Source organism: Arachis stenosperma, chromosome 9, assembly GCF_014773155.1.
Source record: "Arachis stenosperma cultivar V10309 chromosome 9, arast.V10309.gnm1.PFL2, whole genome shotgun sequence".
NCBI lineage: Eukaryota > Viridiplantae > Streptophyta > Magnoliopsida > Fabales > Fabaceae > Arachis > Arachis stenosperma.
The window spans coordinates 139396180-139468268 of record NC_080385.1 but is presented as its reverse complement, the minus strand read 5'-3'; the positions used below and the strand labels follow the sequence as shown (position 1 = coordinate 139468268).

At 35.9% G+C, this 72089-nt stretch overlaps 2 protein-coding genes and 1 non-coding gene across 10 annotated transcripts; 1 reads left to right on the top strand and 2 right to left on the bottom strand.

The window, feature by feature from the left end:
* Positions 1-22613: 22613 nt before the first annotated feature.
* On the bottom strand, positions 22614-27696 carry LOC130950504 (myb family transcription factor PHL5-like). Of its 8 annotated transcripts, none has more exons than XR_009073613.1 (9): positions 27200-27696; positions 26332-26436; positions 26060-26153; positions 25775-25894; positions 25424-25490; positions 25260-25329; positions 23466-24977; positions 23016-23277; positions 22614-22945 (listed from the first exon to the last, which is right to left on the bottom strand). XR_009073613.1 is itself a non-coding variant. In XM_057879021.1 (9 exons), exons 2-7 carry the CDS (start codon positions 26389-26391, stop codon positions 24972-24974), a joined length of 495 nt encoding a protein of 164 aa, XP_057735004.1. In that variant the 5' UTR covers positions 26392-26436; positions 27200-27696; the 3' UTR covers positions 22614-23277; positions 23466-23799; positions 24859-24971. The 8 variants fall into 8 exon arrangements, 7 of the variants coding, with proteins under 7 accessions (XP_057735004.1, XP_057735006.1, XP_057735002.1 ...); XM_057879021.1 differs by having other exon boundaries at positions 22614-23277; positions 23466-23799; positions 24859-24977; positions 25982-26153; XM_057879023.1 differs by having other exon boundaries at positions 22614-23277; positions 23466-23799; positions 24859-24977; positions 25260-25326; positions 25982-26153.
* A 7484-nt stretch (positions 27697-35180) lies between these two features.
* Positions 35181-36150, top strand: LOC130949989 (uncharacterized). Its single transcript, XM_057878566.1, has 2 exons — positions 35181-35240; positions 35437-36150. The coding sequence occupies exons 1-2, from the start codon at positions 35181-35183 to the stop codon at positions 36148-36150; spliced, it is 774 nt and encodes a 257-aa protein (XP_057734549.1).
* A 7646-nt stretch (positions 36151-43796) lies between these two features.
* Positions 43797-43904, bottom strand: LOC130952291 (small nucleolar RNA R71). The gene has a single exon (XR_009074471.1). It is a non-coding gene; the product is annotated as a small nucleolar RNA R71 (small nucleolar RNA).
* Between the last annotated feature and the right edge of the window lie 28185 nt (positions 43905-72089).

Here is a 72089-nt window from a genome sequence, read left to right as displayed (position 1 = left end):
TTGATAATTTTAGTCACTTTACATGGGTTATTTTGTTAAAATCAAAAGGATAAGTACAAAATCATGTAAAGAATTTTATTGCTTTAGCTGAAACATAATTCAACTCTAAAGTTAAAACTGTCCGTTTCAATAATGGACCAGAATTTATTTTATATGATTTTTATTCTTCAAATGGAATTATTCATTAACATAGTTGTATTAAAATCCATCAACAAAATGAAATCGTAGAACGCAAACATCAACATATTTTAAATATAGCTTGTGCTCTTATGTTTCAATTTAATTTACCGTTATCATTTTAGTCTTATGCTATTAAATATATTTATTTGCTTAATAGAGTTTCATCATTTGCAATTAATTTTAGAACATCATTTCAAGTTTTATTTAATCATCCATCAAATTATCATGACCTCAAAAATTTTTAGATGCTTATGTTTTGTTTCTACCCTAATGACAAATAGATCAAAATTTGATCTAAGAGCCAAAAAGAATGTTTTCATTGGTTTTCAAAATAATTTTAAAGGATATATCATTATCTTTTGGATGACAAAAAAGATTGAAATTTCAAAAAATATTATTTTTTATGAATGTCTTTCCTTTGGTCCACACAAATGGCCTAATTTCTCCTTCCAATCCAACAGCAAATTCTGAACCAAATAATTTTTCAGTCAACACACATAACCCAAAAATACCAACCCTTCTAGTTGGACCCTCACTCATACCCATTGACCCACCTCCATCTAATTCTTTATTTTCTCCAACAACCTTTCTTTCTTCCTCATTGTCGTGTCCTAACCAACTTGAACTTATGACCACCGAATCTATTTCGAGCCATACACCCTCCTCTTCTTCTGAACTAGACAGTAGTCTACCATCACCTCCTCATCCCACATCACCTTCCTCACCACCTAAGCAATTCCATCATCGTCATTCTGACCGACCTCACCGACTTCCAAAATTTTTCTCTGATTACTTGTGCAATTCCTCTCTCACCTCCACATATCACTCTCTCTTAAAATGCAAATATCCTTTATCTTCATTCAAGTCTTCTTCTTCTCTTTCACCTTCACATAATAAGTATCTTTTATCTCTACATTATGATATTGAGACAAAGTCATTTAAGGCCAATCAATACTCTAATTGGCATAGTGTTATGAAAGATGAGCTAGATGCTCTTGAGTTGAACAAAACTTGGCGTCTTGTTAATTGTACAGCAGATATTAAGCCAATTGGCTGTAAATGGGTCTATTGCATCAAACGCAAGCTTGATAGATCAGTTGATCGATATAAGGCACGCCTTGTGAGCAAAGAATTCACCCAAACTGGAGGTGTTGATTTCGTGAAAATCTTTTCTATTGTTTGTCAATCCTACCACCATCAGAATAGTTTTGGCATTGGCCTCTGTGAAGCATTAGCCCATAATGCTTTATTATATGAGGATCTCTCCGAAGATGTTTACATGACTCTACCACCCGGGTTTACATCTCCTCGACCAAATCAATGCCGCAAGCTGTTGATGTAAACCCCGCGTAATTAGTGAATAATTAGTCAATAAATTAATTATTAATCAAAAGAATTAGAAAACTAAAATTTATTAATCCAAAGAGATAAACATATTAAAAATATGAATTTTGACGCCAAAATAAAATCAGACCGTCGGGCCAAACCAGTTGGACCAAGTCCATGGCCTAATATATAAAATATGCAATTTAGCTCTTCATCCCCAATCATATGAGAATCACGCTGAAAGGGGGTAGAGAGTGAAGAAGGAACACCAAACCCTTGTTTCAATTTCAATTCACCACAACTCTCAATCCGGAGATCCGATTGCCGCATCATTTGCGGCCACGTGACCACCATGTTAAGCTATGAAAAATCCACTAAACAATTTGGTAAGTACCTTGCTAATTCTTGCTCAGCCTTTCTCCTTGTAATTTTAAAAAATTAGAGTTTGATTTCGAGAGATTATGTGATTTAGGTGCTTTAGGGCTGAATTAATCTTAGAGACTTGTTGGGTCTTGTCTCAAATGATCGTGGGTAAGGTGAGAAAACTATAAACTCTTGTGAACATGTTGATGTAGCAGACCTTATATTGAATTTGTGATAATTGTGTGGAATTTGAGTGAACTATGTGGGTTGGAGACAAATTGGCAATATTGGATGCTTGAGACTGAACCTTGGAAACTGAGTTGGTGACTGGTGAGCAATTGGGGCTTGAAGCTTGTGAGTTCAGGACCTTTGGGTGTTTCGAGCATTAGGAAGGAATCGGCTAAGGTATGGTTTTGATTTCTCATAGATAATATATAATGTAACGTGAAAACTTAGGCTAGATGACTGTAGGATAAGTTGAACTATATGAACATGTTGATGTTTAGTGATTTGGTGGATATGTGAGTTTAATTTTGTAAATTTGTAATAATTGATGATTGCGGTGATTGATGAGGGTTGATGAATGATTATAAATTGTGCTATGATTTATTGATGAATTGAGTTGTTGGCTATTAATTATTGGGTTGAAACTGATAAAAGTGATTATTGGAATGTTGTAGGAGGGGTGGAATGGATGTGGAATGGCTTTAAGTATATTTGATGTTGTTTGAAGTGTAAACCTCGGTTTAAGATTTTAGTTTTTGAAAAATAGAGGTTTGGATCTTTTTGGTAAAAACTTGATTTTTGACCAAACTTCGGCTAACCATAACTCAACTTTCGGACCCTCAACTTTTGTCAAACTTATTTTAAATGAAAATTGGGTTCGTAAAGTTTATGCCGTTCGAAGAACGGACAAAAAATAAATTTTCAAAAAAGTTATGCGCGTCGGAATTTTGGTGTGCAAAATTGATTTCTGCAGAACTTAACAGCTTTTTATCATTTTGAATGGCATGCGTACACGAACACATACGCGACGCGAACCCTGGGCTCTGCCAAGACGTCTCCCGTATGCAGATGTGTTCATGCATACGTGAAATGGGGAAATTACAGTCTCGCGTACGTGGGTAATACCACACGACGCGGGACAGCTTCCCTGTCCTGGAGGCTCACGTATGGGACAGAAGCTGCGTATGCGAATTGGAAAAATAACACCCCCGCGTATGCAAAACATGGCATGCATACGCGAAACCCCTATTTTTGGGAAAAGTGTATTTTTCGTGTTTTCAAGTTATTTTATAACTTCCAAACCTCTATAGTTACCTTCTAAAGTCCCGAATTTAGTTCCTAAACATAGGGAGAGGGGTAAACTTTGAGAATGAGTTAACTTGACAGTGAAGAAATATTTTGAAGTATTGATTTTGTGGCTAAGGAAGTGCAAAAATGATGATAATGTTATGAATGATGACAAGATTAATAATGAATGATTGATATTGAATTATTATTTGGCTTATATGCACTTTCATTTATCTGAGATATGAGTTTTCTTAGGTAGATGCAATGGCTAGCCACCACTCGCTTCAGGTTGAGACTCGATACTCTGTTGACCCTAAGTTGCAAGATGTGGCTGGACACTTTAATGCCCTAAAAATTCCCATATATATATCAATCATGAAATTTCATCTCATTGGGGGAACTTTCGGGGATAGACTCTTGGGGATGCGTGCACGAAGGGACTGTCCAGGGTTAACTACCAGACATGTCGGGTTTGGCTATATAACCGAAAAATGATATCATCAGCCATAGGGCATGCATACATCATTTGAATTTGTCTATTTTGTTTGAGTTTGCATTACTTAGGATTGCCTATTTGATCAACTATGCCTAATTGCTATATGTTCTATTTGCTGTAACTGCAATCTATCTATGTTTTCTTTGTCTGTATTATATGTCTATGCAACTGAGAGATCCCTTGTCTGGCGGAGGAGTGATGAGGATTGTTCCACCAGAGTTTTGAAAAGTTGCAGGGGAGTGAAATTGAGGTGTTAAGTCATATTTGGATTAGAACCTAAGTACCTTAGATAGTTTACCTGGTTTCTGGTTTAATTTATAACTAAGTTTTCAATTTGAGTGTTGGAGTTCTAGGATCACCTCTCGCTTTTCGGGGACCTTATATATTATGTACGTTGGCACCTTTACCATGCTGAGAACTTTCGGTTCTCATTCCATACACATGTTGTCATTTTTCAGATGCAGGTCGAGAGGCACCTCGCTAGGCGTTTGAATTTTCCTATCGCAATCGAAGTTGGGATGTTATCTTTTGTATTTTGCTATGTATATGTATATGTATATGTATAGACTTCTCCTCTACATATGCTTTACTTTTGTTCCTCCTAGAGGTTTCATGGAGAAATAGAAGTTTGAGTCATGTATTTTGAGTTTTTTTGGAAATATATATATATATATTCTCCGGCCTGCCTTGGCTTCGCGGGTCGAGTACAGAGCTTGATATTTTGTACCTTTAATATTCTGCTCCTTATGTGCATATACCTTCACTTTCTTCCTATTTAAGTTTCCGTTGCGTGAGCGTTGCACTTTTCTTTTTGTGATTTTGCTTAAACCTTCCTTTAAGACTCCTCATTATAAATTCTTTTCAACTATTACTATATATGTATATTTTATTTTAGAGGTCGTAATACCACACCACCTCTATTTTACGGCTTAAGCGTAAAATTCTGTGTGGTAGAGTGTTACAGCTGAAGTTATTGTATGGTTGACGACAATCTAGTTGTATGTGGTATGACAAAATTTCTCATGTTTTGCTATCTCATAGATATCATTAGATCTTATCTGATTATAGTCTATTTGTTAAATTCACTAGTACTCAAATTTCTATACTTCTAGTCTATGTTGACAACATCGTTTTCAGTGGTGATTCTATTTCTGAACTTGGTGCCATTAAGTGTATTTTGCATCAACACTTCCTAATTAAAGACTTTGGTCCATTAAAATATTTTTTGGATATTGAGATTGCTCAATCAGCAAAGAAAATTTGCTTATCTTAGAGAAAATATTGTCTTGATCTTTTGGAGAATTCTAGTTTACTAAGTGCCAAACCTACCTCTATTCCAATGGACAGTGCTACAAGACTATATCAAGACAATAGTCCCCTGCTATTTGACCCTTTTGTTTATCGTTGTTTGGTTGAGAGACTTATCTATCTCACCACTACTCAACCAGACTTCATGTATGCCACTCAACAATTAAGTCAATTTGTGGCATCTCCTACTGCCTCTCATCTTCGAGCTGCCAAGCATGTGTTATTATATTTGAAAACTATCCCCAATAAAGGAAAACTTTTCCAAGAGAATCATAAATTCAGCTTCTTGACTTTAATGACTCTGATTGGGCTGGATATCCTGACACTCGGCGATCTTTAATAGGATATTGTTTCTTCTTGGGCAGCTTTTTAGTACGTTGGAAGACCAAAAGACCAAACCACTGTTGTCCGCTCATCTACTAAAGCAGAATATTGAGCACTTGCCATCACAACATTGTATTATAATTTTTACGCATCTCTCCTATTAGCCAACCAGTTTTATATTGTGATAATCAGAGTACCCTTCATATTGCTGCTATTCCATGTTTTCATGAATGGATCAAATATTTAGAAGTTGATTGTCACTTGGTTCAACAGAAAGTTTAACTTGGAGTGATGAAACTTTTTCTCATTCCCTCTTCTGGGCAATTAGCTGACATTTTCACCAAGCATTTGTCTCCTCAACCCTTCCATATTAATTTCAATAAAGTTGGTGTTATTGACATCTTTCATCCTCTAGTTTGCGAGTGCGCATTAAACCACTCTTCCACCTTAGCCCATGACAATAAAAAAGAAGTCTCACACCAATCCACAAATTCAGCCCAACATATTACATAAATTCAGTTACAATTTCAGCCTATATATTTTAGTTTGCCTTTATAAATTTTCAATCAGAAAATATATAATACAACATTCTTTATCTTTGCGTATTCTTTATGTGCTCTTTTAATTTTATTATCATGCATACATTGATAGGTTGATTTTCTAATCTATTATTACTAGTTACTATAGTAGGAGAAGAAATATAACTACTTTGAGAAATATAAAATAAAATTAAAATACATTTATTATCATGCAGTCAGATGTAGACAAATTGAATTGATACGTGTTTTAAATGTTTATAAAATAAAAATTTTAAATATTATTTAATAGTTATTAATTTATATATTTAAGTATTAGAATGCTCAACTTCATATATTTTGATTTTATTTCCCCTTCCCTTTTTGGTTTTTTGATAAAATTACAATGTAAAAAGTGAGTTTGATGAGTGAATCTTTCTCTTATTACATCGAAAAATTAGATAAAAAGTTGAATGATTTCCTTCGATTCAATTTTCAAACTATGAAGTGAACAACTTAAATTAAGTAGATTCTTTTCTTGTTACATCAAGAAATTTAATAAAAAGAATAGAGCGATTTTCTTTGTATTCAATTTCATATCTTTTTATTTTTTTCTATTTTTAATTTTAATTTATCTTTTTCTATTTAATTTTGGTTCTTATCTTTTTATTTATCCCTTATTTTTGTGTTATCAGATATTCATCTCTCTATATATACTAATACCTTAAAATTAAATTAAACATAATTCATCACGTTATTATTATTATTATTATTATTATTATTATTATTATTATTATTATTATTAATGACACATTTTTTCTGGAAGAAATTTAAATAATATTTTTTTATTATAAAATATATACTTTTTTTCCTTTTCCGAGATTAAATAACATATGCATTATTCTATTTGACCAAAAGGGTAAAACACATAAATAAATTATTGTCTCTAATTTTATGTTTATCTTGAATTGATTTTGGTTACATATGTTTTATACAAGTCATTGTAATCCACAACTATTTAGCATGGTATAATAGCAAATCGTTTCGAATTAGTGTACAGGACACTAAAGAGATTGTGGATACTACATAGATCGTGTAGAATGATTTATTAGGAGAATATACATTTTTTTTTTTTTGTTGGTGTTGAATACACTAATTTGTTCTAACTCGACAATTTAACATAAGAAAAAGTTTTACATAAATCATTCGAAGTCACAACGATTTAGCATGGATGATAATTTTAAGAACCGATAGAATAATGATATAATATGAACATACTAAAACTATGTTCCTAAATATATTAAAATTTTAAATTTTTATTATTATTATATTCCTAAATCTTAATATGTATCTTTAAAATAATACATCTTTATTCTATCTATAGTAATAGAAGTACTTTAATTTGAGAATAATAACGTACCCAAGTTTCAAACGTAATTACTTAGGAAGAACCCCTATATAGTCTAAACTTTTACCTATTCAATTGACAGAAATTTCCTTAACAACAATCACAGAAATTTGGTGATCATGAAATGAACACAAGTCCGCCAAACGTCACTGTATGAAACCTTAATTTAAGGAAATAAATCATATTATATATACACTCTGATGACCGTCGAAATTCATTATTTTCCTTAAGAAAAAACATGAAACGGTTCTTTAAAAGCATGAATTAGAATAAGTTTCATCTGATTAATTATGATTGGTACGCAACAACGACAACTTAACTATATAGACTACCTAGCAAAATACTATTTTGTTTTCATATGACTCTAATTTAATGATGGGGTTTAGGGTCAAATAATTTAAACAATAATTAACCCAATGCTAGTATAATATCTATAGACCTATATACTTTTGGTATTGGAGATTAATTTAATTATCTTACGTGCAGCGGCTAATAAGCCAAAGTAGTAGTCCTCAAATGTTGCCCCCTAGCTAGAGGGAGGACAATGCACAATTTGCATTAAATTATTATTTGATTAATTATATCAAATTAAACCATGATAATGACATCCCCTTCAACATGATATAGTGGTTGTGGCTGTATCATAATACTACTACTACACAATTAATTAACAAAGATTATTATGTTAATCACGGCACCAAAAGTCATCATATTAAGCGAATCAAATCAATTTACATGGAATATGATGTGTTCAAAACTTCCAACAAACAAAATGTTCCAACATGTTACACATGACGGCTTTTTTTTAATATAATTATGTTAAGTATACACAAAAAATTAATTTTTTTATAAAATATATTTAAAATATAAAATATAAATTAAAAATATATAAAACAACACATATAAATATATAGACAAATATATAGTAATAATTGATTTTTTAATGTACATGCATGTAGATTTTTTTTTCTAAAATGTTTATTAAGTTGGTATATATTTATTATCGGTCTGCCTCAATCAATAATTTCTCTCCTATTTTCCCCCAAGACCAATTCAAGGATGGTTAGGGCGATGCTGTCACGAACTTTATTTTTCATAATTTGTGGTGATGTATGTATGTGTGATTCTCCTACGGCAAAAGAATTGATCAACGATCAACCTTAATTTTAACTTATTACAGTTTAACTAAAAAGACAATTCTTTTTTATTAATTTTATTAGTCTATTTTTTAATCTTAATATCAAATTTTAAATTTTAAATATTAAATTTTTTAAAAAAGACGAGGTTAAAAAAATTAATTTTATAATAAAATAATTAATTAATATTAACCAATTAAAAGTTGATTTCTTATAATTAATTTACTCAACGTGAAATTAGAAAAAAGGGATCCAAAGTAGGATAAGAAGTTTGACAAATACTCATAGCTGCGAGATGTCTTCAAGTACTAAATTATAAAAATTGATGCAAAGACGTTGATTCGCTGCCACTTTCTTTGCATGAGATTAATTTAGAACGTCTTAATGTTTACTTCATTGCAATTTCGCGTACCATTCGGTATATTATTTATTATATATCTTTCTAATAACTTCAACTTTAGAAAATAAAGAATTGAGACTGACACATGTTTCTGTAAGCAACAGATCTGCTAATGCTAGCTAAGTGACTGAAGCCTAATAATATAGGAAAAGGAGTAGTGCTGCTGTTTGGATACAAAAAAAAAAAAAAAAAAAAGTAGAAGATAAATTACAATAAGAAGTATGAATAACGGTATAAAAAAATTGTAAACAATTATTTAATTAAATTATGTATTTAGATGATTTAGTTTTAAAATAAGTAAACTACTCAAAATATATTCGAATAATTGTGTGACAAAAATGCATTTAAATTTTATTATCGATAAAAAAAGTCTTTAAATAATTTAAAAATTCGACAAAAATGTAAATAACATGTAAACAATTATGTAAATAAAAAAATTGTAAATAATTATTTAATTAAATTATGTATTTAGATGATTTAGTTTTAAAATGAGTAAATCATTAAAAATATATTTGAATAATTTTTTTGTTGACAAAAATTATCCAAATTTTATTATTAATAAAAAAGTCCTTAAATAATTTAAAAATTCGACAAAAATGTCCAAAAATAATATTATTTTTTATAAGTGACAACTAACAAATGATTTTTGTATTTGATAAACTGCTTATGCATTTAATCCAAAATTTTATAGGAATATTTAGATAATTAGTTAAAAAATACACAAAAAATTAGATAAAAAATTGATCTCAATATTTTTTTATTTTTAAAAGTATTATTAGTTGTTGATAAAAATAAAAAAATATATTACTTAAGAAAAATTACCAAATTTTAAGGATAAAAATATTTTATTTTTTTAATCATGCTTGCAAAAAACTGTATCAAAATTCAATCTTTAAAGTATTTTTTGAGAATACATATTTAATGTTAGGTATTTTTATCGTATTTTTAAATTATTTGAGGACTTTTTTGTCGATAATAAAATTCAAATGTATTTTTGTCAACGATAAAATTAGTTATTTTTAATAAAAATAAAATATATTTTTTATTTTTGAAATTAAAAAACAAATAAAAAATTATTAATATTTAATTTATTTTAATTTTATTTCTAAAGTTTCCGTTATCACTGTTAACAAAAAAGATGACATAACAATTGGATGCTGATATATCACTAATATATGACAACCCTCAGATGCCATGTTGTGTTTTTTAAAAGATGTATAATTGAAACATATTGAAATACCAAGGATAAAACTAAAATCAAATGTTAAGGATAAATTAAAATTGAAACTAAATATTAAGAATAAAATTGAAATAAAATATAAATTTTGAGGATAAAAATAGTGTTTGCTGTGTAATAATTTCTTTTAATAAAAATTTAATTATTCTGTTAGTTCTTATAGTTTTAATAAATTTTTAATTAGGTTTATATATTTTTTTTCAATTGTATCGCTACACTACTTTTAATTTTGTAATTAAATCCTTTCTAGTATAAAAAATGTTAGAGTTAACTGAATATTTTAAATATTCTATTAATTTTAATATTTTTGACATGAAAATGACCTAATTACAAAATTAAAAGTAGTGTACAAACCTAATTAAAAAAATAGAAGAATCTAATTACAAATTTGGTGAAACTATAAGGACCAATAAAATAAGTGGGACAATGCTGCAACCTTTGTATCTTACCCGCATACCTGGAGTAAGAGACAACCTCACCATTACCTCTTACCCAGGCGGTGTTACAGTTCTTGACCTGGAGCAAGCGGCGACAAAACTTAGCCCTTGCATCTTACCCGAAGCCTCGAACTCTCCCGGAGCAAGTGGATAACACCACTGCATCTTACCCGACTTATTGACTCTTACCCGAAACAAGTGGATAACACTATTACATCTTACCCGGAGTCACATTCAGAAATTCATTCTCATTATCATTACAATTTGTTCATATTCATTCAAATTCATAATCAAACTCAATCCTCAACCTTCCTCTTCCTCATAGCCAACCTCATCCTCAATCATATCTCATATAACTTCATCACTAAGCTGGAGTGAGTGGACAATGCGGTTGCAATTCATTCCTGGATATATATCACAATCAGTCATCATCATCTCAATCAAACTCATTCATCATCATCTCATTATCATTATAATTCATTCCTATTCATTCAACAATTAGACTTAAAAATCAATTTTCATCATCCTTCATTCCTTATTATCACAACTCCCATTTTATTCATCAATAATTCATACTCAAAGCACAATTCATTCTTTTCTAAATAAAGCAAACTCAAAACGTAATCCCTTTCTTAATAACTCAAAATCAAATTATAAAATCCTTAAAAATCCAAATCTTTCTAAATAACCACTTCAAACGAAGCGTCTTATTTTCATAAAAATTTCAACAATATCTCCTCTAAAATTTAGACTTTTGCCATCCCTTAAGGATCCCAACCACCAAACTAAACATCTCCTGATCATTCAAATCATTTTCAGTATCAAATTATTTTAAAATCAAACTAATTCCAATATTAAATCTTTTTCAAAGACCAAACAACCCCAATAGCAAACCGTTTTACGAAATTGAATCACACATCACATATCATATACACAATCCATCAATAATTTATTCAGTTCATTCCTATCTTAAGGCCTTCTAACCTAAGTTTTCACGTGACATTAAACATTAACTACGAGAAGCCGAAACCATATCTTGGAAGATTTCCTTTCTAAGCACAGAACACCTCAATTATCCACTGTTCCTCAAGCTCCAAAGCTCCAACTCCTCATCAATTGAACTTTTAGCTCTCAGTATTCAATTCTAAGCTCCCAATATTTACCAATTTAACTCCAATTCAACAAGATACAAGATCTAATTCATACAATATCACAATAATCAACATTGAGCTTACTAAATCACCAATTCACAAGTGTTAGGATTTTCTTACCATTATCCACGAGTCAAATGGGCAAAATCTAATGATTACGCACCGCTAGAGTACCCATAAACCATCAAAATCACAAAATCTCTCAATTACCAAAACCTAAATCACGAACTGAAAAGGGGAATCTCGGTGAGAAAACGTGATTCCCTTACCAAATTGTTCAGTGGGTTTTGTAGAGAATTCCGAGACGAACGCGTGATCACTGACGGCTTGTCAATTGGAGCTTCGGATTGAAAGTTACGTGAGATTAAAGGTTTGGGTGAGAGTTTGGCGTTTCTTGGCCATCCTCCTTCGTTCAGCGTGATTCCTTTTTCACTTTAAGTTTAAAAAGGGTGAAGTGAATTGGTTGGGTCTTGGGTCCGGTTTGGACTCAGTTCAATCGGTTCAGCCCAATTTTGGGTCAAAATATTTAAAATTAGTGTTAAAATTTATATTTTAATGATTTCTATTTCATAAAACTATAAAATTTAATTTTCGAATTTATTTAAAATAATAATTAATTTATTAGTTAATTATTTATTAATTACTCGAGGTTTACATTCTACCCCCTTAACAAAAATTTTCGCCATAAAAAGTTTGCTCTTGAATCTTCGTATATACTTCCACAAATTCAACCGACCTTATATCATTCTTTCTGCCATTCTCCAACATCAATTTAAACACTAGTTCACATTCTCCTTTCTCATGTACAAGATCATAAAATTAACCAAATTCAAGCCTAAGTCATACTCATTTGTTTCACTCTTAGCTTTGTCTAGCTCTTTCTCAGTAACTACACTCTCTCTTACCCTTTAAGATTTTTATCTAAATTAAAACAATCTCAAATGCTTCTCACTATCTCAAACACTAAACAATTCCTCAATCTCTTAGTCTGATTCAACCCGCTATAACCTAAATCACACACTCACACTTTCCATTCCTTGATCCTACGTCAATCCTCGAAACAATTTCCTCCCCCAAGACTCTTTTCTGATGTCACAACAACTCTAGAGGCACCAAATCACCACGCTTTTTGGTGGACGAAATTGTGATCCATATTCTTTGTATTTGTATGAAATCATTATTATGGCACCGGTTGAATTCACAACTCCGTTTAACTAACCAGCAAGTGTACTGGGTCGTCCAAGTAATAAACCTTACGTGAGTAAGGGTCGATCCCACAGAGATTGTTGGTATGAAGCAAGCTATGGTCACCTTGTAAATCTCAGTTAGGCAGATTAAATTGGTTTATGGTTTCGAAAATTAATAATAAAATAATAATAAAAGGGATAGAATACTTATGCAGATTCATTGGTGGGAATTTCAGATAGGCGAATGGAGATATTGTATGGCTCAAGAACCCCTACTTTCCTATTGCTTCAACTCAATCCTTCTTACTCCTTTCCATAGCAAGCTGTGTATAGGGGTTCACCGTTCGACGATGGCTACTTTGTATCCTCTTTGGAAAATGGTCCTCTGCGCTGTCACTCGCATGGCTAATCGTCTGGAGGCATCACACTGGCCGAAGGCTACATCCCATCCTCGCAGTGAAAACTACGCTCACGCGCTCTGTCACAGCACGGCTAATCACTGGTTGGTTCCCGCTCCTGCTGGAATAGAATCCCTTGATTCTTTTGTGTCTGTCACTAACGCCCAGCACTTGCGAGTCTGAAGCACGTCACAGTCATTCAATACCGGAATCCTACTCGGAATACCACAGACAAGGTTAGACTTTCCGGATTCCCAGGATCCTACTCAGAATACCACAGACAAGGTTAGACTTTCCGGATCCTCATGAATGCCGCCATCTATCTAGCTTATACCACGAAGATTCTGTTGGAGAATCTAAGAGATACACATTCAAGCTCGGTTGTATGTAGAACGGAGGTGGTTGTCAATCACGCGCGTTCATAGGTGAGAATGATGATGAGCGTCACATAATCATCACATTCATCATGTTCTTGGGTGCGAATGAATATCTTGGAATAAGAACAAGTTGAATTGAATGGAAGAAAATAGAATTGCATTAATACTTGAGGTACAGTAGAGCTCCACACCCTTAATCTATGGTGTGCAGAAACTCCACCGTTGAAAATACATAAGTAAAAGGTTCAGGCATGGCCGAATGGCCAGCCCCCTGAGTGATCAAGAGACCGAATAATCAAAGGCTAAACAGTCAATAGATTAAACTGTCAAAAGATGTCTAATACAATAGTTAAATGTTCTATTTATAATAAACTAGCTCCTAAGGTTTACATGAGTAAGTAATTGATGCATAAATCCACTTCTGGGGCCCACTTGGTGTATGCTTAGGCTGAGCTTGATCAATCCACGAGCTGAGGCTTCTCTTGAAGTTGAACTCCGAGTTATGACGTGTTTTGGGCGTTCAACTCCGGATCATGACGTTTTTCTGGCGTTTAACTCCAGACAGCAGCATATACTTGGCGTTCAACGCCAAGTTACGTCGTCAATTTCCGAATGAAGTATGGACTATTATATATTTCTGGAAAGCTCTGGATGTCTACTTTCCAACGCCGTTGAGATCGCGCCATTTGGAGTTTTGTAGCTTCAGAAAATCCATTTTGAGTGCAGGGAGGTCAGATTCGAACAGCATCAGCAGTCCTTTTGTCAGCCTTTTTCAGAGTTTTGCTCAAGTCCCTCAATTTCAGCCAGAAATTACCTGAAATTACAGAAAAACACACAAACTCATAGTAAAGTCCAGAAATGTGAATTTAGCATAAAAACTAATGAAAACATCCCTAAAAGTAGCTTGAACTTACTAAAAACTACCTAAAAAACAATGCCAAAAAGCGTATAAATTATCCGCTCATCACTTTCGCAGCACCACCCAGATTATAACTCCATAAGAGCTTAATCCATCACTCGTTTCCACCAAACATCTCCTTGAATCCTTTTACCTCTCTATCTAAATGTCATTGCCCTTTACTCCAGTTGCACGAGTTCTAATCTCTTGGTTTTCTTCACCACTAGGTCCATTACCACCTCTATCACCGTTTTCTAGCTTGTTGTCTCAACCTGTCAGTAATAGCATGTATAGAAGTAGCCCTATCGTCAACCGTATCACCTCACTCGCGTCCACAAGACCCTCTTTGGGTGTTGTCCATACCAAACAATTGATATTAAAGTGATCAGTCTTAATATCTCAAGTCTAGTGCTTCGAATCCCCAAAAGTTTGCTCATGAATATTTATGCGATATATATCTAGCAGACATCCTAAATAATATGTACACACACCAAGAGTATGCCTAGAAGCATAGTCAGTCCGTCTCTCAAGCTCTACAGGAATGAACTGCTCGGATGCTATAATGTAACACCCTACCACATAGATATTTACGCCTAGGACGTAAATCAGAGTTGGTGAGGCTCTACGACCTCTAAAAATAAAATACGTACATAGATATAGTTGAAAGAAGTTATAACTAGGATCCTTAAAAAAGAAGTTATGCAAAATTAAAACAGAAATTATGTCGCTCACGAAAGATAAGCGTAGACGGATAAGCAAGATCTAAAGGAAGGCTAAAAGACCATAAACATAGATTAGAATTCCGAACTCGATCTGCAAAGTAAAAGCTGGCCAGTGTATATATATACATACACTATAACCCAAAATATCCCAGACTTGTAAAAATGACAACCTGTTTCTCCAAGTCAACCTCTAAGAGGGACACGCATAAAATACAAGATGGAGAATCTATATACATATATAAACAAAAATAAAATACAACCCTAAGTCCCCAGAGTTTTTCGCTTCCACAGAGTCTCCAGAATACTCAGTGAGGTACCTCCTGACCTGCATTTGAAAAGCAATAATATGTATGGAATGAGACCCGGAGATTCACAACACGGTAAAGGTGCCCACATAGTTAATATAAAAAGTCCCAAAAAAGCCAAAGATAATCCTAAAACTACATCACTCAGATATAAACTTAAAGGAATAAACTAAACTATAAATTTGGTAAAACTCTCTAAAGTATCCAAGTCTTAATCTAAGTCTAATTCTACAATTCACTTTTGGTGCACGAAATTGCAATCACACTTTTGCAATCCCGCACAACTAACCAGCAAGTGCACTGGGTCGTCCAAGTAATACCTTACGTGAGTAAGGGTCGATCCCACGGAGATTGTCGGCTTGAAGCAAGCTATGGTTATCTTGTAACTCTTAGTCAGGATATCAAAAATTATCAGGATTGATTGTGAAAAGCAAAAGAACATGAAATAAGTACTTGTTTTTGCAGTAATGGGGAACAGGTTGAGGTTTGGAGATGCTCTATCTTCTGAACCTCTGCTTTCCTACTGTCTTCTTCTTCAAGCACGCTAGGCTCCTTCCATGGCAAGCTGTATATAGGGTTTCACCGTTGTCAATGGCTACCTCCCATCCTCTCAGTGGAAATGTTCAACGCACCCTGTCACGGCACGGCTATCCAGCTGTCGGTTCTCGATCATGTCGGAATAGAATCCAGTGATTCTTTTGCGTCTGTCACTAACGCCCCACAATCGCGAGTTTGAAGCTCGTCACAGTCATTCAATCATTGAATCCTACTCAGAATACCACAGACAAGGTTTAGACCTTCCGGATTCTCTTGAATGCCGCCATCAATTCTAGCTTATACCACGAAGATTCTGATTAAGGAATCCAAGAGATATCTACTCAATCTAAGGTAGAACGGAGGTGGTTGTCAGGCACGCGTTCATAGTTGAGAATATGATGAGTGTCACGGATCATCACATTCATCCGGGTTAAGAACAAGTGATATCTTAGAACGGAAGCAAGCATGATTGAATAAGAAACAGTAGTAATTGCATTAATCCATCAAGACACAGCAGAGCTCCTCACCCCCAACCATGGGGTTTAGAGACTCATGCTGTAGAAGATACAATGAGAAACGTGTAAAGTGTCATGAGGTACAGATACAATGTCAAAAGATCCTATTAATAGTGAACTAGTAACCTAGGGTTTACAGAATTGAGTAAATGACAGAAAAATCCACTTCCGGGTCCACTTGGTGTGTGCTTGGGCTGAGCATTGAAGTATTTTCGTGTAGAGACTCTTTCTGGAGTTAAACGCCAGCTTTTGTGCCAGTTTGGGCGTTTAACTCCAATTTTTATGCCAGTTCCAGCGTTAAACGCTCGGAATTTTGAAGCTGATTTGCAACGCCGGTTTGGGCCATCAAATCTCGGGCAAAGTATGGACTATTATATATTGATGGAAAGTCCAGGATGTCTACTTTCCAACGCCGTTGAGAGCGCGCCAATTGGGCTTCTGTAGCTCCAGAAAATCCACTTCGAGTGCACGGAGGTCAGAATCCAACAGCATCTGCAGTCCTTTTCAGCCTCTGAATCAGATTTTTGCTCAGGTCCCTCAATTTCAGTCAGAAAATACCTGAAATCACAGAAAAACACACAAACTCATAGTAAAGTCCAGAAAAGTAAATTTTAACTAAAAACTAATAAAAATATACTAGAAACTAACTAATCATACTAAAAACATACTAAAAACAATGCCAAAAAGCGCATAAATTATCCGCTCATCACAACACCAAACTTAAATTGTTGCTTGTCCCCAAGCAACTGAAAATCAAAATAGAATAAAAAGAAGAGAATATACTATAGACTCCAAAATATCAAAGAAACATAGTTCCAATTAGATGAGCGGGACTAGTAGCTTTTTGCTTCCGAACAGTTTTGGCACCTCGCTTTATCCTTTGAGGTTCAGAATGATTGGCATCCATAGGAACTCAGAATTCAGATAGTGTTATTGATTCTCCTAGTTAGGTATGATGATTCTTGAACACAGCTACTTTATGAGTCTTGGCCGTGGCCCAAAGCACTCTGTCTTCCAGTATTACCACCGGATACATACATGCCACAGACACATAATTGGGTGAACCTTTTCAGATTGTGACTCAGCTTTGCTAGAGTCCCCAATTAGAGGTGTCCAGGGTTCTTAAGCACACTCTTTTGCCTTGGATCACAACTTTGTTTCTACCCTTGCCTTTTGGTTTAAAGGGCTATTGGCTTTTTCTGCTTGCTTTTTCTTTTTCTCTTCTATTTTTTTCGTTTTTTTTATTCACTGCTTTTTCTTGCTTCAAGAATCAATTTGATGATTTTTCAGATCCTCAATAACAGTTCTCCTTTTCCATCATTCTTTCAAGAGCCAACAATTTTAACATTCTTAAAACAACAAATTCAAAAGACATATGCACTGTTCAAGCATTCATTCAGAAAACAAAAAGTATTGTCACCACATCAAACTAATTCAACTAGTTTCAGAGATGAATTCAAAATCCTGTACTTCTTGTTCATTTGTGATTAAAGCATTTTTCATTTAAGAGAGGTGATGGATTCATAGGACATTCATAGCTTTAAGGCATAGACACTAAGATACTAATGATCATGTAATAAGACACAAACATAGATAAACATAAGCATAAAAATTCGAAAAATAGAAAATAAAGAACAAGGAGATTAAAGAACGGGTCCACCTTAGTGATGGCGGCTTGTTCTTCCTCTTGAAGATCTTATGGAGTGCTTGAGCTCCTCAATGTCTCTTCCTTGCCTTTGTTGCTCCTCTCTCATGATTCTATGATCTTCTTTAATTTCATGGAGGAGGATGAAATGTTCTTGGTGCTCCACCCTTAGTTGTCCCATGATGGAACTCAATTCTCCTAGGGAGGTGTTGATTTGCTCCCAATAGTTTTGTGGAGGAAAGTGCATCCCTTAAGATGAATCTCTCCATCTCCCATGGCTCTGAGGTGGAAGCTTTTGCCTTCCCTTTCCTCTTTCTAGAGGTTTCTCCGGCCTTAGGTGCCAAAAATGGTTATGGAGAAACAAAAAGCAATGCTTTTACCACACCAAACTTAGAAGGTTTGCTCGTCCTCGAGCAAAAGAAGAAAGAAGAGAGAGAGTGGTGGGGGAGGTGGGGATCCTGTGGGGTCCACAGATCCTGAGGTGTCAAGGATAATTCATCCCTGCACCAAGTGGCGAGCAAAAATGCTCCTACTACCAATCCTGGCGTTAAACGCCGGGCTGGTGCCCATTTCTGGCGTTTAACGCCAGCTTGGTGCCCATTCCTGGCGTTTAACGCCAGTCTGGTGCCCCTTTCTGGCGTTAAACGCCCAGAATGGTGCCAGACTGGGCGTTAAACGCCCATTTGCTGCCCTTACTGGCGTTTAAACGCCAGCAAGGTTTTCCTCCAGAGTGTGCTGTTTTTCTTTCTATTTTTCATTCTGTTTCTGCTTTTTCAATTGAATTTGTGACTTCCCATGATCATCAACCTATAGAAAACATAAAATAACAAAGGAAAATAATAAATATAACATTGGGTTGCCTCCCAACAAGCGCTTCTTTAATGTCAGTAGCTTGACAGTGGGCTCTCATGGAGCCTCACAGATGTTCAGAGCAATGTTGGAACCTCCCAACACCAAACTTAGAGTTTGAATGTGGGGGTTCAACACCAAACTTAGAAGTTGGTGGTGGCCTCCCAACACCAAACTTAGAGTTTGACTGTGGGGGCTCTGTTTGACTCTGTTTTGAGAGAAGCTCTTCATGCTTCCTCTCTATGGTTACAGAAGGAGAACCTTGAGTCTTATAGTTTGCACTGTCTGCAAGCCACGGAGCTTCCTGAATAGCAAACAATTTCTCATCCGGAAAGGTTTTAGAGATCTCAGTAGGAGGGAGGGATGCTCCTGCTACTGGTTCTATCCGGGACAGGTGATCAGCCACTTGATTCTCTGTTCCTTTTCTGTCTCTTATTTCTATATCAAACTCTTGTAGAAGCAACACCCATCTTATGAGCCTGGGTTTTGAATCCTGCTTTGTGAGTAGATATTTAAGAGCAGCATGGTCAGTGTACACAATCACTTTTGATCCTACTAAATAAGATCTGAACTTATCAATGGCATAAACCACTGCAAGTAACTCCTTTTCTGTGGTTGTGTAGTTCTTCTGTGCATCATTTAGAATACGGCTGCCATAATAAATGACGTGCAGAAGCTTACCATGCCTTTGTCCCAGTACTGCACCAATGGCATGGTCACTGGCATCACACATTAGTTCAAATGGTAATGTCCAGTCTGGTGCAGAGATGACTGGTGCTGTGACCAGCTTAGCTTTCAGAGTTTCAAACGCCTGCAGACACTCATTATCAATAATAAATGGAGTGTCAGCAGCTAGCAGATTACTCAGAAGTTTGGCAATTTTTGAAAAATCCTTTATAAACCTTCTGTAGAATCCTGCATGCCCCAGAAAGCTTCTGATTGCCTTAACATTGGTAGGTGGTGGTAATTTTTCAATTACTTCAACTTTAGCTTGATCCACCTCTATTCCTTTGTTTGAAATTTTATGCCCAGAGACAATTCCTTCAGTCACCATAAAGTGACATTTTTCCCAGTTTAAAACTAGGTTGGTCTCTTGGCATCTTTTCAGAACAAGTGCTAGATGGTTAAGGCAGGAGTTGAATGAGTCTCCAAATACTGAAAAGTCATCCATGAAGACTTCCAGAAATTTCTCTACCATATCTGAGAAGATAGAGAGCATGCACCTCTGAAAGGTTGCAGGTGCATTGCACAGACCAAAAGACATCCTTCTGTAGGCAAATACTCCAGAAGGACATGTAAATGCTGTTTTCTCTTGGTCCTAAGGATCTACTGCAATTTGGTTGTAACCTGAGTAGCCGTCCAAAAAGCAGTAGTATTCATGACCTGCTAGTCTCTCTAGCATCTGGTCTATGAATGGTAAAGGAAAATGATCCTTTCTGGTGACTGTATTGAGCCTTCTGTAGTCAATACACATGCGCCACCCTGTAACTGTTCTTGTAGGAACTAGTTCATTCTTTTCATTATGAACCACTGTTCTTGTAGGAACTAGTCCAAAAATTTGGAGTTTAATTATGCTTAGCATTAAATAGGCACTAAGAATATTAGGTGATCAATGGAAAGCCTACAAATATTCGTTACGAAATATTTATTTTTATCCTAATAAAACAAAAGAAAATATTTTAACAACTAAGATTGATTCAGATATACCTCCCATTGAATTAGAGACTTCTGTGCATCACTACACAAATCTTAAGACAAAGATAATAACTTAGTTTTTCTTTTAGTAGTACTCTTATATTATTTTTTTGTTTTATTACTGTTATCTTTTATTCTTGTTATGTTTATAACAATATTACCTTTATTTTTATATTTATAAATTTTAAAAATAATACTTGCAAAATAAAAAAAATCGAAAGAAGCTTTAAGTATCACATGCTGGTAGTAGTAAAAACAATGCCAAAAGAGCAAGTGAAATAGTATTTTAATTTTTTTTCTATTATATATATGGTTATTCTAAAATAAGTGTTGACAATGCAATTGTATCATGATAGAAAAAAAATTAGGCTAGTATGTTGGATTGAAGTTATTCTGTCAATTCTAGTGAAGAAGAATAGAAATTATGTAAATGGTGGGCACAATTTAGCCATATGTGTATTATGTTATTTCTTTTAGGTTAATGTGTAATTTAATTTTATAAATTAAAATCTTGTATACACTAATCTAATTTTTTTTCTTGTATAGGAGCAAATATTAGAGCATTTTTCTGAAGATCAAGAATGTGCTGTTGCTGAAGGAGTTCCTTCGAAAGTGTTAGCTCATCCGAACGATGTAATTGGAAAGGTCTTTGGTGCTGAAAATGTAAGAGTAGTGTTGTATGTCCAGTAAATTTTGGCAAGTCTAAACGTATTTTTTGGTATACAACTGGTAGAGTCTCCAGCAACGTATCTTAGCAACATGTGATAAATCTAGAGAAGCAAGTTGAAACTTTAAAAAAAAGCTAGATGGATATGAAAAAACTAAAATTCAGTTGGCAGCTCTGCATAAATTTTTGTTATCAAAATATGATGATGAAGTGCTTAGTCTGTCTGGTGATATACCAGACATTTAGTTAGTATATTTAATAAGTAGTAGTTGAAATTTTAAATATATTTACTTTAGAAGATGATAATTTTTCTTATTTATGATAGAATTTTTGTTATTTTTTATTATATACAAGTTTTTGTCTTATTATTATTATTATTATTATTATTGAAAAATATTAAATATTATATATTTAAAAAGTTTAATTTTTGTTATTAATGTTATATATAAAAATAATTTTAATTTAATAAAATTGTTCAATTAGCTACGACCAAACTAAAATAAAGGCTATAAATTCAGAAAAAATATAGCAAATTAATACAAATTAGCCACAAATGGTATATGAAAAAGAGTGTGAGTTAGCCATGAAAATAGTGTGATTAAATAATCTGACATTAGCCACGGATAAACTTGTGATTGAAAACTCCAGCCTACACAAATTAGCTACGGATGAAGTGATGAAGTGTGGTAGAATTCACAACTAGAAAATTGCTTATTACAAATAGATTTACAGACAGATTTGGTCTCTTTTATCGATGGATTTTTGGTTATCGACGTATTTTGTCTCTCTGTAAAAGCCTCATCGGAAATTACTTATCGACGAATTTTTTCATTGGTAATTTACCGACAGATTTTTTCTGTTACCGATAGAATTTTCCTCGATAATGGTCCCTCTTTTTGCTAAAAAATCGTCAGATTTTTCGACAGATTTTCTGTCGATAATTTACCGACGGATTTTTTTTGTTACCCACAGATTTTCTCTTGGTAATCGTCACTTCAATTTTGCTTAAACCGTCTTATTTTTCGACAGATTTTCCGTCGGTAATTAGAGCCTGGAAATGCATTTCCAACTCTAAATACAGACAGAAAATCCGTATGTAAATCCGTTAGTAAGGAAAAACGGAATTTTTTAAAGATTTTTTCATTGCAAAATAAACCTGATTTCATGCAAAATAAATATAAATTTAAACAAGTTCATCATATTGTCAAACTAAAAGAAAAATACTATAAACAAGCAAGTCAGTATAATTCAAAACATAAACAAAGTGTATTGATACATCAACTATAATAATAAGTAACAACCATACATCAACAAAGTATTTGATACATCAACTATAATTCAAAACATGAACCCAGTGTATTGTTCAATCATACTAAATTTATCAGCTATAGTCCTAGTGTCATCTTCATCCCCATCATCATCATAGTCTTCATCAATTCTTATTTAATTAAGTAGGTGGTGCTGCTCTATCTCAAAGCTTGTTTATGTGAAGAAGTGGTTATTGCTGTTGATGAAGTAGAAGCATTACCAGCAAATAAAGCAAGGATCTCATCAAGTTCTAAAATTGGAACTTCATCTGTACAAAAATCATTGATCATTATTGTGTCCATTGATTCAAACAGTGGGGTCATGAATTGATCCTCTACCTCAGGCTTCTCCGCCTCCTCAATTTCAGGTTCAACAAGTATGGAAGACTCATGATGATCTTGTTCTTGCTCTTGCTCTTGCTCTTGAAGTGGTGGTTGTTCTGGTTTGATATGATTTTAGTCAGTGGTGTTATTAGAGAATGGCTTGTATGTGACAGGATCAATTCTTAATTTCTTGAGCTTTTTCTTGATGTGGGTGTTCCAATGATTCTTGATCTCATTATCAGTTCTTCCAGGCAAATGTGACGTAATCTTAGACCACCTACCAAACAACAATACTATTTATTATTGAAAAGGAATAATGACTTTAAAGCCACTTGAAAGTTACATCTTATCATAAATTTTGCTTTCTTTATTATTAATCATTAACGTATGCATTCAACTTTAAAGAACTACAATCATAAACAAAGACTTTGTCTATAATTTGTCTTTGGAGATAGAAAGAAGCACCTATTGCCTAATTGAACATGGAGGTCAATGACCATTTTTTCTTCATATTTTAATAGAAGGCATCTTTTCACGTATGGCCTGAGATTGTCCACCAAAACCTACAACTTTTACCACACTTTAACAAGCTTACATCAAAGTTATTTTCCTGTTTCATCATATCCAAATTCCTACATTAATATTAAATGTGGTGGACATGATAAGAAGGGAACTTGCAAATTTAGGAATAGCTCTTCAACAACATTGGCCATTGTTGAGGATGAAGTTGATCAACTTCTTGTCCTCTTCTGCTGTCCATGGCCCCTTCTTCAACCCAACTTTATCAAATCATGGTTGCCTTCCCATTATGATAACAACACACAAACAAGGTGATAATATAGATAGAGAAAGAGTTGCTAACAAGAATATGCACATAAACAAGCTTTGAGATAGAGCAACACCATCTACTTGCATGAAAAGAAACTGTAGAACTCCATCAAAATAAATATAAATATAGATCATCATATTTAATTAATTAGCTAATATTTGTCAAATTTCTTATTTGTAAAATTATTTTTATAATTTTCAACTTTTGGAGTATTTAAAATTTAAGATTTAAAATTTATAATTTAAACTATATGATAAGAAATAATTTAAACTTATCATTCACATTAGCAGAACAATGTAGTAAATAAGTAACCATCACAGTTTGCTTTCCTTTACCCTTCTCGTCACTCAAAACACTCCTAGTTTTCATGGCTTGCAATCATTCAACAGTCAAGAAAACCCTCCAAAGTTCAAAGATTTCAACTTCTCATAGTAATCTAATGGAATAAACCCACAAAAAAATTTTCATCCCTCTTCACTTGAGAATCTAATAAACCAAACAATAAAAAGACATAAACCAACACATTCAAAATGGAAACATCACACATCAGCATTCAGCACCAGATTGATTAATCATCTTCAGCTCAAGAACCCTTTTAGGCTTCTAGCACCATTTTTAGCTCAAGAACGAAAATGAAACTACAAATAAATCATTATTAAAAAGATTTTATGCATATACATTTGAAGCAACTAAATGATGAATAGAAAAGAAAAGCATTTCAGATCAAAGGTTCTTGCTTTCACTTTTGACATGCAGAGATGAATAAGTAAGTAAAAGTGAACAAGAAAGAGAAGAGAAGATACTTACAAAGAGAAGTATGAAGAAAGAAGAGAATGTGGGAAAGTGATAAAAACGGAATAAGGGAGTTCTTTGTTCTTAATACGTGAAAAATAAAATAGTGGAGAATAAAGTAGTTGCTGGTGAAACAAATCAAGAGTCTATTTCAATTTTCATAAAGAATGTATATATATACTTGAAAGTGTTGTTGGTGAAAATCTGAATCGCAGAGAGATAATTAGGGAAATCAACCTAAACTTGGAGTCCTTGTCCTCTCTGTTCATCTCAACAGATTGCTTCCTTTACTTTTTCTGTTTTGTTCTGTTCCTTTCAAGATGCTTCCTAATCCGAAATCTCGCCGCCAATTACTCCTACAGTGTAGGGTCATAGATATATTTAATTGGTGTTATGAAAAACAATTAAAAGAAATAGAGGAGATTAAAAGGCTTTAATTTGAAGGCATCAGTAGGGTTTTATTGTGTCTGTGTGGTTTGATTAACGCGTATGCTGCACTTCAAAACTCATCAAAGTCAAAACCAACATTCACAGTTATATATATATATAATGATTAATTAAAAGATTCAATATTCTTGAAACATAAAAATAATTAATTAAGAGTGAAATAGAAAGAATAAAAATAGTGATATATATACCTCTAGTTGTTTATGAAGAAGCTTTTGAGCATCTAATTGTTGTTGAAGTGCTTCCCTAATTTGAATTCTACTGCAAATTTAGGAAGCTTTTTAAAAATATAATCATTTATATATCTCAGCTTAACCATTTTATTTGGACTTTAGGTAAAATGATGCAGCATTACCTCTTTATATCAAGAGGAATATATTGATGTTGAAGATTCTTTATGTGGATTCTTTTGTCAGATTTCCCTAAAATAGGAAAATATTTTTTTAACTAAGTATTTGGAGTGAGCATCATATAATTTGAAGATGAGAAGTGTTACATAGTCTCATTTTTCATCCAAAGCCTAAGTCTGGGAATAAAATTCTACTATTCTACTATTTTGCTTTGAAGATATGAATAACGATAAATATACTATAGATTCTCATGATTTTTTTTCTGTATTGTGACTTCTTATACTTGAAACTACAAAATACAGAAACATAAAAGAAAAAAGTGAACAATAATTAATAAAGGTAAAAGATAAATATACCATTATAAATTGGGTCAAGCATGTACTTAGCAATTCTATATTTCTGCAAATGGCTTTTGACATGAAAGATTGTTAATCCATCTGAGTCCATCATCTTCAATACAGCCTTTGGTGTTACCTCTGCATCCAATAGAAAATTCATCAATTCATCATGATCATCATCTGTAGATTACTTAAAATTGATAAAAATCTAGCAAGTTAACATACTATCAGCACCACCATGGCAATTTACACATTCAACAAACTTTTTATGAAGAGCCTGAGTCCACCATATACGTGTCTTACTCGATATGGTTACTCCATTAGAAGTAGAGTTTCCTGATACACTTCCTCCCGAAAAAGGTGTTGGAGACCTATCTTGATAAGAATTGAAGCTCACCTGTTTGAGAATTTTTGGTTGTTATTATTATTAGAGCTAGTTATCACTTAATTACAAAATAATCATAAGCAACATTAATCAGATAAGTAAGTACAATATATACATGACAGGGAAAAAAAAAGAAAAAAAAGATAGTGATTATTGAAAAGGGAAAAAATAGTTCATGTTGTAGAATTACCAAAACCAGTAAACTTCTTCCTTGAAAGATGCATAAACTTTGCATACTCCCTCCCTTCATCAATCTTATGAACTTGCAAAATAAGAGGACGCCGAGTTATGATACCTGCAATTATATATAAAATAGTTTACTATTAACAAATTCATATCATGGAGCAGAAATTAGCATCAATCAATCATAAAGGCATACATAACTGTGTGCCTTGTAATTTATTAACTTGTTCATGAAAACACCTTATAATCTAAAGCTTACTAAAATAACTTTCTTTTCCCATATTATTAAATATAATTCAAACATACTTAGAAAATATGTATGGATTAACTTATGTTACATTCAATTCATATTTTCTTTTTTCAAATTTAATCAAATTCAATGTACACAACAGAATGAAGTTTCCAGATCCACGAGGCAAAAATTCCTTTTCGACAATACTCTCCAACACCGAAGATTTTTCAAAGCTCTGCAATATCATTAACTAAATTAAACAAAAATAATCAATCGCAAAAACCTAAGCTGCATTCATTCGGTGGAATCTCAGTACAAGAACGAAAGAAAACAAAGGAAACATGAAAAACCAAATGCAATCTATCAACATAAACCAAATAATAACAAAAATCATATTAATGAATCAAATTAGAATATTCAGTGGAGATAAAGTATTCCAAAAGATTTAAAATCGTAATGTATATCGCATCGGCATTGTAGTGGAAATTGTTGCAATTTAAAACCGAATGAAGTAATGAAGAGAGAAACAAAACATAGGAACTAATCATTATGTCTTATTAGCGATGGAAGTGAATGAAAGAAAATAGAACGTAGGAACTACAACAAGAAAATAGCAATAAAAGAGAAAGAAGATTAGGGTTACCTGCACGGCTGAGGTGAGATCGAAGAGAGAAACACATCAACTAAGCAACACATGAGCGAGAAATGCACTAGTAATTTCTGTGAGAACAGCTTTGATCGAGAAATTAATAAAATAAGTAGCGCATAAATTCGAATAAGAAAAAGAACAGCGCAAATCTCTGAAAGAGATAGAGAAATGGAAGACGTATGGTTTAAAAATCTCAAGGGGCAACACCGGGAAGGTAGAAAGAGTGAACGCAGGAGAAGGTGAAGAGGATGAGGACGGAGGCGATGAAGACTGTGACGGGAAAAATGCACATTCGGGTTCAAAAGGGGTCGATGCGAGCAACACACAGAGAAGAGCCGGGAAGGGGTGTGATGGAGTTTCGGGGCGATGGAAGTTCAATACAATTGTGGTTCGGTGTGACGGCGACAAAAGGTGCGACGCGGTGTAAGGCTGAGAGGCGCTGCTGATAGAGCATTTGAAGGGAATGGGTGTGGAGGCGCGGGGAAGAGATATGTAAGATGAGGAGGAGCTCGTAACGTCAAATCTTTATTTTAATATTTATGACGGAATATTTTAAATTACAAACAGAATTTTTGTCTGTAATAATTTAACGGTTAAATTACACAGTTGGTCCCTACACTTTCAGTAAAATTACAAATTAGTCCTTACACTTTAAAAGTTTATAATTGGGTCCCTAAAGAGAATTAAAATTTGCAATTTAGTCCCCGCCGTTCAAAAAGTGTTTGATTTACAGAATATTCTCAGAATATTCTGTATTTTGAACACGTGAGCTGCACATGTTTGCAATAGGGACCAATTTGCAACTTTAGTCAAAGTATGGGGACCAACTGTGTAATTTAACCATTTGAAAATGACAAAAAATTTCCCAGACTATCTGAATCCACCCTACCCCTCCCCAGCTCTCTCACTCTCACTTTCTCACTTTTCAAAATGGCACCCCAACCCCAACGCTCTCTGTCTCTCATGCAAGGTTTAATTCATAGCAAACTATATGTGACTAAACCCTGATTCCTTAGACCTTTTTAGTCTCCTCTAAAATTCATTAACCGCCAATTCCTTGGTCACTTAATTCCAATTAGAGAGTGAAGTTCAATTCTAGTTATATGCCACAAAAACCCTAATTATCCAAATATAAGAGGATTATATATCACGTAAAATATATATTTCCTAAAACTAAATAATATATTTTCTTATTTTTAAATAAAATAAAATTTAAATCATAATTAATAGGAGTGCGTGCTTGCTTCTTGGAGAGTTGGGGACCACTTGATTCCTTAATAGCCCATGATGAGCGGATAATTTATACGCTTTTTGGCATTGTTTTTATATAGTTTTTAGTAAGTTTAAGCTACTTTTAGGGATGTTTTCATTAGTTTTTATGTTAAATTCACATTTCTGGACTTTACTATGAGTTTGTGTGTTTTTCTGTGATTTCAGGTAAATTCTGACTGAAATTGAGGGATTTGAGCAAAACTCTGAAAAAGGCTGACAAAAGGACTGCTGATGTTGGATTCTGACCTCCCTGCACTCGAAATGGATTTTCTGGAGCTACAGAACTCCAAATGGCGCGCTCTCAACGGCGTTGAAAAGTAGACATCCAGGGCTTTCCAGCAATATATAATAGTCCATACTTTAATCGAAGAATGACGACGTAACTTGGCGTTAAACGCCAAGTACACGCTGCTGTCTGGAGTTAAATGCCAGAAAAACGTCATGATCCGGAGTTGAACGCCCAAAACACGTCATAACTCAAAGTTCAACGCCAAGAAATGCCTTAGCTCGTGGATTAATCAAGCTCAGCCCAAACACACACCAAGTGGGCCCCGGAAGTGGATTTATGCATCAATAACTTACTCATGTAAACCCTAGTAGCTAGTCTAGTATATATAGGACCTCTTACTATTGTATTAGACATCCTGGATTGTATTTTCTATCCTGTGATCACGTTTAGGGGGCTGGCCATTCGGCCATGCCTGGACCTCTTGCTTATGTATTTTTAACGGTGGAGTTTCTGCACACCATAGATTAAGGGTGTGGAGCTCTGCTGTACCTCAAAGATTAATGAAGTTCTATTTTCTTTTATTCAATTCCTCTTTTATTCTTATTCCAAGATATTCATTCGTATCCAAGAACATGATGAATGTGATGAGTTAATAACCCTCATCATTATTCTCACTTATGAACGCGCGTGATTGACAACCACTTCCGTTCTACATGCAAAGAAGCTTGAATGTGTATCTCTTAGATTCCCCAACAGAATCTTCGTGGTATAAGCTAGATGGATGGCGGCATTTATCTGGATCCGGAAAGTCCAACCTTGTCTGTGGTGTTTCGAGTAGGATCCTGGGAATCCGGAAAGTCTCACCTTGTCTGTGGTATTCCGAGTAGGATTCCGTTCATGAATGACAGTGACGTGCTTCAAACTTTAACCTGCTGGGCGTTAGTGACAAACGCAAAAGAGGGATTCTATTCCAGTAGGAGCGGGAACCAACCGGTGATTGGCCGTACCGTGACAGAGTGCGTGCATTAGCTTTCACTGCGAGGATGGGATGTAGCTATCAACCATGGGTGATGCCTCCAGACTGGTTAGCTGTGCGAGTGACAGCCGCACAGGTTATTTCCCCGAGAGGAATGAAAGTAGCCACAGCTGATAGTGAACCCCTATACAAAGCTTGCCATGGAAAGGAGTAAGAAGGATTGAGTAGAAGGAATAGGAAGGCAGGCGTCCGAGAGCTCTACAGCACCTCCATTCCACTTATCTGAAATTCCTACCAATGAATCTGCATAAGTATTTCTATCCCTTTTATTTTTCCTTTTTATTTAATGATAATCACAATTACTTTTTAATCTGCCTAACTGAGATTTGCAAGGTGACCATAGCTTGCTTCATACCAACAATCTCTGTGGATTCGACCCTTACTCACGTAAGGTATTACTTGGACGACCCAGTACACTTGCTGGTTAGTTGAACGGAGTTGTGAAGAAAATAAACAGTGCCCTAAGGGTACATGCCAAAGCTCAAAAGATAGAATAATATATTAAGAATGATGAATCACAATTTCGTCCACCAGCCCACGCCTAATCTCAAGTTAGGCGCAGCCTTGGCAGAATTGATGGAAAAGAAGTATGGACTATTATACATCATTAAAAAGCTCAAGAAGTTAGCTTTCCAACGTCACTAGAATCGCGTCAATTAGACCTCTGTAACTCGAGTTATTCAGGTTTGAGTGCAGAGAGGTCAGGGTTGACAACATCATTCGCCTTCTTCTCTTTTACTGTGAAAACTCCATCAAATCCATCCGAATACTACCTAAAATAAACATAATTGCACACAACTCAAAGTAGCATCCATAGTGGCTAAAAGATAATTAATTATTGATTAAACTCTACAAATTAAATGCAAATTCACTAGAAAAAGGTAGGAAAGATGCTCACGCATCATTCGCCTCCGTCACCGCGTCGGATTCACTATTAAATTGAGTTGTTATTTTTGTGTTGATTTGTTACTATTTTTTTTAGACATTAAATTGTTCGCTTTGAGCATGCTTGGGATTGGAATTGTTCTCTTTCATTTATCGTCGGTGTTTAGTATTGGGATTGGAAGAGAAGAAAAAGTTGTCGGATGAAAGAGGCGAGATGGAGGAAGGAGGCAAGACTCGACTTGTGAGCACAAATGCGGTGGATCCGGCGTAGCGACGGTGAACCGAGGTGACAGATAGAGAGCGATAGGGTTCGGTGTCGTTTTAGAAAGTGAGAAAGTGAGAAAGTGAGAGTGAGAGAGTTGGGGAGGGACGGGGTAAGTTCAGATAGCCTAGGGAATTTTTGGTCACTTCAAATGATTAAATTATACAGTTGATCCTCATACTTTCACTAAAATTGCAAATTGGTCCCTATTGTCAACATGTGCAGCTCACATGATCAAAATACAGAATATTCTGAGAATATTCTGTTAAATCAAACACTTTTTGAACGGCGAGGACTAAATTGCAAATTTTAATTCTCTTTAGGGACCCAATTATAAACTTTTAAAGTGTAAGGACTAATTTACAATTTCACTGAAAGTATAGGGACCAACTGTGTAATTTAACCTAATTTAACAAAACACGGCATTTTTGTTCATTTAAATACAGACAAATTTTTCGTCGGTAATCATTTTCCACGAAAAAAAGCTAATTTTTTTGACAGATTCTCTTTTCCGTCTGTAATTTATGTTAATTCATTTTTTTTTTGTTTCCGACGAAAATTCTCTTGCAAAAGCTGTCTGTATTTCTGTGGGATAAAACCTGTCAGAGATATCCGTCTGTAATAAATAGTTTTCTAGTAGTGATTATATTTTTTGATTTGATTATTCTTATTTAGCTATGATATTACGCGTGAGTAATGATATACAAATCGTAGCTCTTCGAAGGTCTTCACGATGTTTAAAACTGTGGCTAATAACTCCAAAATTGTGACAAATTGAAAATGCAATTCTCCGATTAACCACCAATATTTTTTTCTAGCCAATATATTGTTGCTATCGTTATTTTAGAATTTAGTTACAATTTTTTCTGTGGCTAAGTTCCTTATTTTTTGTAGTGATAAAAGAAAGCGAAGCTAATAGAATCAAATTTTTACTTGGATTTTAGCTTTTTGTTAATTAGCATAGAAGAGAAGCCAACGGTCCATATTGTCGTCAATCACCATATGAAAAAGTGTTGAGCATAATGAAGCAGCAATATGTTATTAGTGAAGTTTGATTAATGTATGTTGTGCATGCCATATCAATTGAAGGGTTTCCTTTTAATTTTGTTGACACCCATTATTTCTTTTCGCAATTAAAATATTTATGTTTGAATACGACAACTAGTCATTTGCTGATTTATAAGCACCCCAATGGATATGACATTGTTGATGCGATTGAAAATTCTATCTAATAATATAAAGCCGATAGTATAACTTCAACGAATAATACATCTTCTACTATAGCAATTGTAATATATGTAGATCCTATTTAAGTGTAATTGGCTGTTAGAAAAATATAATTAGGTTAAACTGCATTTCATTGTCTCTGAAAATATAGAAGATGACGTGTGTTCCATAAACAGAATCAAAACTAAAGCTAGGGCTACAACTTCAAAGTAAAGCCAATATTTTCCGGGATTTTTCCTTAGGTGATGTTCTAATTTACCCCACCACCATACATCAAGTCTAAATTCAATTCTCTCTTCACTTTTATATAAAAAGGTTTTTTAACATTATGGGTGGTCGACATTTCATTAATGCAACTTAGTGGATTTCTTTAAATGCAATCTTATATTGATTGCCTTCTCCACAGTCTCAAAAGATTGAAAATGGTGTTATGCTTACACATGGAAAGGCAGATAGAAGCAAAAGGACAATGTTCATTTGTTTTAAATTGGGAAAGGATTTTCTAATGGAGGGGGTGAGAGTAATTATTGGATTAAAAGGAGGGCCCCATCAATAAAATTGTGACTTCACCTTTGGAATGTTGTAGCCAACTTGCTAACACCATCGGAATTAAATAATAATAATAGTAATAATCAAGGATTAGGAACTATGGCACGTGAATCCATGTGACGTGGGTCCTCCAATATTATTGTTATTATGCCTCTAGGATACCTTGAGCGAAATAGTTGAACATCTTTTTAAAGGGAGTTCATCAAATTATGACGAGATTTTTTTAGTTTTAGTTAAGCTTTAATCAACTTTATAAAATCTAGTGTGTGAGAGAGGGACAAACAAATTTTGATTAATAAGGGACTAGAATAGAGAATAGTCAAATTTATTTCATATCTAAGAATACCATTTTTCCTAATGTTTCTTTCTCGATCGCAGAAAATTAGGATGAAACATGATTGCCTTGCTAAACTGATTCGAGTGTAATTTTGTAAAAATAGATTAAGTGAAGAAAAATTAAAATGAGCGATTAAAGGTAAATAAATTTATAAAAAATATATTTTTATTAATGATAAATAAACAACACAAAAATTAATGATAAGAAATAGAGGTGAAAAATAAGTGTTGAGATCTTTATTAATATTATAAGAGGATGAATAAATTTTTTAGAGTGGACAAATTTTGATGTCGGATATTTTAGTAGAACATCCAAATACTAATTTATATATGTATGAAGTTGATGAATAAAATAAAGAACAATTGAAAGAAGGAGAGAGAAAAAGATGGATATGAGCTTCCCAATTTAAAAAAAATTCTCAGAAGAAAGGTGAGTTGAAGTCCTTTTATATTGTAAAGCTATTTTGAGGAGGGAGTACATTGTCCAATGATTATAATGTGATGTTTAACCTACTCTTTTTATCTCAAGGCTTATTACTAAATAAGATAGTTGACGAAAAATATTTTTAAGTATTTCTATTATTTGGAGTCTTTTTTTAACTAAAAATAGAAAAAGTTGATTCCCACAAATTAAGTTAAAGTTCTATCCTAGGTATCGGTATAGTAGCAAGAAATTGTCTGAGTAAAAAAGGTTTTCAGAATATATGATATTAGTGAAGGGATATCTAGTTTGATTTCTTTTTAATTAGACGACACTTTCTACGTTCCAAATTCAATCAATCCACTTCCACCAATTTAGTTTCTACTGAAAAAAATTTAACTCCTCATGTGTTCTTTTGCGTTTTATCCTTTTACTCAATACCTATAAAAGAAACTTGACTTTTTTTTATCATATTTTTAAATTATTTTAAAATTATTTATATACAAAAAATTTATATTTTTGGTATACAATTATAGTCTTTGAGTACAGTGTTCCTTTATATTGCATTAAATTTTTTGTACTTCATAGAACTATTAAATTTATTATATATATATATATATATTATAAAATAATAACAATAATAATAAGTTTTTAACATATTACTCTAAATAATCAAATCTCTCCTCTTTTATTTATTTTTTATTATAATTATATGCATATTTATATATATTATGATATTAAAATATAAATATGTTTATATGATTTGAATATTATTATGTATTCATAAAAAAATGCTATTTTGTAAAAATTTTAAATGTTAATAGAAAAATAAATAAAAAAAATAAACAAATAGATTCACAATATATTTGTATGTATTTATTTATTTATTTTTAAAAGTTGTATATAGATATATACATATTATTATTATTTTTGAATTAAAAAAAGATGATATGATTTGAGTTATTATTATTATTATTATTATTAAAAATATAAAGGAAAAAACTCTTACCTTTTAATTTTGATTCGTTTTAAATTTTAGGTACCTGGCTTGGGTTTGGAGAGAGCTTAAAAGAGAAAGAGAAGCACTAAAAACAAAAGAGGGGAGAGTATTCATCATTTTCTCTATTAGGGCATTATCTTCTCCAGTACCACTACTATTATCACCACCACCATTAGACCTTTTATCTTCCTTAATACGTAGGAGCTTCTTTTTGGACAAGAGACATTCTTACATTTATATTTGTTTTGTCTTCTCTGTTAGTAAGATTCTTTTTCTGTTTCTTTTTTACCTTTTTTAGCTTTGTTCTTCTTTGTCATATGAGGTGTACTCTTATTTTCTTATATGGAATTCTAGTATTTGAATTTCTGCTATTGTATTTTTCATATTTTTATTATTTTGAACCTTGTTATTCTGAAGTCTTGTTACTCTGAATTATTATTACTCTGAATTCTTGTTATTGTATTTTTTGTCTTTGCATTTGAATGTAACTTTTTTTTTGTTCTCATGTAACTTATCTCAACCCTCATGTATATTGGATTGTTAATTCTAGAATCAGCTATAGGAGTTCTATGACAATGTCCTTCAACTTGTAACTTTAAATGTCATGTCCTCAATTATATATGTTCTTAATGGCGTCACACAATAGAAAAAAATTGGAGTAAAAGACAAATAGGTCTTTGACCTTTTTTTGCGGACATTTTCGTCCTCAAAGAATGAAAAATATATTCATGTCTCTAACCTCTGTAAAACGTGGATAAATGAACCCTTCCATTGAATTCACTGTGTGTGACCTGACGAAAAATTCTGACGTGGCAAAGGTGGATCTGACTTGTCCATTACAGGATGACACGTGGCTCTGAACTTTTGGAAATTGGACATATTAGTCCCCAGGGAAGAAAAGGACGCCGTTTCACTATCTTGCTAGAATAATCCACTTTCCTTGCCAGCTCAGCTTCTCTCCTCAAACACTCACCGCCTTTCAATCCTCTTTGCAGCCCTCCACGGCCGCCGTAGGTCTCTGAAGTCCCCACTCGTCTCCGGTGCCTTACTACAACAATCCTCTTATTCCTTCTCTCCGCCGTCGGGATCTCAACTTCACTCGCCGAAAACAGCTACGTAATCACATTCCAGTCACCCAACCTCTTCCCCAAAGGCCTCGCTTGGGATTCCAGCGGACAGCACTTTCTGGTCAGCTCCCTATGCCACCGCACAATCTCCACCGTCTCTGATGCCGGCGTAGTGGAAATTCTAATCTCCGATCCTTCTCTCCCAGAAAATGTCACTGTTTTAGGGCTTGCTGTCGATTCATGCAACAACCGTGTCCTCGGCGTACTCAACGTGCTCAAACCTCTCCATCCCTTCAACGCCCTCACTGCCTACGACCTCCGCTCCGGCCAACGCCTGTTCTTTTCCCTCCTCTCCCCCGCCAGCAACGGCGAATCCGATGGCTCCGACGAAGCAATCGCAAACGACGTCACGGTGGACTTCAAGGGAAACGCTTACATCACTAACTCTGCAGAAAACTTCATCTGGAAAGTCAACGACAAAGAAGAAGCTTTGATCTTATCTAACTCCCGTAGGTTCACAGAACACCGCGTGGACCGTGAAGCATGGTATAGTTTCTGCGGCCTCAATGGCATCGCTTACGTCAACAACGATTACTTATTGGTGGTGCAATCGAATATGGGAAAGATGTTCAAGGTGGATGCTGAAGACGGCACCGCATAACGACGATCTGATTGGCACTGACGCTGTCGCTTTGAGGAGCAATAATGTTGTTTTAGTTGTGTCACCTGTGGCTGGGAAGCTGTGGTTTCTAAAGAGCAACGATGGGTGGGGTGACAAAAGCTCAGCATCGGCAGCTTCACCTTCCCTGGCAAGGAGAGTGGATTATTCGAGCAAGGTGGTGAAACGGCGTCATTTTCTTTCCTGGGGACTAATATATCCAATTTCTAAAAGCTCAGAGCCACATGCCATCTTGTAACGGACAGGTCAGCTCCACTTTTGCCACGTCAGAGTTTTTCGTCAGGTCAAACGTAGTGAATTCAACGAAAGGTTCATTTGTCCACATTTTACAGAAGTCAGGGATATGAATGTATTTTCCATTCTTCGAGGACGAAAATATCCACAGAAAAAAGGTCAAGAACCTATTTGTCTTTTACTCGAATTAAAAATGATGAGTAATACTCATTTGTAACTAAAAAATAAATATTTAAAAATATTAAGAAAGATTTTTTATAGCATGAGTAATTTGATAATAAATTTTTTCAATTAGAATAATTTACTAGTATTCAATATTCGTATTCTCTCAACGCTATAAATTTATAATGTCCTGCAATACTTTCATATACTTCACCAAATGAAATATGATATTGCGAGGATGTAAAGAAGGAAACTGCTATTTGTACACCAAAATTAGCCACTAAAATCAGTCATCGATGTATTTGTATATAAATACATGTGTGGTTTAATTTATTTTCAATGTGTCTTTGTATTCCAGCATGTATTTTATACTAGTGACTGACTTTGGTGGCTGATTTTGGTGTACACGTAGCATAACCCTATAAAGAATTAGAGGTCTTATCAAGTAAATAATATGATGAAATTATAGTTGTTGATACATAGTTGAAAATTTTTGACAATATGTGTCTTTGTGAATTGGGCAAAGATTGCCTTGAGTATTCTACAATTTTCTCTTTTATATTTTGAGTTGGTGTTCTTGAATTTTTTTACTACTGGAATTGTGATGATATTGGTACTCTTTTGATTTTGCTATTGGTGTTGAGTATTTTTATTATTGATATTATTCATGTGATCTTGATATTTACTCTATTTTGTTGTTGCTCTTCTTCTTCTTTTTAGGACTTGTTTCTTTTTGTTGTCAAGTCTCTTGTGAAACTCGTTGAGATAGTGGATAGTGACCCAAAGGACTCTAATAATAGTTTGGGTACTGACTCTACTATGGATGATATGGACGATGTTCTTCAAGCATGTGGCATCGGATTTTCTGAATCTGTCCCTGACCTTAGGTTAAACCATCAAACAACAGGGCTACTTTTGTGGATCCTTCTTTCATTAAAAAACCTTTTCTAGACCCTCTTTCCTCTGGCTTGTTATCAGATACGGATAAAATTATAAAATTTGGCTTTGATTAATCATATTGTAGAGTTTTAGGTGAATTTATTGAGAAGCCTTCATATCAAGCAGACGTTGTTCTACTTCGTTCTTGGTTGAAGCGCCAAGAATTTCTATGGACATCTTTCAAATCTAAAGCAGCTACTCACATGAATAAGATTTGGTAGAAGTGGGTATTCACAATATTGTTTAAGGAGAGTGGTGATTTTCTGAGGAGATTGAAGTTTGCTGGTGTTGCTGAAGCTATCCGTACATCCGCAGGTTGGTTGTTCTCTACCATCTATTATCATAATTGATTCTTATCACTTTTTTATTTTGTTACTATATATTGAATAAGAACTAATTGATTTCTTCTTGGCAGGCTTGGGTGTTCAATGAAGTGGATATAATATGAGTTTATTTGGGCAGCGGTGGTGTTCTTTGACTCACATGTTTTTTTACTTCTTGGGGGTGAGTTTCCACCCACTTTAGAAGATATTGTGGTTCTTCTTCAACTGTTGGTGTTTGGTCATGTAGATCTCACTCTTTTTCGTCCAGACTATGATCTACTTAAGCTTGTGAGACATCTTCAAATGAGTTTAAGTAATGCTGGCCAATATGCAAAAGAGTTGTCCAAGGGTAAGCTGTTAAGAAATCTTCTTCCAAGGATAAGCATACAAAGACTCGTGGGTCCTCCAAGGGAAAAGAGGTGGCTGGCGAGATGCAAGATTCCAAGAGGAAGATTACTGTTAAGTATTCATACTCTAACTAGTCTCGTTTTTTTTTTGTGATTTTCTCAATGGTGAGTTTGTCCCTACTATTCCTTCAGATCTTAGGAAACCAGCGTTTGTAGCTTATTGATTAAATAAATATGTATTTTGGGGATCGGTGTATGAGTGTATGAGCTATGGGGTGTTTCTCTTAGCTTGCTTGATCACTGGAGGAGAACGTCTGCGACTAGCTTCTCTCTATCTGGGCAGTTTATATATGCGGCTTGATCAATTTTCTGAGCAACTCAAAATTACTCATGGTCGTTTTCTAATATTGGCTTTCATTGATCAAATATTTCTTTAACTCTTTATTTTTGAGCGGTTCTCTAGGTTTGCTCCCATCCGTAAGCCTCCTACAAATCTTCTAGACAATAAGGCAAGGCCTCGTGCTTGAATTTGGGATTTGTAAAATTCGCAAATTTATAAATAATTAACCAATAAATTAATTATTATTTAAAGATATTATAAAATTAAAATTTTTAATTTATAATGGAAGAAATAATTAAAATATGATTTTTTACACTAATTTCAAAAGTTTTAGCCCAAAATTAGACCGAACGGATCGAACCAATTGAACCGGACCTAAATAAATGCAAGGCCCAACCCAACACCACATTAATATGTGGCTTTAGCCACTCTTTCCCCAAAAGAAAGGGAATCACATTGAATGCTGATGCGTGAGCATCTTTTCTATCTTTTCCTAGTGAATTTGCATTCGAATTGTTAAATTTAATCAAGATTTAAAAATCTTTTAGCCACTATGGATACTACTTTGAGTTGTGTGTAATTCTGTTTATTTCATGTAGCATTCGGATGGATTTGATGGAGTTTCTGTAGAAAAAGAAAAGAAAGTGAATGATGTTGTTAATTCTGACCTCCTTGCACTCCAATGAAAATAACTTGAGTTATAGAGCTCCAATTGACGTGATTCTAGCGATATTGGAAACTTAAATTCTAGAGCTTTCCAACGATATAAAATAGTATACACTTTCCTCCTATTTGGTACGATCAAGGTGGCACCTAACTTGGAATTTCTCAAGTTATGCGCCAGAACCACAAACTCCACAATAGCGTTCAGCTTAGAATTCCAAGTTAGGCGCCACATGAAGGGAGCAGCGTCCAAGCCTCACTGCCACAGTGGCGCCTAACTTGGAATCTCCAACTTAGGTGCCAACCTTGAATCAAGACATGGTCCCCACGCTTCACTTGAATGCTTCGAAGATTTATTTATCTTTTTTATTTAAACTTTATTTTATTTACAAATAAAAAAATATATTATTTAGTTCTAGAAAATATATTTTACATTAATTAGGATTAGATATAAAAAGAAAAAGAATCAGCCGTTCGGGCTCTTCTCCTATCTCTTACTGCATTTCGAATTTACAGCTTTTCAGAACCCTAGTTTTTCTCTCTGAACCTTGAGCAACTAAACCTCCACTGTTAAGGTTAGGAGATCTGTTTATTCTATGGATTAATACTATTATATTTCTGATGAGCGGATGATTTGTATACTTTTTGGCATTGTTTTTAGTATGTTTTTGATATGATCTAGTTAGTTTTTAGCATATTTTTATTAGTTTTTAGTTAAAATTCACTTTTCTGGACTTTACTATGAGTTTGTGTGTTTTTCTGTGATTTCAGGTATTTTCTGGCTGAAATTGAGGGACCTGAGCAAAAATCTGATCCAGAGACTCAAAAGGACTGCAGATGCTGTTGGATTCTGACCTCCCTGCACTCGAAGCGGATTTTCTGGAGCTACAGAAGCCCAATTGGCGCGCTCTCAACGGCGTTGGAAAGTAGACATCCTGGGCTTTCCAGCAATATATAATAGTCCATACTTTGCCCAAGATTTGATGGCCCAAACCGGCGTTCAAAGTCACCTCAAGGAATCCCAGCGTTAAACGCTGGAACTGGCACCCAAATGGGAGTTAAACGCCCAAACTGGCACTAAAACTGGCGTTTAACTCCAAGAAGAGTCTCTACACGAAATTTCTTCATTGCTCAGCCCAAACACACACCAAGTGGGCCCGGAAGTGGATTTTTATGTCATTTACTCATCTATGTACTAAGTTTTCTATAAGTAGGACCTTTTACTATTGTATTTTGATCTTTGGAGCTTTTGGACATCTAGTTCTTAGACCTTTGAGAGGCTGGCCATTCGGCCATGCCTAGACCTTGTTCTTATGTATTTTCAACGGTGGAGTTTCTACACACCATAGATTAAGGTGTGGAGCTCTGCTGTACCTCGAGTATTAATGCAATTACTATTGTTCTTCCATTCAATTCCACTTGTTCTTTTACCAAGATATCACTTGTTCTTCAATATGATGAAGGTGATGATTGACGCCCATCACCATTCTCACCCATGAACAAGGTGATTGACAACCATTCTTGTTCTACAAGCATCTGAGGCTTAGTGAATATCTCTTGGATTTCTGATTGCACGATGCATGGTTGATCGCCTGACAACCGAGTGCTCGCCTGACAAACGAGCCAGCCATTCCGTGAGATCAGAGTCTTCGTGGTATAGGCAAGAACTGATGGCGGCATTCAAGAGAATCCGGAAGGTCTAACCTTGTCTGTGGTATTCTGAGTAGGATTCAATGATTGAATGACTGTGACGTGCTTCAAACCTGCAACCTACTGGGCGTTAGTGACAGACGCAAAAGAGTTATTCTATTCCGGTAGGGGAGGGAACCAAACCGGTGACTGGCAGCACTGTGACAGAGTGTGTGCATTAGCTTTCACTGCGCGGATGGGAGGTAGCTGCTGACAACAGTGAGACCCTACACAAGTTTGCCATGGAAAGGAGTAAGAAAGGATTGGATGAAGGCAGTAGGAAAGCAGAGAGACGGAAGGGAAGGCATCTTCATACACTTGTCTGAAGCTCCTACACCAATGATATACATAAGTATCACTATCTTTATCTTCTATGTTATTTTCGTTCATCATCATATACATGTGAGTTTGCCTGACTAAGATTTACAAGATGACCATAGCTTGCTTCAATACTAACAATCTCCGTGGGATCGACCCTTACTCACGTAAGGTTTATTACTTGGACGACCCAGTGCACTTGCTGGTTAGTTGTGCGAAGTTGTGTAATGCCATGGTATTGAGCGCACCAAGTTCTTGGAGCCATTACCGGGGATTATGAGAGTTGTGAAAAAGTATAGTTCACAATTTCGCCCAACAAGTTTTTGGCGCCGTTGCCGGGGATTGTTCAAGTTTTGAGCAAGCTTTTGGTAACATCAGTGCCAAGATCCGGCAACAACATCAAGTTTTGGTGTTATTGCCCGGGATTGTTTAGGCTGGACAACTGACGGTTCATCTTGTTGCTTAGATTAGGTATTATTTTTTTTCGAAATTCTTGAAGATGAATTCTAGAGTTTCATGATGATTTGTTGAAATCTGGCTGGCTGAGAAGCCATGTCTAATCTAATTGGACCGAGGTTTCAACTCATCACCACAAGAGCTTGGTTGATTCTCATCAATTTTGCTCTTGGAGCAGTGATCTGCTAAGATTTGGCTGACCTTTGGTCATGTCTAGTGTTTTGGACCGAAGCTTTCTTTGAAAGCTTGGCTGGCTGTGAAGCCATGTCTAATTCCTGGACCGGAGTCTTAGACTAGCATTGCACTGATCCCTGGAATTCTCATTAAGAATTTTGATACCTTTTCTCATTTAATTTTCGAAAAACACAAAAAAAAAAAATTTACAAAATCATAAAAAGACCAAAAATATTTGATGTTTCTTGCTTAAGTCTAGTGTCTCATCTTAAGTTTGGTGTCTTATGCATGTTTTTGTTATATTTTTCGAATCCATGCATATATTTCTTTGTTTTGATCTTTGAATTCTATTGACTTGAAGTATTTTGTGTGTCTCATATGCATTCTCATATTATTAGTGTCAGTAGTATACAAACTGCTAAGTTTGGTGTCTTGCATGCATTGTTAATTGATTCTTTTTGCATTTTGATTATTAAAAATCCAAAAATATTTTTAATTTGTGTCTTTTCAAGTCAATGATACAAAGAATTGAAGATTCAGAACATACAGCAGAGGAATTATACAGAAAAAGCTGAGCATTCAAAAATGCCCAGTGAAGAAGGCAGACTGGCGTTTAAACGCCAGCCAGGGTACCTGGTTGGGCGTTTAACGCCCAAAAAGGGTGCATTTTGGGCGTTAAACGCCAGAATGTATACCATTCTGGGCGTTTAACGCCAGGATGGTGCCAGGGGGAAGATTTTGTTTTCAAAATCAATTTTTTTCAAGTTTTCAAAGTTTTTCAAAATCAAATCTTTTTCAAATCATATCTTTTCAATCAAATGTTTTCAAAATCAATTTCTTTCCTTTTTAAAAGATACTTACTAACAATTAATGATTTGATTGAACATCACAAGATTGTTACCTTTTCTGTTGAGAAAGGTTTAAATGTTTCAATCATATCTTTTCTTGTTAGGCAAGTCATTAATTTTTAAGATCATATCTTTTCAAAGTGTTTTCAAATCATATCTTTTAAAATTGTTTTCAAATCATATCTTCTCAATCACATCTTTTTAAAACCATAACTTCTCAAGTAAATCTTTTTAACCACATCTTTTTAAAAATAGTTTTCAATCAAATCTTTTTAATTTCTAATTTCAAAATCTTTTGCAAAAATCACTTGATTTCCTTTTTCACTTTGAATTCTCGAAAATTATCAATCAAATTTTCAAAATATTTTCAAAATCTTTTAATTGAATTTTCGAAAATTCTCTTCCCTCCTTCCCACATCCTTCTATTTATGGAGTACCACTCCTTCTAAATGCACAATTCGAACCTTATCTAACTAAAGTTCGAATTCTTCTTCTCCTTCTTCTTTCTATTTCTCTTTTCCTCTGACATTTCAAGGAATCTCTATACTGTGACATAGAGGATTCCACACTTTCTTTTTCTCTTCTCTTTCATATGAGCAGGAGCAGAGACAAAGGCATTCTTGTTGAAGCTGACCCTGAACCTGAGAGAACCTTGAAGCGAAAGCTAAGAGAAGCCAAGGCACAACTCTCTTTAGAGGACCTGACCGAATTCTTCAAGGAAGAAGAACACATGGCAGCCGAAAACAACAACAATGCCAACAATGCAAGGAAGGTGCTTGGTGACTTTACTGCACCTACTCCTGATTTCTATGGGAGAAGCATCTCTATCCCTGCCATTGGAGCAAACAACTTTGAGCTTAAGCCTCAATTAGTTTCTCTAATGCAACAGAATTGCAAGTTCCATGGACTTCCAATGGAAGATCCTCATCAGTTTTTAGCTGAATTCTTGCAAATCTGTGACACAGTCAAGACTAATGGGGTTAACCCTGAGGTCTATAGACTGATGCTATTCCCTTTTGCTGTAAGAGACAGAGCTAGAATATGGTTGGATTCTCAACCTAAAGAAAGCCTGGACTCTTGGGAAAAGCTAGTCAATGCCTTCTTGGCAAAGTTCTTTCCACCACAAAGATGGAGTAAGCTTAGAGTGGAAGTCCAAACCTTCAGACAGAAGGATGGAGAATCCCTCTATGAAGCTTGGGAAAGATACAAGCAATTAATCAGAAGATGTCCCTCAGACATGCTTTCTGAATGGAGCATCATAGGCATTTTCTATGATGGTCTCTCTGAACTATCCCAGATGTCTTTGGATAGCTCTGCAGGAGGATCTCTTCATTTGAAGAAGACGCCTGCAGAAGCTCAAGAATTGATTGAAATGGTTGCAAATAACCAATTCATGTACACTTCTGAAAGAAATCCTGTGAACAATGGGACTAGTCAGAAGAAAGGAGTTCTTGAGATTGACACTCTGAATGCCATATTGGCTCAGAACAAAATATTGACTCAACAAGTCAATTTGATTTCTCAAAGTCTGTCTGGAATGCAAAATGCACCAAACAGTACTAAGGATGCTTCATCTGAGGAAGAAGCTTATGATCCTGAGAACCCTTCCATGGAAGAGGTGAATTACCTAGGAGAACCCTATGGAAATACCTATAATTCTTCATGGAGAAATCACCCAAATCTCTCATGGAAGAATCAAGAGAGACCTCAACAAGGTTTCAATAACAATAATGGTGGAAGAAACAGGTTTAGCAATGGCAAGCCTTTTCCATCATCTTCTCAGCAACAGACAGAGAGTTCTAAGCAGAATACTTCTGACTTAGCAACAATGGTCTCTGATCTAATAAAGACCACTCAAAGTTTCATGAATGAAACAAGGTTCTCCATCAGAAATTTGGAAGGACAAGTGGGTCAGCTGAGCAAGAAAGTTACTGAACTCCCTCCTAGTACTCTCCCAAGTAATACAGAAGAAAATCCAAAAGGAGAGTGCAAAGCCATAGACATGGCCGAACATGGAGAGGAAAGAGAGGAGGAGGACGCCACTGAGGAAGGCCTCAGTGGGCGTGTACCAATCTCCTCTGAGTTCCTCAATGAGGAACAATGGGAATCTGAGGCTCAGAATGAGACCATAGAGATTCCATTGGACTTACTTTTGCCATTCATGAGCTCTGATGAGTATTCTTCCTCTGAAGAGGATGAGTATGTTACTGAAGAGCAAGTTGCTAAATACCTTGGAGCAATCATGAAGCTAAATGACAAGTTATTTGGAAATGAGACTTGGGAGGATGAACCTCCCTTGCTCACTAAAGAATTGGATGACTTGTCTAGGCAGAAACTGCCTCAAAAGAGGCAGGATCCTGGGAAGTTTTCTATACCTTGTACCATAGGCACCATGACCTTCAAGAAGGCCTTGTGTGACTTAGGGTCAAGTGTAAACCTCATGCCCCTCTCTGTAATGGAGAAATTAGGGATCTTTGAGGTGCAAGCTGCAAGAATCTCATTAGAGATGGCAGACAATTCAAGAAAACAAGCTCATGGACTTGTAGAGAATGTTTTGGTGAAGATTGAAGACCATTACATCCCTACTGATTTCATAGTCCTAGAGACTGGGAAGTGCATGGATGAATCCATCATCCTTGGCAGACCCTTCCTAGCCACAGCAAAGGCTGTGATTGATGTTGATAGAGGAGAGTTGATCATTCAAGTGAATGAAGAATCCTTGGTGTTTAAGGCCCAAGGACATCCCTCTATCATCATGGAGAGGAAGCATGAAGAGCTTCTCTCAAAACAGAGCCAAGCAGAGCCCCCACAGTCAAACTCTAAGTTTGGAGTTGGGAGGCCACAACCAAACTCTAAGTTTGGTGTTGAAACCCCACATTCAAACTCTAAGTTTGGTGTTGGGAGGTTTCAACACGGTTCTGAGCATTTCTGAGGCTCCATGAGAGTCCTCTGTCAAGCTAATGACATTAAAGAAGCGCTTGTTGGGAGGCAACCCAATGTTTTATAATTAATTATTTCCTTTTGTTATTTTAGCTTTTTTGTAGGTTGATGATCATAAGAAGTCACAAAAACAATGAAAAAAGCAAAAACAGAATGAAAAACAGGAAGAAAAACAGCACACCCTGGAGGAAGATGCTGCTGGCGTTTAAACGCCAGTCAGCCTAGCAGTTGGGCGTTTAACGCCCAGTCTGGCACCTTTCTGGGCGTTTAACGCCAGAAAGGGGCACCAGACTGGCGTTAAACGCCAGTAAAGGGTAAAAACCTGGCGTTAAACGCCAGGAATGGGCACCAGCCCGGCGTTTAACGCCAGAAAAGGCTCAAAACGTGGATTTTGATGCCATTTGGTGCAAGGATGCCTTTTCCTTGACACTACAGGATCTGTGGACCCCACAGGACCCTACCATCACTCTCTCTCTTCTTCCCCCATTCACCAATCACCTCAAACACCTCTTCCCCAAAAAATCCCTCACCTATCAAATCCCATCTTTCTCTTCACCACTCACATCCATCCTTCATAAATCCCCACCAACCTCACCCTTCAAATTCAAACCACTTTCCCTCCCAAACCCACCCCCAAATGGCCGAACCATCATCCCCCTCTTTCCTATATAAACCCCTCTTTACCCCTTCATTTTCACACAACCTAAACACCCTTTCTTACCCTTCTTGGCCGAACACACTACCATCTCGCTCTTCCTCCATTTCTTCTTCTTCTACTCTCTTTTTTCTTCTTTTGCTCGAGGACGAGCAAACATTTTAAGTTTGGTGTGGTAAAAGCGTTGCTTTTTCATAACCATTTATGGCATCCAAGGCCGGAGAAACCTCTAAAAAGAGGAAAGGGAAGGCAAAGGCTTCCACCTCCGAGTCATGGGAGATGGATAGATTCCTCTCAAGGGTGCATCAAGACCACTTCTATGAAGTTGTGGCCTTGAAGAAGGTGATCTCCGAGGTCCCCTTTTCACTCAAAAAGGGTGAATATCTGGAGATCCGCCATGAGATCCGAAGAAGAGGTTGGAAAGTACTTACCAACCCCATTCAACAAGTCGGAATCTTGATGGTTCAAGAGTTCTATGCCAATGCATGGATCACCAAGAACCATGACCAAAGTGTGAACCCGGATCCAAAGAATTATCTTACTATGGTTCGGGGGAAATACTTGGATTTTAGTCCGGAAAGTGTGAGGGTGGCGTTCAACTTGCCTATGATGCAAGGAGATGAGCATCCTTACACTAGAAGGGTCAACTTTGATCAAAGGTTGGACCAAGTCCTCACAACCATATGTGAAGAGGGCGCACAATGGAAGCAAGATTCAAGAGGAAAGCCGGTCCAATTGAGAAGGCATGACCTCAAACCCGTGGCTAGAGGATGGTTAGAGTTCATACAACGCTCAATCATTCCCACTAGCAACCGGTCCGAAGTTACCATAGACCGGGCCATCATGATCCATAGCATCATGATTGGAGAAGAAATAGAAGTTCATGAGGTTATAGCCCAAGAACTCTACAAGGTGGCGGACAAGACCTCCACTTTGGCAAGGTTAGCCTTTCCTCATCTCATTTGTCACCTCTGTTATTCAGTGGGAGTTGACATAGAGGGAGACATCACCATTGATGAGGATAAGCCCATCACTAAGAAAAGGATGGAGTACACAAGAGACCCCTCTCATCATGAGATCCCTGAGATACCTCAAGGGATGCACTTTCCTCCACAAAACTATTGGGAGCAAGTAAACACCTCCCTAGGAGAGTTGAGTTCCAATATGGGACAACTAAGGGTGGAGCACCAAGAACACTCCATTCTCCTCCATGAAATTAGAGAAGAACAAAGAATCATGAGAGAGGAGCAACAAAGGCAAGGAAGAGACATTGAGAAGCTCAAGCACTCCATAGGACCTTCAAAAGCAAGGAAGAGCCGCCATCACTGAGGTGGACCCATTCCTTGATTTCCTTGTTCTTTATTCCTTTGTTTTTCGAATTTTAGTGCTTTATGTTATCCATGCTTGTGTCTTATGATCATTAGTGTCTTAGTGTCTATGCCTTAAAGTTATGAATGTCCTATGAATCCATCACCTTTCTTGAATAAAAATGTGCTTAATTGAAAAAGGAAGAATTGCATGAATTTTGAATTTTATAATAGTTTAATTATTTTGATGTGGTGGCAATATTTTTGTTCTCTGAATGTATGCTTAAACAGTGCATATGTATCTTGAATTTGTGGTTCATGAATGTTGGCTCTTGAAAGAATGATGAAAAAGGAGACATGTTATTGAGGATCTGAAAAATCAATAAAATGATTCTTGAAGCAAGAAAAAGCAGTGAATACAAAAAAAAAAAAGAGAAAGCAAGCAAAAAAAAAAAAAAAAAACGAAAAAAAGGAAAGAAAAAGGAAAGAAAAAAAGGAAGAAAAAGAAAGAAATAAAGTTGTAATCCAAGGCAATAAGAGTGTGCTTAAGAACCCTGGACACCTCTAATTGGGGACTTTAGCAAAGCTAAGTCACAATCTGAAAAGGTTCACCCAATTATGTGTCTGTGGCATGTATGTATCCGGTGGTAATACTGGAAAGACAGAGTGCTTTGGGCCACAGCCAAGACTCAATAAAGTAGCTGTGTTCAAGAATCATCATACTTAACTAGGAGAATCAATAACACTATCTGGACTCTGAGTTCCTAAAGAAGCCAACCATTCTGAATTTCAAAGGATAGATTGAGATGCCAAAACTGTTCGGAGGCAAAAAGTTAAAAGCCCCGCTCATCTAATTAATACTGATCTTCACAGATGTTTTTGGAATTCATTGCATATTCTCTTCTTTTTATCTTACTTGATTTTCAAGTTGCTTGGGGACAAGCAACAATTTAAGTTTGGTGTTGTGATGAGCGGATGATTTGTATACTTTTTGGCATTGTTTTTAGTATGTTTTGATATGATCTAGTTAGTTTTTAGCATATTTTTATTAGTTTTTAGTTAAAATTCACTTTTCTGGACTTTACTATGAGTTTGTGTGTTTTTCTGTGATTTCAGGTATTTTCTGGCTGAAATTGAGGGACCTGAGCAAAAATCTGATCCAGAGACTCAAAAGGACTGCAGATGCTGTTGGATTCTGACCTCCCTGCACTCGAAGCGGATTTTCTGGAGCTACAGAAGCCCAATTGGCGCGCTCTCAACGGCGTTGGAAAGTAGACATCCTGGGCTTTCCAGCAATATATAATAGTCCATACTTTGCCCAAGATTGATGGCCCAAACCGGCGTTCAAAGTCACCTCAAGGAATCCCAGCGTTAAACGCTGGAACTGGCACCCAAATGGGAGTTAAACGCCCAAACTGGCACTAAAACTGGCGTTTAACTCCAAGAAGAGTCTCTACACGAAATTTCTTCATTGCTCAGCCCAAACACACACCAAGTGGGCCCGGAAGTGGATTTTTATGTCATTTACTCATCTATGTACTAAGTTTTCTATAAGTAGGACCTTTTACTATTGTATTTTGATCTTTGGAGCTTTTGGACATCTAGTTCTTAGACCTTTGAGAGGCTGGCCATTCGGCCATGCCTAGACCTTGTTCTTATGTATTTTCAACGGTGGAGTTTCTACACACCATAGATTAAGGTGTGGAGCTCTGCTGTACCTCGAGTATTAATGCAATTACTATTGTTCTTCCATTCAATTCCACTTGTTCTTTTACCAAGATATCACTTGTTCTTCAATATGATGAAGGTGATGATTGACGCCCATCACCATTCTCACCCATGAACAAGGTGATTGACAACCATTCTTGTTCTACAAGCATCTGAGGCTTAGTGAATATCTCTTGGATTTCTGATTGCACGATGCATGGTTGATCGCCTGACAACCGAGTGCTCGCCTGACAAACGAGCCAGCCATTCCGTGAGATCAGAGTCTTCGTGGTATAGGCAAGAACTGATGGCGGCATTCAAGAGAATCCGGAAGGTCTAACCTTGTCTGTGGTATTCTGAGTAGGATTCAATGATTGAATGACTGTGACGTGCTTCAAACCTGCAACCTACTGGGCGTTAGTGACAGACGCAAAAGAGTTATTCTATTCCGGTAGGGGAGGGAACCAAACCGGTGACTGGCAGCACTGTGACAGAGTGTGTGCATTAGCTTTCACTGCGCGGATGGGAGGTAGCTGCTGACAACAGTGAGACCCTACACAAGTTTGCCATGAAAAGGAGTAAGAAAGGATTGGATGAAGGCAGTAGGAAAGCAGAGAGACGGAAGGGAAGGCATCTTCATACACTTGTCTGAAGCTCCTACACCAATGATATACATAAGTATCATTATCTTTATCTTCTATGTTATTTTCGTTCATCATCATATACATGTGAGTTTGCCTGACTAAGATTTACAAGATGACCATAGCTTGCTTCAATACTAACAATCTCCGTGGGATCGACCCTTACTCACGTAAGGTTTATTACTTGGACGACCCAGTGCACTTGCTGGTTAGTTGTGCGAAGTTGTGTAATGCCATGGTATTGAGCGCACCAAGTTCTTGGAGCCATTACCGGGGATTATGAGAGTTGTGAAAAAGTATAGTTCACAATTTCGCCCACCAATTTCTATTTTAATTCATGTATTGAATTCAATTTCAAGAATTATTTTCGTTCTTCATCTTACGAATCTGGGTGGAACGGAAGTATGACCCTTATTCTAATTGAGTTCTTGTAGAACTTGGAAAAGTAATTTACCTGAACAACAACTTGAAAACAAATTCTCCTAATTCACTAATTATCTAGACATAATAGGATACGTGACATATAATCCTCTTATATTTGGATAATTAGGGTTTCTGTGGCCCATAAACTAGATTTGAACTTAACCCTCTAATTGAAATCAAGTGACCAAGGAATTGGCAGTTGATGAAGGTTAGAGGAGACTAAAAAGGTCTAAAAAATTAGGGTTTAGTCACATATAGTTTGCCATAAATTGAATCTTGCATGATTAAAATAGTTGGTAAGAAAAATTAATCCGGAAAATAAACATCTCTAAAACCTTAACTGTTTTCTCCCATATTATTTACACCGATTTACTACTAGCTTTATTAATTCTTTGAATTTACTGTTTAATGTAATTGAAACCCAATTGCCATTTTCTGCTTGTCTGACTAAGCCAATCACTCAATCATTGTTGCTTAATCCATCAATCCTCGTAGGATCGACCCTCACTCACCTAAGGTATTACTTGGTACGACTTGGTGCACTTGCCAGTTAGTTTATGGGTTATAAATTCTGCAAATGCTAGAGGGAACAGGGAAGAAAGTGTCACTACCACAAATATGGCCTTTAGCAATGCCAAATTTTGCAATGCCTTAAAACCGTTCTCTTAGATAGTTTTAGACAACGGTTTTTTGTAGTGTTAATGTTGAATTCAATTTTTCATTATTTTATAGCAACAAATTAAAACCGTTCTCTTTGACTATTTTAAAAAACAGTTTTATAACTGTTACAATGATTTATTTTTAACCAACGGTTTTTTTGTTGTTTAAAGTATTGTACAAAAGAAACGCATTAAAACCGTTGCCGAAATGCTACACTTTAAAAATGTTCTATTAGATGGCCTCAGACAACGGTATTTACAGTGTTGCTGTTGAAGTTCATTTTTTCATTGCAAACTTAGATGATATTGTGGATCTTACAACAATTTTTATAAGTTAAATTTGATGGGAAATGTTTAATTATTTTTCTTTAGTGACTTGATTCAAATAGTTTAGATTATTTATTGACACTAAATAATTAAAAAAAACTGAAATTAATTTCATTCACGAGAAAACTATTGTAAATAAAAAATTATATAATACAAAAAAATTGTTGTCAATAGTTACAAAAGACAATGGTGTAAAAACCGTTGTCAAAGACAATAGTTACATAAACTTGTGTTGGTACGATTGTGGTGAAGTGAAAGCTTAAGGAAATAGTGAAACTAAGGTGCTTCTGGCTTAAAGAGAAATTGGCCAAGGTATGGTTTTAGTTTCTCGTAGATAATATGTAATGTCTTGTGAAAGCTTAGGTTAGATGACCATAGGATAAGTTGTATGATATGAAAGGTTGAGGTTTAGTGACTTGTTGGAAACTATTGAGTGGATTGTTGAAATGTATGATGATTCATTTGTAATGATTGTGAATAATGATGATGAGAATAATTAATGATTGATGATAATATTGAATTATAATGACGGGCTTTGAATGAATAATGATTATGTATGGTTGGGTTAAAATGTGTGGAGGATGAATGAGAGATGGGTATTGACGATTAATAATGAATGTGATAAATATTAATGATAGTAAGTGATGATGAGGATAAGTTGGAATGTGTAAGTAAGTTAATGCTACTAACCATGATGGAAATATGAAATTATCTAGAGAACAAATTGATTGAATTGGTAGAGTAGCTATGATGTGAAGGTGGTTATGTGTATTGTGGAGGATTGATACAGTTTTAGTAAGAATTTGGAAGGTTTGAAACTAAAAGTTTTGAAAGCTTTAAGATTTGGTACTCTTATGAAAAACTTGATTTTTAACCAACTTTTGCGGTCTATAATTTGAGCCTCAAATTTTAGATTTGAATGAAATCTATTTCAAATTAAAGATATTTACAAGAGCTTTAAAATGGTATAAGATTTGAGAAATTTGAAATTTTGTAGAGGAAATTATAGACGTTCAAAGTTAGGTGCGAAAAACTGAATATTTGGACTTAGCAGCTTTTTGCTTTTGCTGCTATGCTAGCATACGCGGACATACACACACGACGCGGTCATTGGTCTCTACCCAGAGGCTCCGCGTACACGGCTGGGTGACAAGTACGCATGATGGGACATTTTCGCATTACCGCGTACGCAGATAGAGTGACCCATACGCAAATCCCTATTTTTCTAAAAGTTGGATTTTAAAGTTTTAAAATATTTCTCCAGCTTTTCAAACCTCTATAACTCTTAATTAAAGCCTGGTAGTTGGTTTTTAGGCTGTGAAATGTAGGTAAAATTATTGGATGAATTAATTTGATGTTGAGGAAGGTTGTAAAGTAGAGATTTGTTATTGAAGGGTGCTGAAAATGTTGAATGTGATCATAATGATAACTAATTAAGATTGAATAGATGTATGTTTGTGATACCTGAACAGTAGAAACGATTGTGATTTGTCATGCTTGATCTAGATCAATGTCTGAAATGTGATAATAATGATAATTGATTAAGAATGAATGAATCTATGTTTGTGATACTTGGGCAGTAGCAAAGATTGTGGTTCATCCTGCTTGCTCTGGGTCAATGTTTGAGATATCTGAGCTGTAGCAAGGATTGTGGTTTGTCCCGTTTGCTCCAAGTTAGTGATTGTGATGCCTCGATAGTAGCAGCAGTAGTAGATTATTCCACTTGTTCCAGGTTGAGTTTGTAAACACCCGCTTGGGTAGTAGTAGCAGTAGTGGTTACTCCACTTGCTTTGGGTTAAGCGGGTAGTAGCAAGGGGTTGTGGCTTAGTCCCGTTTGCTCTGCGATGGGTGTCTCTGTCCATGGTTAGCTACTAGGACATGTCAAATTTGGCTATATAACCGAAAGATGATATCATCAGCAATAGGACAGGCATACATCATATGCATATGTGAGTTTTATTTGATTGTGCATTATTTGGGCTTGTCTATGTGATTATTATACTTACCTTCTATATTTGCTACATGTTGTATCTGTATCCTATTTGTGTTTGCTTTGTCTGCATTGCTTGTCTATGAACGGGAGTATGAAGGATTGGAGGAAAAGGAGAAAGTGAGGGATCAAGTTAGGGTTGAGTTAGAACTTTAAGAATCTTAGATAACTTACCTCACTTATGGTTTTCAATTATAGCCTTAAGTTTTAAATCTGAGTGTCGAAGATCTAGGAATGCCTTTGACTTTCTTGGGACCTTATATATTACCTACGTGGGTACTTTTACCATACTGAGAACCTCCAGTTCTCATTCCATATATATATTGCTGTTTTTCAGATGCAAATCAGGAGGCACCTTACTAAGCGTGTTGGAGACTCATTCAGAAGCGAAGATATACTCTTGGGGTTTTTATATTATGTTCTTAGCTATATATATATATATATATATATATATATATATATATATATATATATATATATATATATATATATATATATTCTCCCCTGTTGTATTAAAAACATATTTTGTCCCTCTTAGAGGTTGACTTGGAAAAAACAGATGTTGTCTTGTATTTTTGGGTTACTTTTGGGATGTATATGTATGTATTTATATTCCGGCGTGCCTTGGCTTCGAAGATCGAGCCTGAAACTTGTTAATTATATTTTTGAAACTCTGATCTTATTTATATTATCTTTTTCTTCAATCTTATCTACTTTCTGCATTTATTCGATCGTGAGTGATGCACTTTTCTATTGGTTTCTCGTTTAACTTTTCTTTCAAGGCTCCTAGTTATGATTTCTTTTGATTATATTATATTATGTTTTTTTACTTTCAGAGGTCGTAGTGCTTCACCACCTTTGATTTACGTCCTAGGCGTAAACTCTATGTGGTGGGGTGTCCGCAATGACATTTCCATTGGCAAGGAGGGGGCTTATGACTTTTGGCTTCTGTGTACTTCTCTTACTCCTCTTTCTGGTTTGATTATTATGGATAGGGACTTTCATTGTGGAGCTTTGATCTGTCTAGTGATTTATGGTCTTGATAGGGTAAGTCACCAACTAGGGTGGAACCAAGATCCAAAGAACGTGGAGCATATTTTTTTTACTGAAAAATTTAATGAAAAAGGTTCTATTTCAAAATAAACTCCTAAAGTACAATCTTTTCTTGGTTGTTCCTCTTGATATGGATGGGGGAGTTACAATAGAGTATGTGGATTATCTTATCGCATAAAGAAGCATATTAAGCAATATTTGAGTACCTCTTCACCAAATGTCAGATCATTTGTTCCAGTTTTGATCAAGGATCCATATTTCATGACAGGCAACCTTTCTCCTTCGACCATTACAATTAATATTTGCTCTTTGCTGATTCTTGTTTTTGTTTCTTCACTTTCTTTTTCTTTTTTTGGCTTTGTGTGTTTGACTATTGTATCTTCTGTGCTGGTATTTTGTAGACTTAGATGCTAGATGTTACAAACATCCACCTTCTTCAAAGACAAAATCTGATAATTTTGTTGTTACTACTGAAGTGGTCAAGTGTGATAAAGTGTAGTGTTCAAATGTTAAGGTTGAAAAGAGGTCTCCTAAGAAATCACATTGGTTTTTCATTGATGCTACCCCTTCACCAATTTCTACTGGCTTAAAAATTTCTCCTTCTTTGATAGCCAAAGCTAATGGGTTCTTCTACTGTTGCTTGCTTTGTTAGGTCATCATAGTCTTCTAGTAAGGATGTCATTAACTTAACTAGAAGTGCTGTGAAGCATTGACGATTGGATTTTTGATGGTTTAGAATTTCACAAATGAATTCTCGTTGCAAGTATAGTCTCTAAACCAATCACTAATCCTTTCATACAAAAATTTGTTTGTCACAAGTACAAACCCCTAAAATCTATAAACCGAAGTATTTAAACCTCGGGTCGTTCTCCCTAGGATTTACAATAAAGTGTCTTGTTATTGGTTGTGAGTTATTTTGGGGTTTTTGAGATTATAGACAAGAATTATAAAATGGCAAAGGAAATAAACTAACAACTAACGAAGCTCTTGGCAAGATATGAGAACTAGAAGTCCTATCCTAGTTATCCTCTTCAATTGTGATAACAAATTGTCCATTGCTCCCACTTAGTTAACCTCTAACTATGGAGGAAAGTCAAGTGGATGAATCAATTTGATTCCTCAAGTCCTAATCAACTCCTAAAGGAAAGAATAGCTTTAGAGGCATTCAAATCAATTAGCAACTTCTAATTATCAACCAACAAAAGAATTAGATAACTCAAGAGTCACTAATTACTCTACCAAAGCCAAGAGGAACAAAACCTACACTAAAATCCAACCAAGCATTTCATCAAACACTTGGAAGGCACAAAAGAAAAGCAAAGCAAATTGACAACAAGAAGAGAATCTAACAACAATTATTGAAAGAAATTAACAACAACAATCAAAAGAAACACAATTATTATGAATTACCTTGAATTGAATTGAAAGAAAGTAGAAGGAACAATACTAGATCTACAACAAAATATAAGAACAACATAAAAGAGATTACACCAAAAGAATAGGAGAAGGATGATTGTAACTACAAGAAATTGAGAAGATAGAAGTAGAAGAAGATGAATCTAAATCTAAATCTAAGAACTAAACCTAATCCTAATCCTAATTCTAGAGAGAAGTGAGAGCTTCTCTCTCTAGAAACTAACTCTAACTACTAAACTAAACTAATGGTAACTAACATGTAAAAGTATGAGAGTGTGTTGATTCCCCTTCAATCCTTGGCTTAAATAGCAACAGAAATGAGTTGGATTGGGCCCACAAGGCTTCTAAAATCGCTGGCCACATGTTGCTTTAAGTGAACTAGGTGGCAGCAACGGCGCGTGCGCGTACTTTGCGCGTGCGCGCCACCATACGTGTAGCAACTATAGCAAATCTTATATCGTTTCGAAGCCCCGGATGTTAGCTTTCTAACCCAACTGGAACCGCATCATTTGGACCTCTGTAGCTCAAGTTATAGTCGTTTAAGTGCGAAGACGTCGGCTTGACAGCTTTCCGGTTCTTTCATTTCTTCATGAGTTCTCCAACTTTTCATGCTTCTTTCTTCATTTCCTTGATCCAATCTTTGCCTCCAAAACCTTAAATCACTTAACAAACATATCAAGGCATCTAATGGAATCAAGGAGAATTAGATTTAGCTACTTTAAGACCTAAAAAGCATGTTTTCACTCTTAAGCACAATTAAAGGAGAAGTTATAAAACCATGCTATTTCAATGGATAAATGTGGGTAAAAGGTTATAAAATCCCCTAAAATCAATACAAGATAAACCGTTAAAACGGGGTTTGTCAACCTCCCCACACTTAAACCAAGCATGTCCTCATGCTTAAGCCAAGAGAGAAATAAGGGATATGACACTTATTCAAAGCAAAGAAACTATATGCATGCCACTAAATGCAAAATGATTCTACCTACTTGGTTAAAAATAAATCAATCTCCAAGACATACATGCACAAGTAGAGCTTAAGATCATATAACGATTCATGAGTCCTACCAATTTTAAATATCAAAATGAAGTTCAAGTAGACTTGCAAGAAGAACGCTCATAAAAGCCGGGAATCAAAGAATTGAGCATCGAACCCTCACCGGAAGTGTTTGCACTCTAGTCGCTCGGTGTTTGGGATTGATTCTCTCAATTCTCCCCTAATCATGCTTTCCAAGATTTGTTTATCTTCTAACAATCAACAATTATTCAATGCATGCATACATGTATCATGAGGTCTTTTCTTTAGGTTGTAATGGGGCTAGGGTCAAGGTAGGATCATATATGGCTAGTGGACTTAGGATTTGAATCTTTGATTAACCTAGACTTTTCCACCTAACCTATATAATAACCTATACAATTAAGAACTAATCTAACTACCCATTCCTCACTTTTTCACATACTCATGCATTTTCTTTTAATTTCACAACATTTATGCATTGATTCTTATTGAGCTTCACTTTGGGGCATTTTGTCCCCTTTATTGCTTTTCTTTTTTTCTTTCTTTTTCTATATACATTTTTTTCTTTTCTTTTCTTTTTTTCTTTTTCTTTTTCACTTTTATTTCTTTTTTTTTTTCATTTTTCTTTTTTCTTTCAAACTATACACAAGAACATCAATGCATAAGGTCTATACATTTAATCAATACCTGAGCATGTACCCAATTCCCAATATTTACACTAATAATACAAAACTACCCTTTTATTCACCCAATGTCCCAAGATTCCCACACTTGAATGATACTCACACACACTAGCCTAAGCCAATCAAAGATCCAAGTAAAGGACATTCATTGTTTTTTCGCTTTAAGGCTTGTAATGTGCTAAAATAAGAATAAGTGGGTTAAGCGTAGGCTCAAATTGGCTAACAAAGGAAGATAAAAGGTAAGGCCATTTGGGTAAGTGAGCTAATGGAATGATGGCCTCAATCATATAAATGCATGAATACACAAAATAATGGATATAAAGAATCAAACAAATCGAAGATTACAATCATAGGAAGAGAATAATGCACACAAGAAGGAAAAATAAGTGGTTATAAGATGTAACCACATCATTAGGCTCAAATCTCACTTGCTTGTGTTCTTAGCTCAAAAACCATGTTCCAAAATACATTCTTTCAAGCAAGTTCAACAAAAATTTTCCAAATTGGTAGGTTGCCCTAAAATTAGGTTGCCCTAAAATGGTTTCTTGGAAAAGAAATCATCACTCTAACTAAGTAGTCCTAATAAGAAGAAGGTAGTAAAATATGTACAAATTCTAACTAACATGCAACCTATCATGCAATGCAATAACTAATCTAACAAAGAAAACTAAGAATTGGTGTTGAAAAGGAAATTGTTACCCATGGAGATCGGTCGAACGACCTCTCCACACTTGAAGATTGCACCGTCCTCGGTGCATGCAAAGAAGAGCAAGGTGGACGGGTTGCTACAATTGATGAGTTTCTTTAAAGGGTTGTGCAGATGAACTTGTTTGTTGCCCCATTTAGAAGCTTTCTCATTCCTTTCCTTCTTGGTGGCCAACCTAGAAGGAGAGAAAAAGAAAGAAAATTAAGCCTATAACAAAGACATTAAAGCAATTAGAACATAGGCGGGGGCTAATGCCAAATAAGAGTATGGTTCTCTACTACATGGTAGCTACAACATGTGAGTAAGAAAACAGTATAAGCAAAGGGCATATCAACTAATACTTGATGCAAGAGTAAAGTTAAAGCATGGAGAGTATATGGAGCATCAAGATCAAATAAGGATTGACACAAACAAGATTAGTGATACGCATGAAAGCATTTGATTCTATCCTAATTCAATGATGAAACGGTACAAGAAAAAAACAAAGGGTAATGAATTAGGAAGGACTAAAGCACTAATCTTGTGTGTTGACAAATATTACAATTGATGTAACAAGTCATGAAGCACCAAAACAAATGCAAGAAATTCTCAACAATTGAGTGAAAGATGCAACACCATTATTAAAACGACTAAAAAAAATGAAAACATGCTACAAAAACTAAATGAAAATGGGAAGAGTAGAAGTATGCGAATGTGATAAGCAAAAGAAAATGGAAGGGGAGAAAAAAAACTTTTTTTTTTATTTCAAACAACAAATTTGCTGGGTGCTCCCCTTAGTGTTCACAACTCTTATTCACTCAACCATCATACAATTCACAAAAATACAATTTTTGATATTATTCATCTACTACTAAACACATCATGCATGTGACTAAGCTAACAATTAAGTTGTACAAACAAATTTGTATGAAACATCTACCTACAATGGTAACTCAAATCACTTATTAAGTAAATTTAGAAGAGTGGAAAGAGTTTACCATGGTGGGGTGTCTCCCACCTAGCACTTTTAGTTTAAGTCCTTAAGTTGGACATTTTGAGAAGCTCCTTGTCATGGTGGCTTATGCTTGTACTCATCCTTGAATCTCCAAGGATCTTTGCTTCTCAATTGGTTGACAGAATTTTCAACCATTTTTGTTAAGCTTGGGCAAAGTTCTGCCCAAGATAGGAGTTCCTCTAGTTGGTCTTCACATGGCGAACCGGGATCCCATACTTTGTTTTGACACCCGTCCTTAGATTGATCGTCATTATTCCATCCGGGTGGTATAGCCTTGGAATTCTCAAAGAAGCTTCCAAACAACCTCCTAGACCCATGCCATTTGGTTCCACACCAACCATTGCTCTTTAATTTTGGGCTTACAACCGTCATGAGCTTAAAATGGCATTTCCAACCACTACACAATTCTTTCCTACTCTTAACTCCACAAAGAGCTCTAAGTTGACCATCATTTTGAATCAAGCCATATTCAAGCGAGAAAGTAAAGCTTAGGGATAAGAATTTTACCCACTTGAATGTTGTGTTGGATGGTGACTTGGGAAGGGAGACCTCCCCACACTTAGACAATGCAAGGTCTACTTCCTTGTGCTCTTCTTTAGTTGTTTCCACCTCTTCACAAGCTTCTTCAATTTCAACCTTTTCCCTTTTTTCACTTGGCTTGGTGTTGTCTTCAAGAACTTCATCTTGCCCAATGGAAGGTGATTCAATTTTGGATAGGAATTCATTGATGAATGAATCCATCTCTTGATCAACCTCTTCATATTCTTCAATTTCAATATACACCATGCCAACTTTTTCCTCTTGGTAGCTCCCTTTTGATTCACTCTCTTCTTCATTGTTCACCAAGGGTATGGGAGGTTGTGCACACTCTTCTATAATTTCAACTCCATGTCCAATGGGAGAGGATTCCATTGTAGAGAGAAATTCATCCATGATTGAATCCATCTCTTGATAAGTCTCTTCCAAGTCTCCAACGATGACATGCCTTGGAAGTTGCGCACCCTCCTCAACATCAATATCAAGCTTCTTGGAAGAGTTCTCCATGATGCTACATTCCCATGGACTTTCAACATCTCCTAAATCTTCAACCACTTCTTCTCTTTCTTCAATGATCATAGGCTCCTCCAATTGTTCTAATACAAAATTTGACTCCTCCTTCTTCACCGGATTTTCCAATTTCTCCTTCATACTTTGCTCTTCTTTTGACTTTTCACATGGGGCTGCGGGAGCACCTTGAGTGTTCAAGCATTGGTAGGCTAAGGTAGACACTACCTTGGTCAAGTTGGTCACAAACTCAAGTGTATCCCGCTTCATGGCCTCTTGTCCTTGAAGTAACAAAGTGAGAGAATCGTCTATTGGGGCTTGTGGTGGATAGGAAGGTTCATCATTTTGGAGAGAGGGTTCATAATAGGAAGGTGGTTCTTCTTGGTAAGGTTGTGGAGATTGTGTGTATTGAGGTGGTTCTTGGGAGTAATCTTGATAGGGTTGTGGTGGTTCTAAGGGTTCTTGCTCATAATGGTCATAAGAATATGGTATGGATGATTGGTCATATGATGGATATGGATCATAAGGCGGTGTTTGGTAATGAAAGGCTTGTGAGAATGGTTGAGGTTCATGTTGAGGATGATATTCATAGGCATATGATGGTGGTTGTTGAGTGTCACAAAAAGAATCATCATAGCCATTAAATTGGCATGCATTAGGATGGAAATTATACCTATAAGTATCCGGAGGTTGTTGCCAATAGGAGTGATCAATTCCTTGAGGCTCCTCCCATCTTTGTTGGTTCCATCCATAATGAGTGTCATCCTTGAGGTGCACATTTCCTACAACATAATTAGAACCAAACTCAAAGCCAAAGTGAGAATTCATATTGAGAGAACAAAATAAAACTAAAAAAAATTAAGAAACAAACAAAAGATAAACCTATTCACAATATTCACATATGTACAATAACCAATAACATAACACCATTGCAAATCCCCGGCAACGGCGCCATTTTGACGATTGGATTTTTGACGGTTTAGAATTTCACAAATGAAATCTCGTCGAAGTATAGTCTCTAAACCAACAATAATCCTTTCATGCAAAAGTTTGTTTTTCACAAGTACAAACCCCTAAAATCTATAAACCGAAGTATTTAAACCTCGGGTCGTTCTCCCTAGGATTTACAATAAAGTGTCTTGTTATTGGTTGTGAGTTATTTTGGGGTTTTTGAGATTATAGACAAGAATTATAAAATGGCAAAGGAAATAAACTAACAACTAACGAAGCTCTTGGCAAGATATGAGAACTAGAAGTCCTATCCTAGTTATCCTCTTCAATTGTGATAACAAATTGTCCATTGCTCCCACTTAGTTAACCTCTAACTATGGAGGAAAGTCAAGTGGATGAATCAATTTGATTCCTCAAGTCCTAATCAACTCCTAAAGGAAAGACTAGCTTTAGAGGCATTCAAATTAATTAGCAACTTCTAATTATCAACCAACAAAGAATTAGATAACTCAAGAGTCACTAATTACTCTACCAAAGCCAAGAGGAACAAAACCTACACTAAAATCCAACCAAGCATTTCATCAAACACTTGGAAGGCACAAAAGAAAAGCAAAGCAAATTGACAACAAGAAGAGAATCTAACAACAATTATTGAAAGAAATTAACAACAACAATCAAAAGAAACACAATTATTATGAATTACCTTGAATTGAATTGAAAGAAAGTAGAAGGAACAATACTAGATCTACAACAAAATATAAGAACAACATAAAAGAGATTACACCAAAAGAATAGGAGAAGGATGATTGTAACTACAAGAAATTGAGAAGATAGAAGTAGAAGAAGATGAATCTAAATCTAAATCTAAGAACTAAACCTAATCCTAATCCTAATTCTAGAGAGAAGTGAGAGCTTCTCTCTCTAGAAACTAACTCTAACTACTAAACTAAACTAATGGTAACTAACATGTAAAAGTATGAGAGTGTGTTGATTCCCCTTCAATCCTTGGCTTAAATAGCAACAGAAATGAGTTGGATTGGGCCCACAAGGCTTCTAAAATCGCTGGCCACATGTTGCTTTAAGTGAACTAGGTGGCAGCAACGGCGCGTGCGCGTACTTTGCGAGTGCGCGCCACCATACGTGTAGCAACTATGGCAAATCTTATATTGTTTCGAAGCCCCGGATGTTAGCTTTCTAACCCAACTGGAACCGCATCATTTGGACCTCTGTAGCTCAAGTTATGGTCGTTTAAGTGCAAAGAGGTCGGCTTGACAGCTTTCCGGTTCTTTCATTTCTTCATGAGTTCTCCAACTTTTCATGCTTCTTTCTTCATTTCCTTGATCCAATCTTTGCCTCCTAAACCTTAAATCACTTAACAAACATATCAAGGCATCTAATGGAATCAAGGAGAATTAGATTTAGCTACTTTAAGACCTAAAAAGCATGTTTTCACTCTTAAGCACAATTAAAGGAGAAGTTATAAAACCATGCTATTTCAATGGATAAATGTGGGTAAAAGGTTATAAAATCCCCTAAAATCAATACAAGATAAACCATCAAAACGGGGTTTGTCAACCTCCCCGGCAACGGCGCCATTTTGACGATTGGATTTTTGATGGTTTAGAATTTCACAAATGAATTCTCGTTGCAAGTATAGTCTCTAAACCAATCACTAATCCTTTCATACAAAAATTTGTTTGTCACAAGTACAAACCCCTAAAATCTATAAACCGAAGTATTTAAACCTCGGGTCGTTCTCCCTAGGATTTACAATAAAGTGTCTTGTTATTGGTTGTGAGTTATTTTGGGGTTTTTGAGATTATAGACAAGAATTATAAAATGGCAAAGGAAATAAACTAACAACTAACAAAGCTCTTGGCAAGATATGAGAACTAGAAGTCCTATCCTAGTTATCCTCTTCAATTGTGATAACAAATTGTCCATTGCTCCCACTTAGTTAACCTCTAACTATGGAGGAAAGTCAAGTGGATGAATCAATTTGATTCCTCAAATCCTAATCAACTCCTAAGGGAAAGACTAGCTTTAGAGGCATTCAAATCAATTAGCAACTTCTAATTATCAACCAACAAAAGAATTAGATAACTCAAGAGTCACTAATTACTCTACCAAAGCCAAGAGGAACAAAACCTACACTAAAATCCAACCAAGCATTTCATCAAACACTTGGAAGGCACAAAAGAAAAGCAAAGCAAATTGACAACAAGAAGAGAATCTAACAACAATTATTGAAAGAAATTAACAACAACAATCAAAAGAAACACAATTATTATGAATTACCTTGAATTGAATTGAAAGAAAGTAGAAGGAACAATACTAGATCTACAACAAAATATAAGAACAACATAAAAGAGATTACACCAAAAGAATAGGAGAAGGATGATTGTAACTACAAGAAATTGAGAAGATAGAAGTAGAAGAAGATGAATCTAAATCTAAATCTAAGAACTAAACCTAATCCTAATCCTAATTCTAGAGAGAAGTGAGAGCTTCTCTCTCTAGAAACTAACTCTAACTACTAAACTAAACTAATGGTAACTAACATGTAAAAGTATAAGAGTGTGTTGATTCCCCTTCAATCCTTGGCTTAAATAGCAACAGAAATGAGTTGGATTGGGCCCACAAGGCTTCTAAAATCGCTGGCCACATGTTGCTTAAGTGAACTAGGTGGCAGCAACGGCGCGTGCGCGTACTTTGCGCGTGCGCGCCACCATACGTGTAGCAACTATGGCAAATCTTATATCGTTTCGAAGCCCCGGATGTTAGCTTTCTAACCCAACTGGAACCGCATCATTTGGACCTCTGTAGCTCAAGTTATGGTCGTTTAAGTGCGAAGAGGTCGGCTTGACAGCTTTCCGGTTCTTTCATTTCTTCATGAGTTCTCCAACTTTTCATGCTTCTTTCTTCATTTCCTTGATCCAATCATTGCCTCCTAAACCTTAAATCACTTAACAAACATATCAAGGCATCTAATGGAATCAAGGAGAATTAGATTTAGCTACTTTAAGACCTAAAAAGCATGTTTTCACTCTTAAGCACAATTAAAGGAGAAGTTATAAAACCATGCTATTTCAATGGATAAATGTGGGTAAAAGGTTATAAAATCCCCTAAAATCAATACAAGATAAACCGTTAAAACGGGGTTTGTCAACCTCCCCACACTTAAACCAAGCATGTCCTCATGCTTAAGCCAAGAGAGAAATAAGGGATATGACACTTATTCAAAGCAAAGAAACTATATGCATGCCACTAAATGCAAAATGATTCTACCTACTTGGTTAAAAATAAATCAATCTCCAAGACATACATGCACAAGTAGGGCTTAAGATCATATAACGATTCATGAGTCCTACCAATTTTAAATATCAAAATGAAGTTCAAGTAGACTTGCAAGAAGAACGCTCATAAAAGCCGGGAATCAAAGAATTGAGCATCGAACCCTCACCAGAAGTGTTTGCACTCTAGTCGCTCGGTGTTTGGGATTGATTCTCTCAATTCTCCCCTAATCATGCTTTCCAAGATTTGTTTATCTTCTAACAATCAACAATTATTCAATGCATGCATACATGTATCATGAGGTCTTTTCTTTAGGTTGTAATGGGGCTAGGGTCAAGGTAGGATCATATATGGCTAGTGGACTTAGGATTTGAATCTTTGATTAACCTAGACTTTTCCACCTAACCTATATAATAACCTATACAATTAAGAACTAATCTAACTACCCATTCCTCACTTTTTCACATACTCATGCATTTTCTTTTCATTTCACAACATTTATGCATTGATTCTTATTGAGCTTCACTTTGGGGCATTTTGTCCCCTTTATTGCTTTTCTTTTTTTCTTTCTTTTTCTATATACATTTTTTCTTTTCTTTTCTTTTTTTCTTTTTCTTTTTCACTTTTATTTCTTTTTTTTTCATTTTTCTTTTTTCTTTCAAACTATACACAAGAACATCAATGCATAAGGTCTATACATTTAATCAATACCTGAGCATGTACCCAATTCCCAATATTTACACTAATAATACAAAACTACCCTTTTATTCACCCAATGTCCCAAGGTTCCCACACTTGAATGATACTCACACACACTAGCCTAAGCCAATCAAAGATCCAAGTAAAGGACATTCATTGTTTTTTCGCTTTAAGGCTTGTAATGTGCTAAAATAAGAATAAGTGGGTTAAGCGTAGGCTCAAATTGGCTAACAAAGGAAGATAAAAAGTAAGGCCATTTGGGTAAGTGAGCTAATGGAATGATGGCCTCAATCATATAAATGCATGAATACACAAAATAATGGATATAAAGAATCAAACAAATCGAAGATTACAATCATAGGAAGAGAATAATGCACACAAGAAGGAAAAATAAGTGGTTATAAGATGTAACCACATCATTAGGCTCAAATCTCACTTGCTTGTGTTCTTAGCTCAAAAACCATGTTCCAAAATACATTCTTTCAAGCAAGTTCAACAAAAATTTTCCAAATTGGTAGGTTGCCCTAAAATTAGGTTGCCCTAAAATGGTTTCTTGGAAAAGAAATCATCACTCTAACTAAGTAGTCCTAATAAGAAGAAGGTAGTAAAATATGTACAAATTCTAACTAACATGCAACCTATCATGCAATGGAATAACTAATTTAACAAAGAAAACTAAGAATTGGTGTTGAAAAGGAAATTGTTACCCATGGAGATCGGTCGAACGACCTCTCCACACTTGAAGATTGCACCGTCCTCGGTGCATGCAAAGAAGAGCAAGGTGGACGGGTTGCTACAATTGATGAGTTTCTTTAAAGGGTTGTGCAGATGAACTTGTTTGTTGCCCCATTTAGAAGCTTTCTCATTCCTTTCCTTCTTGGTGGCCAACCTAGAAGGAGAGAAAAAGAAAGAAAATTAAGCCTATAACAAAGACATTAAAGCAATTAGAACATAGGCGGGGGCTAATGCCAAATAAGAGTATGGTTCTCTACTACATGGTAGCTACAACATGTGAGTAAGAAAACAGTATAAGCAAAGGGCATATCAACTAATACTTGATGCAAGAGTAAAGTTAAAGCATGGAGAGTATATGGAGCATCAAGATCAAATAAGGATTGACACAAACAAGATTAGTGATACGCATGAAAGCATTTGATTCTATCCTAATTCAATGATGAAACGGTACAAGAAAAAAACAAAGGGTAATGAATTAGGAAGGACTAAAGCACTAATCTTGTGTGTTGACAAATATTACAATTGATGTAACAAGTCATGAAGCACCAAAACAAATGCAAGAAATTCTCAACAATTGAGTGAAAGATGCAACACCATTATTAAAACGACTAAAAAAAATGAAAACATGCTACAAAAACTAAATGAAAATGGGAAGAGTAGAAGTATGCGAATGTGATAAGCAAAAGAAAATGGAAGGGGAGAAAAAAAAACTTTTTTTTTTATTTCAGACAACAAATTTGCTGGGTGCTTCCCTTAGTGTTCACAACTCTTATTCACTCAACCATCATACAATTCACAAAAATACAATTTTTGATATTATTCATCTACTACTAAACACATCATGCATGTGACTAAGTGGTAGGCGAAATTGTGAACAATACTTTTTCACAACTCAAATAATCCCCGGTAATGGCTCCAAGAACTTGGTGCGCCTAATACCATGGCATTACACAACTTCGCACAACTAACCAGCAAGTGTACTGGGTCGTCCAAGTAATAAAACCTTACGTGAGTAAGGGTCGATCCCACGGAGATTGTTAGTATTGAAGCAAGCTATGGTCATCTTGTAAATCTTAGTCAGGCAGACTCAAATGTATATGATGATGATAAACGAAAATAACATAAAAGGTAAAGATAGAGATACTTATGTATATCATTGGTGTATGAGCTTCAGACAAGTGTATGAAGATGCCTTCCCTTCCGTCTCTCTGCTTTCCTACAGTCTTCATCCAATCCTTCTTACTCCTTTCCATGGCAAACTTGTGTAGGGTCTCACTGTTGTCAGCAGCTACCTCCCATCCGCGCAGTGAAAGCTAATGCAGAGCACTCTGTCACAGTGCCGCCAATCACCGGTTTGGTTCCCTCCCCTACCGGAATAGAATCACTCTTTTGCGTCTGTCACTAACGCCCAGTAGGTTACAGGTTTGAAGCACGTCACAGTCATTCAATCATTGAATCCTACTCAGAATACCACAGACAAGGTTAGACCTTCCGGATTCTCTTGAATGCCGCCATCAGTTCTTGCCTATACCACGAAGACTCTGATCTCATGGAATGGCTGGCTCGTTTGTCAGGCGAGCACTCGGTTGTCAGGCGATCAACCATGCATCATGCAATCAGAAATCCAAGAGATATTCACTAAAGCCTCGAATGCTTGTAGAACAAGAATGGTTGTCAGTCACCTTGTTCATAGGTTGAAGAACGAGTGATATCTTAGATAAAGAACAAGTGGAATTTGAATGGAAGAACAATAGTAATTGCATTAATACTCGAGGTACAGCAGAGCTCCACACCCTTAATCTATGGTGTGTAGAAACTCCACCGTTGAAAATACATAAGAACATAGTCTAGGCATGGCCGAATGGCCAGCCTCCAAAGTGAGTTCAATCATAAAACATGATCAAAAGGCTCCCTAATACAATAGTAAAAGGTCCTACTTATAGAAAACTAGTAGCCTAGGGTGTACAAAGATGAGTAAATGACATAAAAATCCACTTCCGGGCCCACTTGGTGTGTGCTTGGGCTGAGCAATCAAGGAAATTCGTGTAGAGACCTTTTCTGGAGTTAAACGCCAGCCCCCATGCCAGTTTGGGCGTTTAACTCCAACTTTTATTCCTGTTCCGGCGTTTAACGCTGGAATTTCTGAGGCCGGATTGCTTCGCGGGTTTGGGCCATCAAATCTTGGACAAAGTATGGACTATTATATATTGCTGGAAAGCCCTGGATGTCTACTTTCCAACGCCGTTGAGAGCGCGCCAATTGGGCTTCTGTAGCTCCAGAAAATCCACTTCGAGTGCAGGGAGGTCAGAATCCAACAGCATCTGCAGTCCTTTTTGGTCTCTGAATCAGATTTTTGCTCAGGTCCCTCAATTTCAGCCAGAAAATACCTGAAATCACAGAAAAACACACAAACTCATAGTAAAGTCCAGAAAAGTGAATTTTAAATAAAAACTAATAAAAATATACTAAAATCTAACTAAAAGATATCAAAAACATACTAAAAACAATGCCAAAAAGTATACAAATTATCCGCTCATCACAACACCAAACTTAAATTGTTGCTTGTCCTCAAGCAACTGAAAATCAAATAAGATAAAAAGAAGAGAATATGCAATGAATTCCAAAAACATCTGTGAAGATCAGTATTAATTAGATGAGCGGGGCTTTTAACTTTTGCTTCTGAACAGTTTTGGCATCTCAATCTCTCCTTTGAAATCCAGAATGGTTGGCTTCTTTAGGAACTCAGAGTCCAGATAGTGTTAATGATTCTCCTAGTGAAGTATGATGATTCTTGAACATAGCTATTTATTGAGTCTTGGCTGTGGCCCAAAGCACTCTGTCTTCCAGTATTACCACCGGATACATACATGCCACAGACACATAATTGGGTGAACCTTTTCAGATTGTGACTCAGCTTTGCTAAAGTCCCCAATTAGAGGTGTCCAGGGTTCTTAAGCACACTCTTATTTGCCTTGGATCACAACTTTATTCTTTCTTTTTTTTTTTTTTTTTTTTTTTTCGAAATTTTTTTTTTTTTTTTGAATAGCTTTTTCTTGCTTCAAGAATCATTTTATTGATTTTTCAGATCCTCAGTAACATGTCTCCTTTTTCATCATTCTTTCAAGAGCCAACATTCATGAACCACAAATTCAAGATACATATGCACTGTTTAAGCATACATTCAAAGAACAAAAGTATTGCCACCACATCATCATAATTAAACTATTATAAAATTCAAAATTCATGCAATTCTTCCTTTTTCAATTAAGCACATTTTTATTCAAGAAAGGTGATGGATTCATAGGACATTCATAACTTTAAGGCATAGACATTAAGACACTAATGATCATAAGACACAAACATGGATAACATAAAGCATAGAATTCGAAAAACAAGGGAATAAAGAACAAGGAAATCAAGGAATGGGTCCACCTTAGTGATGGCGGCTCTTCCTTGCTTTTGAAGGTCCTATGGAGTGCTTGAGCTCCTCAATGTCTCTTCCTTGTCTTTGTTGTTCCTCCCTCATGATTCTTTGATCTTCTCTAATCTCATGAAGGATGATGGAGTGTTCTTGATGCTCCACCCTTAGTTGTCCCATGTTGGAACTCAATTCTCCTAGGGAGGTGTTCAGTTGCTCCCAATAGTGGTGTGGAGGAAAGTGCATCCCTTGAGGTGTCTCAGGGATCTCATGATGAGAGGGCTCCCTTGTGTACTCCGTCCTTTGTTTAGTGATGGGCTTGTCCTCATCAATGGGGGTGTCTCCCTCTATGTCAACTCCTACTGAATAACAGAGGTGACAAATGAGATGAGGAAAGGCTAACCTTGCCACAGTGGAGGTTTTGTCCGCCACTTTATAGAGTTCTTGAGCTATAACCTCATGAACCTCTATTTCTTCTCCAATCATGATACTATGGATCATGATGGCCCGGTCTATGGTCACTTCGGACCGGTTGCTAGTGGGAATGATTGAGCGTTGTATGAACTCTAACCATCCTCTAGCTACGGGCTTGAGGTCATGCCTTCTTAATTGAACCGGCTTTCCTCTTGAGTCTTGCCTCCATTGTGCGCCCTCTTCACATATGACTGTGAGGACTTGGTCCAACCTTTGATCAAAGTTGACCCTTCTAGTGTAAGGATGCTCATCTCCTTGCATCATGGGCAAGTTGAACGCCATCCTCACACTCTCCGGACTGAAATCCAAGTATTTCCCCCGAACCATAGTAAGATAATTCTTTGGATTCGGGTTCACACTTTGGTCATGGTTCTTGGTGATCCATGCATTGGCATAGAACTCTTGAACCATCAAGATTCCGACTTGTTGAATGGGGTTGGTAAGTACTTCCCAACCTCTTCTTCGGATCTCATGGCGGATCTCCGGATATTCACCCTTTTTGAGTGAAAAAGGGACTTCGGGGATCACCTTCTTCAAGGCCACAACTTCATAGAAGTGGTCTTGATGCACCTTTGAGAGGAATCTATCCATCTCCCATGACTCGGAGGTGGAAGCCTTTGCCTTCCCTTTCCTCTTTTTAGAGGTTTCTCCGGCCTTTGGTGCCATAATGGTTATGGAAAAACGAAAAAGCAACGCTTTTACCACACCAAACTTAAAATGTTTGCTCGTCCTCGAGCAAAAGAAGAAAGAAGGGAGTAGAAGAAGAAGAAATGAGGAAGAGGGAGATGGAGGTGTATTCGGCCAAAGGGGGAAGAAGTGGTGTTTAGGTTGTGTGGAAATGAAGGGTGTAAAGAGGGGTTTATATAGGAGAGAGGGGGACGAAAGTTCGGTCATTTGAGGGTGGGTTTGGGAGGGAAAGTGGTTTGAATTTGAAGTGTGAGGTTGGTGGGGTTTTTTGGGGAAGAGGTGTTGAGGTGATTGGTGAATGGGGGAAGAAGAGAGAGTGATTGTAGGGTCCTGTGGGGTCCACAGATCCTGTAGTAGGGTCCTGTGGGGTCCACAGATCCTGTAGTGTCAAGGAAAAGGCATCCCTGCACCAATTGGCACCAAAATCCACGTTTTGGGCCAATCCTGGCGTTAAACGCCGGGCTGATGCCCATTCCTGGCATTTAACGCCAGGTTTTATACCTTTACTGGCGTTTAACGCCAGTTTGGTGCCCCTTTCTGGCGTTAAACGCCCAGAAAGGTGCCAGACTGGGCGTTAAACGCCCATCTGCTAGGCTGACTGGCGTTTGAACGCCAGCAGCATCTTCCTCCAGGGTGTGCTGTTTTTCTTCCTGTTTTTCATTCTGTTTTTGCTTTTTTCATTATTTTTATGACTTCTTATGATCATCAACCTACAAAAAAGATAAAATAACAAAAGAAAATAATTAATTATAAAACATTGGGTTGCCTCCCAACAAGCGCTTCTTTACTGTCACTAGCTTGACAGAGGTCTCTCATGGAGCCTCAGAAATGCTCAGAACCTTGTTGGACCTTCCCAACACCAAACTTAGAGTTTGAATGTGGGGGTTCAACACCAAACTTAGAGTTTGGTTGTGGCCTCCCAACACCAAACTTAGAGTTTGACTGTGGGGGCTCTGCTTGGCTCTGTTTTGAGAGAAGCTCTTCATGCTTCTTTTCCATGATGATAGAGGGATATCCTTGGGCCTTAAACACCATGGATTCTTCATTCACTTGAATGATCAACTCTCCTCCATCAACATCAATCACAGCCTTTGCTGTGGCTAGGAATGGTCTGCCAAGGATGATGGATTCATCCATGCACTTCCCAGTCTTTAGGACTATGAAATCAGTAGGGATGTAATGGTCTTCAACCTTAACCAGAACATCCTCTACAAGTCCATAGGCTTGTTTTCTTGAGTTGTCTGCCATCTCTAGTGAGATTTTTGCAGCTTGCACCTCAAAGATCCCTAATTTCTCCATTACAGAGAGGGGCATGAGGTTCACACTTGACCCTAAGTCACACAAGGCCTTCTTGAAGGTCATGGTGCCTATGGTACAAGGTATAGAAAACTTCCCAGGATCCTGCCTCTTTTGAGGCAGTTTCTGCCTAGACAAGTTATCCAGTTCTTTGGTGAGCAAGGGAGGTTCATCTTCCCAAGTCTCATTTCCAAATAACTTGTCATTTAGCTCCATGATTGCTCCAAGGTATTTAGCAACTTGCTCTTCAGTGACATACTCATCCTCTTCAGAGGAAGAATACTCATCAGAGCTCATGAAAGGCAGTAGTA

Bases quoted from the DNA above. Each gene is read 5' to 3' on its own strand.
- LOC130950504 (XM_057879019.1), bottom strand. From the start codon at position 26,391: ATGAAGGGAGGGAGTATGCAAAGTTTATGCATCTTTCAAGGAAGAAGT. The intron at 26,154-26,331 runs GTAATTCTACAA...ATTCTCAAACAG, and splicing joins GAAGAAGTTTACTGGTTTTG to GTGAGCTTCAATTCTTATCA. The intron at 25,330-25,423 runs GTAATGCTGCAT...CTAAATTTGCAG, and splicing joins ATTCCTCTTGATATAAAGAG to TAGAATTCAAATTAGGGAAG.
- LOC130949989 (XM_057878566.1), top strand. From the start codon at position 35,181: ATGAACCCTTCCATTGAATTCACTGTGTGTGACCTGACGAAAAATTCT. The intron at 35,241-35,436 runs GTGGATCTGACT...CGGCCGCCGTAG, and splicing joins AAAATTCTGACGTGGCAAAG to GTCTCTGAAGTCCCCACTCG.